We start from the raw sequence: 70390 nt of genomic DNA, 5'->3' as shown, positions 1-70390 counted from the left end.
TGAGGTTCATAAAAGACCTTGAGAAAGGAATATTAATTGATTAATCAAAGTGCTCAAAATGAAAGGGGGAGTATACAAAGCAGAAAATGTTCCTCACATTTGATTGTGACGAATCCTGCAGGGATATTCACACGATACAAAAATACCTGAAACATACAAAATATAAACTGTTTGGTGACGTTGGGCCAAAACAGCTGTTGTTTAAATGTCTCTACTATATTGGCGTGAAGTATCTTTATGTGTTTTCTATCACTATTGTTTAATGTTTTACTGTAAAGCACATTTGGTGTGTATGAAATGTGCTATACAAATAAAATGTATTGATAGATATGTTTTTAATATTTCTGCATATTTCAACTGAGAACATCTGACTTTACAAACCTGGACATCAGTTGATTTTGTATGAATTTTGCTGAAAGAATCGAGTCTTCACTTGTCAGTAAACCATGATAAAGAGGCTCCTCTGAAATAAAACACAGCACAAACCTGCAGACTTTACAGTGGAGCATGGAAGTGGCCTGACCACAGATCAGTTCTGCAGGGAGCCACATGTCCCGATGGGACCGCAGCCACACATTCATCATGCCTGTTTGCCTGTTGTGGAAAAGCAAAAATCCACATAAATATATGTAAATCATAGGTAAACAGAGAGGGAGATCTCCGGAGCCGATAGGCCGCTTTGAATTTCAACAAGCCGCCTGACGGTTACAAATGACGCTTGTGAAAAAGAAGTGATTGTTTGATATGATAAAGATGAAATGTAATAGTTTACGCCACCATGAATCTGATTGTAACGTCGGCACTATTAGAACGGCTGATAAGAGCATTTATGACTATTTGCCCGGTGTGATAAAAGGAAGTGGTCTGTTTGATTAATATGAGCAGCTGGCCGGCTCCAGGTTCAACGGATTGTGTTGTTGCATATAACTTACAGTAATGGGCTGGTGTGCATACTGAGACATGAACTGTCACACGTGTGAGATAAGCGGAATTATGACTAACGCGCTCTGCATTTACAAAGTGCGATGTTTGATATGCACGCTGTGTAAATGTGGGGTGAGTAATGTTTTTGTTTTTCGCCGGAAAAATATTCACTTGGACGGTGAGATGCTATCTGTTGGTGTGAGCCGTGGAGAAGTGGAAACGAGGTTGGTTTCCACATTCAAAAAACATATCAATCTTGCTCATAGTTATGCGGCTGGAATGGATTACACCACCACTTCAGCCATTCAGTCAGTTTTTTGGGTCAGCAGTTTCCTTTCCTTCACACACCACTAGAGTCTAAAATCCAAAGACTTGTTCGATTGTGTGTGTTTGACAAGCTTCATTAGCAATAACTAAAAAAGAAAACAATGTTTAAAAAAATATGGAGAGTTTCCATAACACACAAACCAATACAGACATGACATTCATTCAGTGGTACGCTGTGGTAAACTGCTGAAGTTACATCCTTTATGCCTCATCTCTATTTAAGCTTTTATTGATACTTATACAGTCATCACACAAGCAACACAACTTTTTCAGGTGCTGGACTTCGTTCAGTTCATCCATTTTCAAGAAATTCCAATCGTCTTCTGCATGGCTTTCGGTTTTCGCTGCTTAAAATAAGTATACTGCACAAAGATGCTGCTGAGATATGGTAATGGCAGGCTTCAGAGATGCAGTGGAAATGTTTTATTTATGATAAATCACTTTTAAAAATGTAAAGGATCCAGGTTTCATGTGGGAAATTCAAACCTGACGCATAGTATTATTGTGGAAAAACACAAACTGCTAATTGAAAATGAGGCTGATGTGTGTTTGGGAACACTCTGCTGTTCAGACATATAACAGACATAGAACAGACATAACAGACATATAACAAACATATAACAGACTAATTCAATGGAACACTCGAGCAAGTAAACAGTTATGATCAAATAGTGATGAAGAAGAGGTACTTAGCAATTACCTGATACTGATTTACACACCAATTAAATCCCATAATAATAAGCATCTTCACTTGAATGGGCAATTGGTTAAATAATCAAGAAGTCGCATCATAATATGTCAAACTGATGAAATATTTTTGTCCAACCAAAAAGCCAAATAAGTAAAATTGTTAATCATATAATACAGATAAAAAAGACTAATCCTCACAAATGAGAAGCCAAACCGGAGGTATATTAGATAGATCATAACATCATTATAAACTAATTGTCTTTTAAATCAACTAATCAATTAATTGAGTAATCCTGGCTGCTCTAGCTGTGATTAATCTTAGCTTGAGTTATTATTAAGAAGCGTGTTCACAGGAGGAACAGGAGCATCAGCCACTGAGAACTGAAAAAGGTGAAGGTGCTCACTGGACACCCGCGGGAAACTGTTATTGGATCCTCATTTTCCGATACCTGCCCGGATCCCTGACGGCCCCACTTCATCCTCAACTGTATCACTCCAACAGAAAATTATCCAAGAAGTGGCCACTGATCTTCGGACCCAACCCCGATACGTTTCAAGAGCTCGATGTCCCACTGACAGGATCCAAACCTCTCTGTGTTGGCCATATTGACAGCCATCAATGTTTGACTTGATCAAATACTACCGCACCAGTCAGAGGCCATCAGTGGTCAAGGCATCCTCATCGTCAAGATCTATCGTCTCAATTTACACAGTCCATCCTCTTTAAACTGTGCTATTGATCTTGGCCTAGGTCACGGAGGTTTGGCATCAAGGTAGGGGAGATGCGTGGAGGTGGGGGTGGACAGGGAGTAAGGACGGAAAGGGAAAAGAAAAAGGACACAGAGAGGAAGAGGCTTCCCCTGGGCGTCTCCAGTGCCAGGTTCTTCTTTATTAGCATTTGACCCTGGTCTTGGCTTTACTGCTCAATGCGGTGGCCTTACTTTCAGCATATAGTCGATGGCTGTCAATATTTTGAACGAGGATTTGTCACTGCTCTTCAACTAAAGCTTAAAAATACTTTAAACAAACTGGCTCCATCCATTCGAGGTCAACGTTTTGGGCAATTCTATTTCTCCGAATTCCATTTCCTAATTTTTGTCAAAGTTTGAGTGAAAGTCAATATCAAACAACAACCCATTTTTCAAATCAATTGTCCTGTTTTTTTTTTTGTTTTTTTTTAATCTAACAGGTGCTTTGTATCCCAACACTTGCTGTTCAGTGATGGGCACATCTCGCGGTCGCCTGTTGCTGTTGTTATTTTACAGCTCCGTGCCTCAGTCCATTAGCAACACCGCTGCCAGAGCACAGCCGATAAACCATCTGGCCGGGCTCCTGAAACAGATAGCAGCCTCTTAATGGAGTGAAAAAGTAAAAGCAATTAATGTCACATTAGCACATCACTAATAAGGCCTGCCCTCCAGTATGGTGCAGTGAGAATAATGGGTTGGTTCAGCCGGAGATGCATCCCAATAACCCCTCACTTTTAGTCCTGAGCACGGCCGTGTTAGCAGAATTCATGTCGATGAACGGATGAAACGCTTCCAGGTCAACTGATCCCTCACTTGGACTGTAGAGTCAAGTACTTTGAATTAAAAAAAATGAATTTAAAATGGGAAGTATTGAATTTTTGGCCAATTGGTGGCAGTGCAACAAACTGTGCCGGGAGTTCATTGTACTGTGGAGTTTTCAAGCCTCTAAAACGGGCACTGCCATTTTCAATTAAAAACAACGAATATCTTCTTTGATTTGGAAGGACCAAAACTACATAACCACACCAACTCCCAGATTCACTTACTGATTGGGTCTTACTATGCACAACGTATCTTTCCCTGATTCATAATGCTCCTATTACGTGACTCCTTCCTGAAAGGAAACTAATGACATCAACCTCGACTGCCAGTGGTGAATGCAACATGGATAACTGATTACAAACCTAAAGAAATGTGTCATTGGTAAAAGAAAATAAATCCCTGTTTGGTAACTGCTTTTCTTCGTTAGCAGTATTTCCTGTAACCAAGCAACCAACTGCAAAGTTTAATATTTACTTCCTGTTTACACCGGCGTTAATACCATACATAAATATATGGTATGTTAATTATGGCTTTAAGTTCATCTGGATAGAGACTTTTTTATACACTGCCAGTGTGAACATTCATTGTAGCTCGGCTTTTGGTCTCCACCAGTTCCTGAGAAGTTGCTAGTTGCTGACTCGTGAGTGCCATTGATACTGAACAGGTCTAAACAACTACTCTGATCAGCTCATCTTAATGGTATGCTAACAGTGATATTTCTGTATATTAAGCAGGTATTAGGCTTTTGTTTACCATCAGTTTAGGGGGTTAGCATGCTAACATTTACTAATTAGTACAAAACACAAAATGCAGCTGAGGCTGATGGGAATTTCATTAGTATTATATAAAAATACACTTATCCTGTTTTCTGTTACGATGACAGCAGTTCCCAACCACATATTAATCTGTGCTAAAATATTGTTCCAGGTAAAATCACAAAATCAAATCAAATCAAATCAAAGTTTATTGTCACATGCATCAATGACAGTGTCATCGGAGCAGTGAAATTCTTATGACGTGGCAGGCAAACATCTACGCAGTAGGCGACTTTACAAAATGAAAAAAAAAATAACATACTATGTAACATATAACATATAACACAGTCAAGTGAATAATAACACAGTCAAGTGAATTATAACACAGTCAAGTGAATCCAAGATCCAAGCCCTCATGTGTTTAGTCAGAAACAATGTTGTGATATTAGATCTTTATTTCTCTATAACCAACAGTAGCTGCGTGTGAGTCTGTGAATCCATTGTTGTCATGACCTCCCTGACTCTCCGAACTGTAAGTCAAACTTCACACAGCATCATCCCACCCTGTCTCCAGAGCCTGCCCAAAACAATCCACGTCCTCTGGCTTGAATGAGCTGCGGGGTTTTTAAGCTCTGCTTTAATTGTTGTCTTTTCCAGTGTTTAATTATAAAAGCACCAAAGCAGCGTCTAATTCCACCACGTTCCGCTAATTATGTTTGTTAATCGAGCTTTTTCTCTGTGATGGCGTCACACTCATTAACTCAGCGGTGACACTGCCCTTAACTGGATAAGAGGCCATTGAGTCACTTTTCTTTCATTAACGTGATAGTTTCCTCACAAACATCGGCCCTGACGCCCCCTGGTTCAAAGCATGTGAAGCAACATCAGACATACCTTTCAGAATAAAGTGCTGCGTGTTGCTTTAAGTCATAAACAAGATGCAATAAGTGGATTTCTGTCAGAATTCGGAATGTAGTGAGGCCACATCAGAGAATCCTCCCAACACAAAGAAAAAGCTGCAAACAAGAACTCCTTCCACTTCGGGGGAGACGTGTCAGCCGTGCTGCATAATCTTGTTGCAGGAACAACACACCTCTGTGTTCTGTAGGTTTAATAAGGATCAGTGTGGAAAGAGAAGCTGCAAAAACCTCCAAAATGTCAGACACTGCAGTATCATCACTCATGGCAAATGGCCTTCTTTCTCCAGCCTCCCCCCCTTTGTCTTTTTTGTTGTGATCCTCCTGGGCCCCCGCTGCAGAGCGGCGATGCTGCGGACTGATTATTTAAAGCAGCTTGCGAGCTTTCAGGTCATCTGACGGGGCGGCCGACTGGTGCCGCTTCTGCAAAGTCAGTGAAGGAAATGCTCAGCGGTAAATCTACGTAGAATTTAAGTCATCCGATTTCAAGCTGAACTTACAAAGTTAAAATCACGCACAACCCCATTTAACGCAAGGCCCAATGTAGACAGGGAACGCGCCGACACCACCACTGCTCTCGAATCCCCCAGAACCCCCCGTTCCCATACCCACACATGCCCTCAATTACCCTACGAGCGCCACATGTGCGACGCCATTAATAAGATCCACTAATAATGGCGGGCGAGCTCCATTGGCCGTGAGTGAGATTTGACTAATTACTGTAATTGTATTGGAGTCATGCTCATTAAATATGAAAATTGTGTTCTGTGAAATGAATGGGGTTTCATGATCACTCTTGTACGGACAGGCGAGAAATAAATTAGGGAACAGTTTCTCGTTGCGCAATTAACTCGTGCACACACAGCTACCTGCCACACCTCCCGCCCTGAAAATATAACGTTAGCGTGTGTGTGTGTTTTTGTGGATGCTTGCCAATGTGCCACTACTTGTTGCTCATGATTCTCTTTACACATACAGGATGCATGACCTGCTCGCCTATGAAACGTGGAAATGTTAATATTGTGCACAGCATATAATTGCAGTTGTAATGACATTTTTCCTTTATTTTTTTTTTGCCTACATTTAATTAATTCTTTCATCACATTTGATATTATCTGTAGCTTATATCAAGTGCTTTTTTTTATAAACAGGCAACCGCTCGGAATCGTTTTTGGTGAATTTTACGGTTATAAAATGAGTTTTTTGACCCAAGAAATTGTACTTTATTTTTTTTCAAATAGAAACCAGTTTGTATGATCACATGTTGTAGCTGACAAAAGCACAATGTGCACACACAAACACTTAAAATCCGTTTTATCATTGTATCCGTGACATTTCTGCCCATAAACAATCAATAGCTCCAATCTAAACACAACAGACTGCTCCCTTCACACAACAGGATGTGCCGATGACTCTCCACTGGAACTTTTGTTCATACTTTCCTTCCATCACCTCTTGGGATTTTAAAGCAGCTGTCAGGACTCCGGAGCCTAGACGACAGCGTCTGGGAGTGGCTGCGTCCCCGGGGACTGGAGCATCCTTTTTCTTTTTTTCCCCCCGTCTCTCCCCCCTCCTTGTGTTTCTGCACGCTCAAGTTGTTTGAGAAATCTCGCAATGCAAATGCGCTACTTACCTCTACCGCCCAGCAACAAAACTGTGTCACGCCGAGAGCTCTTTCTCCGCGAGAGCCCTGGTTTTGTCTGAGGAGATATAGAGGTGAGGAGAGGCAGGTAAACAAAGCATAATGTGGAGGTCAAATGCTAATGAGCGCTCCATTTGTTACGACTGGCTCCCTCCAAAGGCAAAGCAACAACGTCAGAGGAACCCAGACATAATAAATCATCCAAATAAATAATAAAGATTCTGAGAGGACTTTGCTGCGTTTTTTCGTCGAATGAATTTACAGCGCAGACCTGATTTCTCTCATGTTGGCCTTATTCGAATCGGCCCATTTTCAAAGCGGCTTGCCTCGAGGCAGCAGGACGGTTGCAGGTCCGTTTCCAGGCCTAACACGTAATTTCCATCTGCTCGCTCGTTAATAGGGTGAGACCAGAGAGAACCCCTCTATGAACTGTAAGTTGCTTTCGTTGAAATACACGCCACAGCTCAAACAGACGCAGGGCCAGGAGGGGTATGCAGCTGTCGCGAGGCCTTGGAAACCCCACAGCTGCCCCGTCTCCGTCTGAGACCCCCCCCCCCCCTCGAGTAAAAGGAGACCAAAAGACGGACGTGACCGACGAGGTGAGGAAAAAGACGGAGAGGCAGGTGGATGTGGAGAATCACGGGTAGTGGAGGGATCGTTTCATTCTCATCCCTTCCTTCCTGCACTCTCTGTGTCTCCGTCTCTACCTATAGATGGCGCTCAACTCATTTTGAAAGCAGAGGCCCTTGTCGGGGCTGTCCATCACAGAGTGCCACGGACTGCATGGTGGTGGGGATGAGCTGCAGAGAAAGGCACCCTTACCTGTCCTTGAGCCAGGCTTGAGAGAGAGCGGGAGAGAGAGAGAGAGAGGAAGAGGGAGAGAGAGAGAGAGAGAGAGAGAGAAAATAGTAGATTCAGCATGTATGTGCGCTGTAGCCGGGAGCAATAAATCATGACCTTCTTCAATTTACACAGGGAGCATATTGATGGTTTCCTATCTCCTTCACTCACTTTCACCTAGTTACATTGTCTAAGACAACACCACTCCGGGTAACCATGACTGACACTTTACAGCCTATTCTCAGTGGACTCTCACCTCGGCCGCGGAATAATCCCCCCCACACGAGTCGAAAGGAAGCAGCGTGTGTGGCCGGGGCCGTGCAGCCGGGGGCCCGGTGGTGACAGCACAAGGTTGCACTAACAGTGTGATCATAGATTTTCTGAAAGAGGTATGGCAACAAGGTTGGCTGATTAACAGACCACAGTGTGACGGAGCCAATGCCCCCGTCTTCAGCACAGACACGATTTGAGGGGAACGGAAGGTGGTTGACAAGATGCAAAGTCACGGCGAGGACAGTGGGCCGCGAGCTTCCCTCTGCACGACCTGAAAACACAGCACTCGCAGTAGCGTGAGAGAAAAAAGCTGCAATAGTGAGAAGTGATCAAAGGTTTTCTTCGGTTTTTAGCCACTGTTAGTTTCCTCGAAGCTGCCCAGTGGTTATTTGCAGCAATAATGTGGAGTGGATGGACGCAGCCGTGGCCAAGGGGATAAATAAAAAGATGAAAAAGTGACAAGCCCATTTATTTGTTTTAATTCAATCTTCCGTTGAGAGATCTCTTCGACTGGACATCATGGTTGATTTTGTTTAAGGGGAAGGGCTCGTGGCAGGCTGATTAAACCCAGACTCCTCCCCCCCCCCCCCCCCCCCCCGACCCCCACACTGGCTGAAGTTGAAAGCCCCCAGTAAATGAAATGACTTCCACAGGATTGCACCACAAAGGAAGGGAGTGTGTCAGATGTGCATTCAGCCGGCGTCGTAGCCGAGGCAAGGTCAAACGGGACGCTGTGTAGACGGCGAAAAAACGGAGTGACGGTCCAGACGGGAGGATGCCGTTACACCCCGAGGCACCGTCGCTGTGCCATACATCCAAGTGCACACACACACACACATGACTGGTCATACTGGGACTGTACATTTCCTTTATGTGAGAGGAGATGAGGACAAGGCCGGAATACAACACAGAGCATTGAACTTGTTGCAGTATATAATAGTAGAGTATATAAAATAATATGATTTTATTTTTGCCCTTCATCTAGTGTGTATATTTTTAGTATGTGAAGGGAAAATGCTAATTCTCTTTTGCATTGTCTCTTTGTTCTTGTCCTATTCTGAATCCTCACATATTTAACAGTCGATTGAGCTGCTGCTTAAAACGCTTGGTTCACCAATTCAACAAGATATATTATTAAATAGATCCATACTGGAAATCATTAAGCACAGAAATCATGATATCTTTGCAGGTGCTGCACAAAAATACCCACATGCTGATTTCTTGTTCCCATTTTTCTTTTATTCTACAACGACAAGATGTTCCCAACACAAACAGTCCTCTCCGGCTCTGAGGGTCGTGACCTGAGGAAGCCTGTTTCCTGTAGATGAGATAGAAGTGTGTGGGTACTTTTTTTGTGATATGCAATCCTGAAACATAATTAAATTCGTCATTAAATATGGTACAAACTTAGACGTCCTTGTAGATTTCTTTCCATGGTCGCTGCCTTGAAGATATTTAAGAAATCACGTGCGGTGGTTATACATAAACCATGTGATTTTTTATTGTCACTGTACATTCAGTGCACTGTTAGATCTGACTCACTCCAAAATGCATATATTTACACATGGGTACAGTAGGCATGAACACAACAAACAGAATACAAGAAGATGGCACACGATACTCTCCAGTGAAACCCAGCTGTGGTTGGCTTTTTCATATTCATCCCTTTGTTTTCAGCACGGTGAACATGTGTGTGTGTGCATTGCTATCCTGTCTCTTTCTGAGCATTGGGCAAGTTTATAATTAAAATGAATCCAAAGCTTCCTTTTAGCCTGATTCATACATCACAATGGCTAACATAATGCTTTTGAGGGGAGTAAACCTCTTGGGTATTCACGTCTGTGGTACATGCACCTCGCAGGGTCCTTCACACACCGCGGACCAGGACGGCCGGGGAGGTTCCTCCATGCTTTATGTAAATCTCGTCATCTCAGCGTGCACGGAGATAAGATAAGTCCGTAAATGGAACAGCGAATAAGCAGCTTTCTCCTCCGAGGAATGTGCTCCCCAATTGCGGTAGGTTCATCTACATTTTTTTTAATACCCAGTCAGTGATGTCACTTTATTTCTGTGCCACTGATTCCCAGGAGGAGCCCATGGCCCGCTTCCAAACCCAGTGTAATTTTCAAAATATGAATTGAGGTATAGGGTCGAGATGACTTCAGTCGCTATACACCCCTGCTGTGCTGAGGACCGAAAAATCCACAGAGACAGACACAGAAAACACAAATAAAAGGAGAATATCCCAACCCCGGACAAGTAGAACAGACCTATTCTCACTTGAGTAATTACCCTTTTGACTCACTGCGGTGATTTGTATTATACAGCTATTCAGGTGGGTTCTAAAGTGGTGCTGAAGTTGCTACTACATCATGAAAAAAATTAATTAAACAGGCAAAATAAACACATGACCATCGCTATATCAACGCACACAGCAGCTACAGCACAGGGAATATAGGGAAATATGCACAATACATTTGCCGTGTACAGCACTATACAGAATGTCCATGTTGTAAACAAAGCACAGCTAAATGTCAGCCCGACGCCCCCCCAAAACACAGAGGTGGCCATATTTTGCCATTGCATAGCGCAGTGATCGCTCCGTTACGAAAACTATTACAGACACCCGTGAAATCGCCTTTGCAAAGAGGTTTTTTAGACGAACCCTCCCCGCCATCAACCGAAATAAAACGTCTCGCGTCCCCAAGGTGGAACCAAAGCAGGAATTTAATTGCTCCATTTCTATTGAGAATTTCAGCTTAGGAGACAATTAGAATTAATTGGATGTAGTGGAACCGTTTTAGAACGCGGGAAAGTAAATTAGGCGTTTTTTTTTTTTCTTCTTTTATTTTTCTTATATTAATTTGGGGTGACGGGGGAAAGTTGGGGAGAGAAATGATCTGCTGTGAGTCTTTAAAGTGCACAGAGGAGGTGTACGTGACCGAGCTCTGATCCGTGTGTCTGTGGCGGTCAAGTTTTTTTTCCGGGGGCCAAAACAAAGATTGGAGCTCGTCTCCAGAATGAAAACATGACACACAGACGGACGCTCAGCAGAATGACGCTATTACTATGAACGACATATTTATAAATAACATCCATGTTCATGAGGAAACAGCGGTGAAGGGTAATATCTGGCTCAAAATGCAGTTTCACTCATGTTTCGCTCCGTTTGACGACACTCAGCTTTGGTTTGCTACTGTACAAAGGTGGTTCACCCCCCCCAGCTTCAACTGGGGATGGATAAGCTAGTTATACATTTAGGGGGAGTGCATCATGGGAATTGTATTCTCTACTGTATTGGCTTATAATTATCTATGCATTACATTACGGTGAATCAATAGCGCGCGTTTCCTGTAGGGATTGTCTGCAGTTACTGGTCGCTTGGCTTTTTTTCTGTTTTACGTCTTGTTTGGGCAGAAGCTAATGGCACTTGACACTTTAAAGACAAGACAGTGTTCATAAGGGAGAATATGTGTCTCACTAAAATCCTACGAGCGGCTCATTTATCTATTATCGTGTTATTTTTTGTTCCATCCAACCCGCTCTGGTTATCAGAGCGGTAAGAAATATGTTGATAACTGTGCCACGTTACTCTCACTGCTTTCTTTGAATAATTTGGCAACTGGTTTACAATAGAGGGCTATAACACTCTAAAAGTCTAGTTAAACTTCCGGAATATGTGGACTACGCACTTAGCCTGTGTCAGCATGCGAGTGTTTGTAAAATCCTGCACAAAGGACAGTAACAGCCTGAATGATGCGATCATTGAAGACGAGCTAAAAACTGATAGAGGACATCCGTAAACTGAGGTCTCGTGTTTTCTTTAATCATTAATGCAGAGTGATGAAATTCAAGTTACGCTCAGAAACATGTGTCATTATATTGGTGCACACAAACATTTAAACCGGGCATCTCTTAATGTGTTAAATAGAACCAGGTTTGTTGTCAGTTGTCGAAACTGACATTAAACAAGCCTTACAAGTTTTATTTGTATTTACCCCCTTGAAACATGGAAAGATAAAATGATCAAAGGGAATATTATTTGTCGTAGTGAATGAATTCCTTTCATCTGTTGCAGTTAGGTGCCAAAATATTTATACATTGGTTGTTTGTCTACAGCGCACATACATGCTGAATGTATAGGCAAATCTTTTTTTTTTTATCTCTGATGATATAGGAAATACAACTTCGAAACAAATGATTATTTTCACCATTGATGAATCTGCTGATCCATCAATTTCTTTTTCAGTTGTGAAAACCGATGCTTTCAATATTGTGACACTTGTTTGAGTGTAACCTAAACAAAGGGGGGTTGGACACAAGAAAAAGCAAAACGTACACAATATAATGCAATGTAATACGGCACCATCACAACATATAGACTCAAAATGACCACAGAGTTGAATATGAACCTTTGAGACACGACTGAAGGTTACAATCATCACAAGGGTGCTTTTATTATTGCAGGGCTATCAGGTTGGATTAACGGCCATATTAGATTGCCTTAAATTGCATTGCTGTTGTTGTGTCCTTTGTCTGTATTTATCCAAAAATAAAGGTTCACTTTAAAAAAACCTTTGAGCTTAGTGTGTTTGTGTTTCACAGTATGTTTCAGTTGCCAATGAGAAGTGACGAGCGAGTCTCTAGAAGCAGAAACCGATGAACCGAGGCTCATTTCGCTGCCGGACGCAATAACACCCATTATTGCCGCGTTGTTCATGGATGCTTAGTGCAAACACTTTGTGAACTATGATCACCAGCCACCCTCCGTCCTCCTGTGAGCACCGAGTCGACCATCGCCACCGAGTCGATGAAGCTACTATGAGGTAAATATATCACGAGGAAGTCGAGTTACACGCCCGCAGTGGGCGGCGCTTTCTTTGATGACGAATATAAGAATATGTCTAACATTTCTCCCCGCTACCCCCCCCGCCCCCCCCCTCCCCTGCCCAGTGCAAGTTCACACAATATACAGTACACATATTATATGCAGACCAGTTAGAGACTATTGCTTCAACAACTGAGATTAGAAAATACCAAAGGAAAAAAACAAAAACAAAACAAACACGTAATGCGGCCGTCACGTGGCCACGCAGTTCTTCAGGACATTTAAATTAACACACTTTTCATTTTGAGATGAAAATAAGATAAGAAACAAATTCACAGAAGCTTCAGGTGATATACAGCAGTGGGTCTCTGGTTATAACAAGACCTTTAGTTGCCTGATTTCTGTACACAACATCTTTATATACATCATCGTGATCCCACATCAATCAGGTTGATATTCGAGCCCCTCCAGTTCCGTTTTCTCTTTATGTTTAATACGATTTAAAAGTGTTAAAATGACTCAGTAGTCCAAAGCTTCATCCCTTCACTGTCAGTCGGCACGCTGCCTTCGTTTTCACGGGCTGTCCCTCGCCTCGCATTGGGCAATGCAGCTGCCTGTCAAGCATCTGGCCCCGGGTGTCAAGCCTTGGCCTCCAACATCTCGAGGAATAGTTTGTGCATCGGGACCTTGCCCTGCATTTTGATGCTGTAGAAGTGCTGAACGGCCTTGGTGGCGGTCTGACGGAGCAGCGGCAGGGTCATGAGGAGCTTGCCTGCCCGCCGAGGGTCCTCCGGGTGCTGGGGCCCCTCAAAGTCCTGCAGGGCCTCGTGGAGAGAATCCTGGAGCCTTTGGACGGCCTCGATGTTCTCTATGTGCATGGAGTCTGGGACGGGAATGGTGGTGTGGGAGGGAAGAATGAAAATATGATGGAATGATGGAGGGAAGGGAGACAAACAGTAAATATTTAATCATTCATATTTTAAAGTTACATATTAAACTGGAGTTGAGCGCACAAGGCCCAACAGTCCCCTAAACGTATAACTAAGGCCACATTAGATTTATCAACACCACATTTGTGGTAGTTACAGGTTTCTAGACGTATTTGTTAGTATACAGCAGCTGAAAACAACATACACTGCCAAATCAATATTCACACAATTATCTGAGAATTCAACAAAGATGTCTCTCAATGTTAAAAAAAGCAAGAAATTAAAACCCCGGAGCAGCCCCCAAATGTATGTAGTTCTACCCTGACCCATAACCCACCCTTCCACCATGTTTTGTTGTAATCAGCCCAGTAGGTTTTTGCAGTATCATTCAAACTAACAAACAAACGAATGCAGATAAAAACACAACCTCCTTGGCGGACAAAACAAATGCATTCGAACGAAAAGCCTTTTCTACTGATCTGCGTTGCGCAGCACATCCGCTGCTGCGACAACTTTGGTGTTTTTTTGCAGCAGCGTCAGCCGGCTTTCGATTCCACATCCAGTCTTTGTAAACATGCAATTTTGGAGAGAGGTTTTCTCTTGTTAGTGGTTAATGACACTCCTTAAATAAATGCCCAAGCGTGGCCAGGACTCTGGGGAGAGGCAGGAGAGGGAGATGTACTGTAGGTCTGTATAAATATACAGTGGGACAGGAAAAAGATTCATTTCTTTTGGTATCATGGACCACATACATCCCCCCCACCCCCACCCCCCTTGCTAATGAATTCAGATGGCTGCATTACTAGGATATCGTTCAGCTGAATGATGGCAGCAGATGGCCTTCATTTCCATAAGAAAGAGCAGTTGGCCCCCTTACGTATAGGCTTTAAAATAAAACCAGTTGAGACTTATTAAAAACTGCTATCTATGTATAAGTCTACAAGTTAGAAAAAAAAAAAAAACACACACTCGTCCTCCAAAGGACAAACTGACGGAGAGCGTTTTAATGGACAAGCAGCGGTTTGCTTTCAGCCAATTTCACTGCCCAGACTCACGGTGTCAGGTCTAATCTGTGTATGCATCATATCCACAATTCATCAACTCCACCATAAAACAGAATGGGAACTCAATCCAGTATTATAATTGAATCAAAACAATTCATCTCGGCTTTATCTATCACAGTGAATTCCACTTGTTTCAGCCTAAACACGCTGTTATTACTGAGGCCGAACCAAACGTGGGACCGCTGATTGAAGCGGCTGAGTGGATTAGATCGGGCCCCGCCGCCAAAGTTGCGGAGTGAAGCAAGACCGTGTGTGAACATGTAAATGAGGCAGAAAAAAGGAAAGTACAAGGCTAATTATGTTCCTAACTGACTGATTAAGTCTCTTTTACCAGTCGCCTTCTGTGTAAATTGCATTTCTATCTTGGGAAATTAACTAGGCTATGTGGACCGCACATGTGTTCCAGCTACTCTTCATTTGAAACCTTCATGTTAATGCCGAGCTGATCCTCGTTTGGCCGTGCGAGCATGTGTGCGCGTGAGAAACCGAGAGAGAGAGAGAGAGAGAGAGAGAGGCAGAGAGAGAGATAGAGAGAGAGAGAGAGAGGGGGGAGAGAGAGAGAGAGGGGAGGGGAAGAAAGAATATGTTTCCAAATGTGTGTCAGCGTGTGGAAATGCACAGGGAGAGTGTGTGACTGTTTTAGGGTCTGTGCGTTGTGTGTGTGTGTGTGTGTGTGTGTGTTTGTGTGTGTGTGTGTGTGTTGAAGGAGGTTAGGGGCGGAATGCAAAACTAACTTTGAAGAAACAATTTCCATGTAATCCGTCAGCAGCCTGGCGTCAATCCCGTCGATACTCCGCTAATTACAAAATCAATGGCCATGAATTTCCACAGCTGTCACACCCACAGGACCCCGTGGAGCCGGAGCTCCCCGACACCGGGTTCAAACGAGCCGATGGCTGCCCTCTCGCCCTCCCTGAGCCTCCCTCCCAACCCCTGCCTTCCTCTCTCACACTTCTCCCTTACCTTTACATCCCCTGTCTTTCCATCACCCCCCCCCCCCCCTCCTGCCGCCCTCACCTCCTCATTTATCCCCCCACCGCCCCTTCTCTCCACTCTCCCATGGAGAGTTTGTCATCAGACGACTAAAGCTCTGGCCTCAGCATTTTTCATTTTTTTCAGTCAGGCAGGAGAAAAGACTCCTAACAGGCATTGATTAGCTGGGGGGACAGGCCCGGCCTCATGAAAAGCAAACTGTCGATACGGGCACAGCATCTTCACATTGGAACAAACGAGGCCCGTCGCTCCCCAACGCTCATTCCACTCCACTTAACACATTTTATTGACAGCCCCTGTTTTCCTAATGAAATGCTAAATATATCTCCCTCGGCTGTGGCGCGCTGGCAGCTACTGTTATGGAGATGGAGAGAATGAGAGCGCAATGTGACAGTCTCTCTTACACACACACGCACACACACACATACAAATTAAAATATAGATGCACACACTCTCCCACACATGGGTGGGGGGGCCGTCAAATTAAACAACCACGCTGGTGACCTTTTTGTCCCCCTCTTATCAGACATCCTTCACCGTGGAGGTGATCAACTCAGCAGATATAGACGATCACCTATAGACGTGTTTTTGTGTGTTTTTTTTTTTTTTGTTTGCTTTAATTAAATGACGACTATCTTTGAGATTGAACAGAGAGACGCACCTCCTGGTCAAAATGGTGCCAGTTATACGTTTGATTAAGTCTGGACGATATGGTCAAACGTTATAGCAGGATAAATAATTCCCTGCATCGTTTTCAACCAGCTCAAGTAGAAAGCTATGGTTGTAATTGTTGTTGTTCAGCTTAAGTGAAATGTTTGAGTACTTCCTCCGCCTCTGGGGATCGAGGAGGTTCATCTCACCTGAGTTGGCGAGGGCGATGGCTTTGAGCGTGACAAACTCCTCCTTCTCCATGCGCAGCTTCTTGTAGCGTCGCACCAGCGGCAGGATGGCGACGTGCAGGTCCAGCAGGCCGGACGCCCTGGCCTGCTCCTCGTCCACCACGTAGTCCTCCGCGTACACGATCTCGTCCTCGCAGGGCAGCGAGCGGAACACGATGCTCAGCACCAGGATCTCCATCCAGGCGCTCTGCAGCAGACTCATCTGGTCTGCCAGCGAGAGAGTGGAAAACCCTGCAGGATTAAAACACGGCATGTTATTCTTTGCTTTCCAGGTACTGCCGCACGGCCACATGACAGAGCGCGCGATCGACCCATTAAAGCCACCGCACTTTAATTGGCCATTTCAAGTCCTCTATGTGTTTTTACGGGCTGTGTGTACAGGGCTGCACAATCCCCAGAGAAGCCCCACTTGAAACGGAGGCCGACCACTGTATGCGGTGGCTTAAGAGGGGGAATATAAATCAGTCAAGTGTGGAGGTCTTTGAAACATGAGCCAGGGCTGCTTCACCCATCAACCGTCAACACTTCTGCTGTGACCCACTGCGTAAGCACATGAGGCGGCACTTAGTGAGGACAAATCCCCCCCTCGCTCACACCAGCTCGGACTTTAGTCGAGACGCAATGAAGAAACAACATAAAATTAACTCGTCTTTACGATAAGGAATAAAGTCTGGAATTTCAAATGGACTAAGTAGTCAAACGAAATAAATATATCTAATATATCATCTGTTTTTTCATCATAAACTCAAACACACTCTTCTACATTAGAGCTCATTTGTATTCCTCAAACATTTTCCAGTTTCTGTGCCTTCATCCGGGCGGGCTGAATAAAGTTCATCAATTAGTCATGTGAATTTTCAAGAAAAAATTAAAGCATTTCAGATTCATAATTAACAGTTAATCACTTGAAAGTTAATTTAACTGAATGGGAATGAATACATTGAGGTCAGCATATGAGAAATTACATAATAGTTATGTAATTGTAGAAAAAAATGTGTTTTAAAAAGAAAAGTGAGATCACATTGGCGTTAAAGGAACTGTTTTATGTAAAATAAGTGATGGAAAAGTTGATTTTACTTTAACATAAATACAAGTTCCAAGGTCCATTAACGAAGCTTTCCACTGTATCGATGAGGATTTTGCTCATTTGCCTGGATGATGTATTGGTTGCAATGTTATTGCAACAATATTGCAACGGTTATTGCAACGGTATATTTTTTATTTTTGTAATTAAAATATCTCTAGTAAAGTCACAAAACTGAATTACAAACAATAAAGCAGCCTCAGACAGAAATCCGACAAAGCCATTGTAGCCGCAAAACGATTGGGGGAATAGCAGTGTAAAAGAAAAACAGTATAATAAAGAAGAGTTGTGTTCAAATATGCTGGACTCATTTATTTAAACCATAAACTTCATATAAAGATGGAGAAAATGGCTTGTTGCAGTATCCGCCATAAATCCCAGCTCCTCCAGGTTAGTGGATAGGACATTGACCAGACTAAAAGTAGACAATATTGAGTAATAATTGATTCAATAACTTATTTGATGCTCTAAACGTTAAGATTGATAGCGGAGACTGGCTTTTGATTGGTTGAGCCCCATCCCCCGATCACTAAACTGCTCAGACTCTGGCTCCAAACGTGCAACATGGCGACATCCGTATCGGTGATATTTTAGTTTATTTCTGGATAGTGGGAGGAAGGGCTGACGTGTCGTCCATCTTTATCTACAATCAGAGATTTAAACTCACATTGGTCTTATTCAGAATTGAGGGTTATAACATTAAGTTACACCTTGAGAAAGACTGTATTCATACGGATAACCTTATGGTTCATTCCACCTGCAGCCTGCAGCCTTTATCCTTTGTTCTGAAGTGTTCAACCTTCTGAACTCACTTCATCCAACATCTCGAGGTCGACCCATCAACTCTCTCCTCTAACAGTCACACACACCACATCAAACAGACGGACACCTGAAAGGGCCGAAACGCCACAATCCCTTTCACTGCTCTGCGCTGAATAGGGAGGTGACTGCGAGTATTGACCAGGGTCCTGAACCCACCACTCTGCTTTACTTAAATCTGAGCTTTTATGGACGGGAATGGGGCAGGTTGACTTAAAAGAGGTCCTCCCCGATGGTTCTTATCAAGCAAATAGAGGGACGATGGGAAGGGAGAGAATGGGGCGGAGAGAAAAGAGTAGTGGGGGTGTCATTGATTAGTAGATTGTAATCAGTCCGCCAAATGCGAAAGGGGGATCGATCCAAGCCTCAGATCTGACAAACAGACAGTTGATGGAGGACATCCGGTACATGTTTAGTTGGGGGATGGGAGGAGTGCAGGATCACTGGATGTAGATACTGTCGGCTCAGGAAGTCATGAATTCACTCCCCATCCCCAAAAGACGAGTATAACAGAGAAATGAATGGGTTAATACTCTACAGGTGTATTTAGGATAATAAAACAGGAGTAAAGACTTAAAAAAAACACTTAATACCAGTGTTTAAACTTTTATATGGATCACAAAAAAACATGAACACATTTTATATCTGTGCTCCACTTCTTTTGTCCTACGCTCACTTTTCTATTTTCTTCTTCTTGCCATACTACACGACATCCTGTTTAACTGCTTCCTCCTTTACTTCATCATTCTTTTCTTTTCCCCAGCCTCCTGTTTTTTTCTCTCTCTCTCTCTTCACTTCAATTTACTGAGGCGATGGAGAGACTTCCCGGCTCCCCGGGGGTCGCCCCACAGCTTCAGATACGTAGCCCGGAGGTGGCTGAGTTAAGTGTCACTCTGGAGGGTGATTCCCCCCCCCACCCCCCCCCCCCCCCCTCCTGATGAAATATCAATATTTCACCCTACTGATTTACTCCCATTTGACCAAACATGACACAATATTGAGCAAACTGGAGAACGTCTGTGTCTCTTTAGTTTCCTCAACTTGTGATGACAAAAAACACGACGGAGACAAGAGATACTTCAGGTTTCTACTGAACTATAAGAAAAGGAATTATGATCTACTATTATGTCTTATCAAGGCAGGAGACATTTACTATAGCAACAATAACACTGAAAAGACAAGGCTTTAAGTGTTACGGTTGACTGGAAAATGATTTGTTAATTAGAAAGTTTTTTTTTTTTTACACATTTGACTGATTGTTTTACACATATAGTTTATACGAAGATGGGCGACATGTCTTTTCTTCTTCTTACTATCCAGAAATGAAGCCAAAATATCCGATATCGATACAGGTGCTCGACCAATCACAAGTCAGTCTCAGCTGTCAATCATTTGACACAGTTTTCACATAATCAAACAACTAATTAAAACCAAACCGACGAGTCAGCAGTCACCTTTGAGAAAATGTATTTGAAGTGTACTCTGACTTTTTAGTTTGGTCCATGCCCCATCCATTAAAGTGGAAGAAGTGGCATATATAACCTATTCTGCATTCAGCCAGTAGGCGGCGATTCACTTTTGAAGTATATGGTTTTATTTGGCAAAATAGAGGATACCTAAAAACAGAATCTGAGTTGGAAGTTAAAACTTTGATAAAGGGCCCCAGTATCCAAGACACACATGGTACATGACAGAGGTTCTAGTCTTCAACCAGACCTCTATCGGGCCTCATTAGGGGGTTTCCAGCCACGGTGTCATTACAGTCGCCTCTACATAGTTAATCATAGAAATTAAGGGGGTTCACACAAAATTGGGGATGAGCTGTTCTTGGGGGGGCCTCTCTCAGCTCGGGGGCCTCAGGCAATTGCCAGCCTTGCCTCCCATGTTGCAACACCCCTGTCTATCCCCTAAAGTAATGGACCAACGCACCATAATATCTAAAACTTTACAATTTGTATATATTTCTATGTATAGTTCTGTGAAGTACCCAATGTGATACACATCAACACCATGGAAATAAAAGCAGTGTCTCGATGCAACAGTACAGTACAGGTAGAGATCAGATGAGTAATTGAATCCCTGCTCAGGAAAACGAGGAGACTGAGTGGTTGGCAGTGAAGCTTGAAGCTGTCATTGAGAGCCGGGTCTAAAACAGACAGCAGTTCACTCTCTATTCATTTAGTATCATTACAGGCCTCCTAAGAGCCCTAATGGGCCTAATAAAAAGACAGAGGTAATAATGAGACTAGAGGGCCCTATATGAGCAGGAGGAGCAGGAGAGGGAGTGCCAGGGGAGCAGGAGAACAAGGAAGCCGGAGAGCGTGTGTGAGAGATACGATGGTGGAGAGAGAGGGGGGGGGGGGGGGGACCAAAGAGGTAGAAAGCCATGCTCTGAACTGAGTGAACGTTAAATACCAGAGGGCACTAAATGCTGCTGCCTGGAATATAAATCTACACATGTTGTGTGCAGCTACATGTCTAAGAGGGTGTGTGTGTGTGTGTGTGTGTGTGTGTGTGTGTGTGTTAACTGCTGCACAAATTAATGGACACCTCTGCCCTCCAGACGACTGCTCCACGAGTCTGTGTGATGCACCCAGTCACTTTACCGTGTTTACATTGTCATTTCAAGAACGTCTATTCTGCACAAATATTTGCTTTTATTCAAAGAAATATCAAACTCGGTTATGTTTTAATATGAAAGCCTTGAGAAACGTGTAACAGAAAATCACATCATCACACTCGGGTGCTGAAGGACTTTTGCATTAATGGGGCGATCTGCAGTAATGACTCTTATTACCTCATCGTTAGGGCCATTTGCGCAGTGGTCTATGAGTGTAATGGGAGGAGTGGACTGTTAAACTGGAGGGACCCCTTTCGTCTTAATCGTTACTCGGTGACACTCTGACCCCGTGGCCCCGGGTAAAATGTCCCTGGAGTGTCACATGCCCCTTTAATAACTCCTGGATTGAGATCCGCGTAGAATAAAAGATCAATAGTTATACATAGAAAATGTAAAATGAGATTGAGGTCCAAAAATATGAAATTATTCCTGCACCCGGTGGCGATGATTAAATTGAAGGATTTGATTGTCGTTGCCCTGTTTGGCCTCTTTTTCACTCTCTGAAGAATACACCCCGAAAACTAGAATGGCCCGGAGTGTAAACCTCCGCCGAGGCCCAACAGTCCCCTCGTGAAACCACGTTTCAAATCTCCAGAGTTTCATTTGGATCTGCACCAAATTTCACACATTTATAAAATTCGGTCAAAACATATTCGCTTTTTCATTAAGATCCATGAATTATTTGGTACGGAAATCAAGGAATATGTTGAAATAACGCCCAATCTGGAAAATGTGATTAATTTTTAAACTCTTGACCCATACTGCAAGTTTCAGGGTAATCTGTTCAGTAGTTTTTCTGTAATCATGCAAACTACGCTAAATAAAACCCTAGTCAGTGCCAGACTCATTGGTCAGAGGTTCCCGGGGCGGGTTCGGGGATCGGGACACCTTCACCCGCTCCAAATTGCATTTTTAAGCGTTCAATCGTAAATCTGATGACGAATCAGAGATTAGGGCTAAACAGAGGGCTAAGCAGCTGGTTAGTGATGTGCCAGCTGGGAATAAACCATCGACGGAAGAGAAAAGCTATCTCCAGTTGTTAAGTTTACAATCGGGACCGAATGGCATTAAAGCTGATTATAGTATTTTGATAGACGATTAAGCATTTCAGGAAGGAACAGGATATGCAGATTTACTTGATTTTATAAGACTGGGAATTTAATATCTTTGTGTTTTACTAAAGAGTTGCTGTCATGGGTGTTTGACCTTATTCACTGAGAGAAATAAACTCTCCTAACACATTTAAAAACCTCTAGAACATCGCTCGGTTACAGCAGCTTCATGTGCAACTTCACTCTGTCTTTTCTTTGACTGGATCAATGTGATGCATCTGCTTTGACTCCAACCTGTGCCCCCCCCTTTTAAACGCACGGGGGTCCAATGTGTCTGTTTCAACTCGGTGAGATGAGAAGAAAAGAGAAGATCTGTGGCCATTTGCATAACAAGCCTTATTTAAGAATTTGTCAACAAGGAGCGGGGAAATCCGTCAGTATTTCCCTAAATAAATCAATTTTACCACAGGCCCTGTGTAGTCCCCTTAAGTAAGTAAGAGGATTGCTTTCTTTAAGTCCAGGATTGAAATGGAATACATTGACATAGGGGCGGCTCCCAAACACAACCCCCCCCCACAGCCTCTCCCACCCTACCCAGTCAAATCAAAGGTTTCAGCTGCTCTTTATTGATTAGATTTTAGAATATGGGACTAGCTTCTCCCTTAGGTGCAGATGAGTAGCAGATGTTAATTATCCCGTGCGTGCGCATGAATGTGTGTGTTTATGTGTGTGCGTGTGTGTGTGCAACAGTCAGTGAACTACTTCACTAATCTCATATTGTTTCGTTTAAGCAAATTAACTGAAACAAATGTGGGTTCACATCTTTGCTTTACCAACAGAATGAGACCCATGAAGTTTCCTGGAACTTAAATATTTATACAACGTTATTATCAGTAAATATGTTTATTCACGTTATGAAGCAACAGCTTGTTTCATGTGTCACATATTTATTCAGTCATCTAGTGATTTCTACTTCTCCCAAGGAGGTTATGCTTTCGTCTGTATTTGTTTGAGTGTTTGTTTGTAGGATTAAGAGGAAATTACTCAACTGATTTGCACCAAATTGAGAATATTTTATAGATGCTAATGAAAAAAAAAGGTAGGTTTAAATCTGGATGTAGTGAATTTAAATGTGGTGTAATACGGGACTGTTGGGCCTCAAAGAAGTTATGAGCTCTACTGAGTGAGATTCTCGAAAAAAAAACAGTTGTTAAATACCTCCTCATTTTTGAATAATTAAGAAACCAAACGTTTCAGAAAGCCAGTCGCTCATTCATTAGCGCTCCTGTCTCCCTACCTGGGATATGTTTGGCCCAGCCGATGATGACCACCAGCTCGCGGTCGGCCAGGTCGCACAGCGTGGTCAGGGCCTTGATGTCGCCGTCGGGCATGGTGGGATCAGGCATGGCGTAGATCTTCTCCGGCTCCACCACCAACAGATGGGAAACGATCTTTGTCACTGAGAGAGAGACGACGATGGACACAGAGGTAGAGAGACGAGAGGAAAGTGAGAAATGCTCAGCGTTGTGTGACAGTTTCAGACGACCGGACACACATTTGTTTTTTTTAGGAAAAATAGCAAAATGATACAGCTATGGAAAGTGTTAATATAAAGAATACATATATTTTTGTACAATTTAATAATAAAAATCTACAATCTAATTCCAAAACAGCGGACAGGTTTGCCCGGTGATGAATCTGACGTGAGCATTAATAGATGACAGTAAAAATCTATCATCCACAAACCGTCACAGGTCACATATTCCTCAGTGAGGTGTTTTATAAGGGATAGATTTCTAATGGCAGTTTTGCAAATCTCAGCCCTCAGCCTGCAGAATTTCATAAATGTCCCATGTTATGATACTGAATATTATATAAAAAACTGAATAAAGGTTTTTCCGTCTGCCACAAGATACCGGCGACATTTCAACTGACTCAATGAGATAAAAAAACACAATCGCACACACACACACAAAGAAAAACTCACTTGGCTTTTTGGCAGGAGGGGGGAGAGTGAGGCCGAGGTAGCCTCCGTTCTCTGCGTCCAGCCTTCGTTTGTACTTCTGTCGCCCGCCTCTCACCCGGTCCAGACGCACACCTGATTAAATAAGATCAGACACAGGGAATCAAAAAAACAAACTCACACGAGCAAAGAGTTGCAACATCTACAGATACATTTGTGGTTTGTTAATTCATCTTAATTTTGTCACTCAAGTGCTGCATAACCAAGTGTATGGTTGGACATCTACAATGCAGGTAAAACTGCTGCTAATAATAAAACTCTATCCTCTTTTTTACATGTTGTTATTAGGAAACATTGCATTTCTCTCCAAATATTTTGCTGAGTCATACATTTCTCCTCAGGATTTCATTATTTAAAATTTTTAAAACCTGACCACGTGTTAAAATACACTTCTTTTGTAGTATATTTCTAAAGTAATATGTATCGATATATATATATAAAGCCTATATTGCATAAAAAATACATATGAGTATTTGGCATGTATATTTTGTTGAGTATATTAGGCTATAACAGGGACTACCGAGTATCATTCCTTTACTTTGAACCATGTGGCTCCAAACTGTTCGATGCTTCCTTGTTACAGACAAACGAGTGTTGGAACCTATTAGTATACGAACGTGACACATCTGGGATTATCTAGAGAGCCATCTCAGAGGACGCGGGCTACATCAGCGGCTCCTCGTGGGCCGGATTCACGCGCTCCTATTAAAAGTTGTTTGAGGATGTGTAGGCGGAGCAAACAGGTTTTTACATGGTCAAGTGGAATTGAGTTGTGTGCGAGATTTCCCAGTGACTCATATAAATTCCTCTGATTCCCCTGGAAACAAAAGAATCCGATTAGGATGGTCTTTCAATTTCCTGACACCGACTATCCACTAACCTAATTACCCGGCGTGCCCAGAGGGAGCTCGTTCTTCCCAGCAAACACAGTGAGATCATTTTATGCCTGGCAGATTGAAGCTAAATCGAGAGCCCCTCTCCTAACACAGCTTTCCATTTGTATGCCTTAAAGTAATCAATAAGGCTCGCAAATAGACTTCTTGTTCTTTGAACACATGTGGATGCAGTTTTAATTAGTCAGTTAGGCAGCTAGAAACTGGGTTCGGCGACAGATGGAGCTTCGCCGGTAGTTTTTACCATCACTCACGGTTAAGGTAAATTTAAAATTACAAATTGTGCTTCAGGAACCCGGGCACATGTACTCCACATATTAAATCAGTTCAGTAGCTTCTCCCTGGTTAATGGCACACATTGGCCTAATGAAGGCAGGCACAGTTAGTAAAGGCTCCTCTCGCAAAACAAGTTTGAGCACTTACAAAAATATATTAGTTGTTTGTAGCCTCAATTCATGCAACCCACATCCATGATCAGACTAAGTGACAGTGAATTGTTATCGTGACATCTACCATCATCTGCACAAAGAAGAAAACACACACACACAACATACACGCACACGCGCACACGCACACACACGCACACGCACACAACACACACAACACACACACACACAACACACACACAGAGAGGTTTGGTTTCCCTGCTGGGGGATGCAGGGTCATGTGGCTGCGACAAGCGACAAGTGACCAAGCAGCCGGAGTTAGAATTCCAAGATCTGCGGGGGACGTTTGAACTGGAACATCCAACTGGCCCATAATTAATAGATACTGACAAGAATTAAGAGCTCAGCGCTAACCAGTTTCAGTTTACAGCTTAGCAGCGGCGCAAACGGCAGAGAGCCGTGGCAGGAGGGCAGAGAGAATGACAGAAAGAGAGAGAAAGAGAGAGTGAAAAAAAGGATTAGCTAATGCTGAAGAATGGGAGGGTCGGGGGAATAAGACAAAACACAATGCTGCTTTTGGCTGAATGTATCAGTTTTCTGCAAAATCGCAGTTTCTGTTTTATTCTTTCTCTCACTTTTTCCATCTCTTTTTTTCTCTTGCTTTTAGCATCAGGGTGTACGTCTCCTCCCACACAGCCCCACTCTGCTGCCTGTCCCGGCCAGTGTCTGATCCAACCAGTGCAGGATTATCTCCTCCCCATGTGACACGGCACAGTACTGAGAATCTGACCACAACAAGACAGCTGTACGAGGCCCCTTGTAGAGAGTGCTGTGTGTGTGTGTGTGTATGTGTGTGTGTGTGTCATCGTCAGCACCACATTCCACAACTCATGCCCAAAATCCCAAGCAGCCTTCATGCTTCAAGAAAATCGCGTCCAGAGGACAGCTTGTGTCTGGGTAGTGAGAGGAAGAGCCTGTGAACAGGCAGGTGCACAGATCATCTTAAAAGCATCCAGATACTTCTTTTTATTTTTTTTTACCCGCCGCCCGGGTTGCTGGCCCTTCATAAAATGTGGCAGCCAAAATATGGATGCAGGGGCTGAGGTTATGTGGTAGAAGATTGTGGGGAATGAGATGAAAGAAGAGCGTGTGCTGGATATTATGGGCTCGGCGGGATCATAGAGGACAACATGCTCGTAACTTATTGCAGACGATGAGAGAGACACACAAAGATAGTGCCTGACAATCCATCCTCACTGTGTGTGTGTGTGTGTGTGTGTGTGTTTAAAGACGATGAGGCATGTTTGCATAGGAGCAATCTTTATGGCCACCTGACCCCGGCTTCCCTTTCACATTCAATATCATTATTGACTTGTGCAACCTTAAAGCACAGTCCTGACTACAGCTGCTGTGTTTTTCTGGTGGTGGTGGCGATGTGTGTGTGTTTGTGTCTGTAAGTGCATTTTTAAAGCTATTTTAAGTACACCCACAATTCTTTTAAATTCAGTTAAAAAAGATTTTGTCCATATAGAAAAAAACAATCATTCTTAAATGGCACAGTCAAAATCAGGAGTTTAAAAATACTTTAGTAATGATTCCATATCCTCTTCAAAACAAATTTTTTAAAAAGTATTAGGATCTCGATTTTTTTAAAGTGCTGATACCATGTCCTCTTGAACGCAAACACCAAAATTAGCGGCATTAAATGGTTGCCCTCATTGTGTTTAGATATTCTGTACACAGTGTAATAACACTTTTAATTTCCAATTCATTTTGAAAGATCCATTGGTGTTTACATCAGTAATAAATCTGGAGGGAAAATGTATTTATCTTGCTTCAAATTTGCAGAGATAAAAGATATTAAGCTTGTTAATACTGTAATTCTAAATATAAAATAACTACCATGTGTTTTAAGCTTCAAGTTTGGAAACTTCCTCTCATTCTACACTGTGGCAGAATCATACAAAATATTTTCTGTATCAGATTAAAACCTACGAATATTGTTTTGATGTCTTGATTAGAAATTTAAAGTTAAAATCTCGAAATTCAAAGACAGAACATGACTTTAGTGTCCTCAGGGTTTTCTATGGGTCAGCACAGAGAATCTTAACTAATTAAATTGCAGAACCAATGAATTCATTTACATCAAAAACAAAGTGACCAGAATCAAATTAAGTGCAGATCTATGAGTGATTGGCTGAAGAAGCTCATGTGTTCCTGCTCATTCGCTGTGTATCAAGCGTGTGTGTGTGACGGTATCAACATGTGTGCGTCTATCTCACACAACTATTTTCGGCCGCTCACCTGTCAGAGGCGCTTCTTTCTAGAGAATGTGTCAGAATTGGCCGGCTCTCGAACGCTGCCAAGGGGAGATTAGGAGCTCCCTATTTTAGCTGGGAAAAATCAGAGGGATGCAGGGAGCCACCACCCCCCACCCCCCCCACCCGCGTCGCCGCTCGCCCTTTACGAGGCCCGGGGACCTTGTCCTTGCGGAGCTGCTTCTGAAGGGGCCGAGAGTGTGAAGCCTGCACAGGGCTGAAGGTATCGGGCAGCTCGTGTTTGATTGTGTAGAGACTGGGTGGGCTGCGGCGAGGAGGGAGCCTCTGAGAAAATGGATATGGGACAAGACGAAGAGGGGGGTGGGGGGGTGGGGGGGGGTGTATGAGGATGGTGTCCCACCTGCTCTAATTGGCTGACAAGACAAAGCTGGAGCTGTTCTCCCTCAACCGCTCACACTTGCGTCGGCCTCTTTATAATGTTTTACACATTTCATAAATCTGAGCCGGCGTGTCCATAGCGGGTAACGCGGTGCATTACAGAAACACCCCGGCACACAGATGTGCCTGTGATCGAAAACATCTGCACAGCCGGAGGTGGCCGGGTCGTTTCAGGATCCGCGGCGTATCGGCTTTGAGTTCGGTTTGTGTCGGCTGAACTGCAGAGGGAGAAGGGTGCCAGCGGGGGGGAACATGGTCCGTGGCTCAAGGTCCGATTCCATGTCACTTGTCAGGGGTGATATACATGTGGCATGTGTGTACATGAATGTGTGAGTTGAGAGTCGAGTGTGTGTGTGTGTGTGTGTGTGTGTGCGTGGAGGGTTGTAAAGAGGTCAGCACTCCGCTAAATCCCCTTCTTCAGAGGAACATGTGTTAGCCTCCGTGTCTGATCTATCACCTGCCAGACAGTGAGGACAGGCCCGAGAGGAGCCTCTGGGTGGGCGCTCAGCTGCAGGCCGCCCGCTGCTCTGACACCCGGAAGAGCAAACAAGGCCCCAAACACGTACGGCTACATACACAAGTTTGTCTAACAAGAAAAAATAAAGCAGCAAAGGGTCAGAGGGTTTTTATAGTCGTTACAGTTCACAAACATACAGCGTTGTTTCACGCCGTTTAGAATTAGCACTGTAGTCTCACACTGTATCGTTATGTTGATGATGTCCTCCTATAGCCTATAGATTTGCTTTCTGATCTGAGTTCATTGATTGGCGAAGGGACCTGACGTGTCTGTGATATTGGATAGGGCTTTACTAATCTTTTGTGAATGTGGCCGGAGGAAAATAAGGCTGTAACATTACCCCGGTAGCCATGTTCGCTCAGGAAAGACTGCTGATCCCTATCTGTGGTCGGGCGAGGGGCGAGACAGCGGTGCGGCTTGCCAAAATAGTCTGGCAGCTTGTGTTCGTCCACCACATTACAGCGGTGTCAGAAAAAATCCCCCACAGGCAACGAAAAACGCCGCGGAAACACGGATCGGACGCTAAAACCAAACAGTCGACTTCGGAAGAGGAAACCTGACTTCGGAATTCCTAAAGGAAAAAGCCTATTGATGCCATAACCACAGTAGATCTCCTGGGTCGTGTGCTGCTGTTTGAATAGGACATAGTTCTTTAAACATGCTAATCTGCTAACGTGATCATTTAATCATGCAATGAAAGAACTCTGCACCTTTTCCTGCGGCGCAAAAAAACTAAATTCTAAATTTATAGAAGGCAATAACGACAATGCCTCAAATCCTGAGAAAGAATGCAGCTAATTCGGTGCAGAAATTCCATGCATCATTTCGCAGCATAGAGTACTGCTATTGGGGGGGGGGGGGGGGGGGGGGGGGGGTTGGGTATCTGCGCCGCTCTTAGCTGCGGGCCCTGACTCCTGGCAGCGGTGACTGACACCATACCTTCCGCGAGTTGCAATTACGTGAAGGTTTTTCCACTGGAGCTTTGACCTTTTATCAGACTCAGCTGGACATTTAGAGGGTCACCGAGCGCCTGCCGCCACCAGCTCGTCCAGGTGCTCCGCTGTGACGCAGCAGTGGAGCTGGTTTCGGGGGCGGGGTGGTGGGGGGGAGCCTGTCATCTGAAATGTTTCCCCATAAATCACCTCGCTTTTAGTCCAAGAACACAAGTTGTAAAATTGTTCGTTTTAGTTTCGTGTCGTTGTGGTGTAATGTGCACGCACAAACAAACTTTATTAAGCAATGTACAAATATCCCTGTGTTTATTGGGGATAGGAAGAATGTAATCCAAACAGATAGTGATAATTTGTTTCTCCTGCTCCTTGCTTAGGTGTGTTAAGCTTCTCCTTTTTTTAATCTACTCTTGAATCCAAACAAACCGGACGACACCAAACCGGGTTTACAAATTGAAGTCAGCCGATCAGAGGCATGTATTACAGAAGGGAGGGGCGTCCCCCTGCCCACCAGCCGGTACTTTGTAGCACTGGGTCCTGGTGGAAATATTACAGGGTGTCTGCCTCTCCAGGTTTCAACCATAGACTGTTTGTAAGGATGGACAACATGACAGCTCCATGGTGCCTTGCTCCAGTAAAGATCATAAATCCCACCTCCTCCGGGGTTACTGGATGAGGCTAAAAAGCCAAAGTATTCTCAAAGAGGGTTTCTGTCATTTTTACATGTATGTTCAAGAGTTTGTTTCCCAGTAAGTCTGGATTTAGGTAGTTATTTGATGCTACAACGAAACGGGGACTCATGATTGGCTTATTGCGCGAATGAAGGGGATATTGCTACCGAGACTCATCACAGACTGAGACACCAAATGCGCAGTATGGCAACGTTAGTGTCCGGATATGTTAGCTTCATTTCTGGAAAATAAGAGGAAGTGGAGGTGTGTCGTCCATCTTTATATACAGTCTATGGTTTCAACTTAAATTTAAGACTTTTAAGACCAGAATGAGGGAAATTTAAAATTTATGTCAAGTATGACAGATTTCCCCTTAACTGAAGATAAGGTGACATAGCCGAGTACAGAATAAGCCTTGAGATACAATGTCATCTCTTCACAGCCAAGTTGACTGTACTGCGATTAGCATTGGGATGTTGTGAGAAAAGTTTTATAACAGGAGCCCAGCTATATAATTATAGTATATAAGTATATAATTCTATAATTCTAAAATGCTGATAGCATTATTATTAATCCAGCAAAAGTCATATTGTCTTTGGCTGTATTATTCCTCGTGACCAGATAGCTTAAAACATGACACCTGCATTCTTGTTATACGATGTGATGATTCCTTTTCCGTGAGCAGCCCTCAGCCACTTGTTATATGGTGAGGCGATCTCATTACATGAAGTAGGGCATGCCGCTGTCCCCCCACCGATGCCACGATCAAAGTTCCTCTGCGTGTGTAAGAGGCCTCGCCGCAGCACTATGCCACGATTAAATGTCCTTTTTCCTTTTAATTGAATGCCATCACTTTCAGAGAATCACCCACTGTGCCACATGCCGCGGTGGCTGTGATGCCGCATCTCGGGAGCGGCAGGTGGTGGAGGCTACAGCGTCAGATCCCCCCCCCCCTTTACACATGCGGACCGACTGTCCGCATCAGCGGCTTAGCTCGGCCAGCCCGGGACAATGCCCCGCTGTTTTTCCTTTAAGCGTGCGCTAATAGGTTCAGCTTTATTTCTGAAGCAACCAAGTTTTTTCTGGCCATGAGTCAGAGCCCCGTTGTGAGATATTTGGGCCGGGATGGAGACCTCAAGAGTGGACGCAGATATAAATAGTAACTGTAACGAAGAAACAATGGTTGACCCTTCAGTGTGGGATGAATAAACATGGCTACCTCAGTGCACAGCGAAGTTGGTGAAAGTGAACCAGAGGCCCTGAAGCACAGTCTTGTGTTACCGGCACAGATTGCAGTGAGATGCTGCAGGCTTCTAATACGAGACTTGCTGGTGCTGGCAGATTAAAACAAAATGATATCACCACCAGTGGAGCCTATAAACACAGTCTGTAAATATGCTGTCAGTGTGGATGATATTGGGTCAAACTCCAGAACTTGGCCTGGTGAGATGCTGTGTTTGACTCAGTAGAGTCTCATGCTGATCTAGCCATTGTGTAGAGATGTCAGTGGCATCGGAGATCAAATAATGTCCTGTTGAATAAGTGTTAAAAAGACAATTACTTCTAAGAAGCTTCTCTTTGTTAACGGAGGCTGTACACACCACCTGAGACAAAAGCATGACAACAAAGCCCCTTCAAAGCCATTTTAGGACATGAACTCCAGACAATGTCCGGAACATTGGGTCCTGACTCTGTCTTTCACATTTGAAGAACGCAGCGGCAGATTGCAGGTCAGATGCCTATGAGCAATAACAATCTGCAGCATTCAGGTGAGGGGTGGCGTCTGGCGAGAGCATGACTGTTTACTTTTTTACAATACGTCCTCTCTTTCATCCTGATGAGATTGTCCTGCTGTATTCTTACATGAGCTGATTTTTTGCATTTCCGGTACATTCTACAAAGGAATATCCGGAGCAGCTGACTTTTGCCTTCTCACTTACAGCCATTTTTTTCCAGAATGTTCAGCCAAATCTCCGGACTGCAGTGCATGTCTACAGGCAGCTTAGAGGGAGCTCAATTAGCCATTAGCAGCTATGAATGTGCAGACTACGTATCACTGGATTACTTGAACTGAAGTCAACCTAAAAACATGATTCTGTTATAAAGTACGTTTTTTTTTCAATGGTATGTAAGGGGACATTTGTTCACAATGGACATCTGGGATAGCGAAGAAAGTGCAAGTCACATAAAAATGTCGGTGTGTTCGTATTCGACTGAGTCGTGGTCCTAACTGCACAACAAATGGAGCACAAATAGTTTTAAAGCACCGTAACTGCCTCCACATCCACTGCTGCAACTCCGACTGTTGACCATGTTGATGCCAAATAAACATGCATGAAGTAGTCTGACCCCAACTCTGAGAGTAACTGAAACTCGAGTAAAAATAATGTGGGAGTGAAACACATAACGTGTAGTTCAGCAAATAGATGACACATAATACTGCCCTGATTACACAGCGTTCATTGAAATATTCACGCATGAAACCAAAACAAAAACAAAAGTACATGTACATATTGTTATGCACATTAGTAACTTAATCAAATAGCTATATTCCTTTTATTTATTGAATTTATTGTTGTTGACAGTGTGTTAGGCTTATTTTTGAAAATTTTACGGATCATGTATTCGTAAGTTTTTTTTCATGCATATATATAACATTTTATTTTGGTGACACAGTAAGAGATTTCACTGAAAGAACGTTGTCATTGGTATTTTTCAGCTCTGGTGTCCATAAAGATAGAATAGATATGTACAATGAAGTCCCAATTTAAACTATTTACAAAAGCATAACTCAGAGGTACAGTCTTCCAGTCAAACGTGCAGATGCATAAACAAAAACAAAAAAATTCTACTGGCAGGATTCTCGCCCCCCCCCCCCCCCCCCTTGAACTCCGAAAGGTCTCTCAGTTCTGGGGAAACAACACATGCAGGAAGTGAGCTGGGATGTTCGGAACGCATTTAGCGGATCAATATGCCCGGCAAAGTGAGGGGAAGGGAGACAGACAGCGGGGGTGAGGGAGAGAGACACCCAGAGCCCATGGGAGAGCGAAGTCTTGGGGGAACAGCTTGTGCTTTTGAAGAGTACTGTTACACATCCCGCTCGGTCTTGGTAGGAACATCCAACTCAGCAGCTTTTTTTCCCACACGCCTGAGTTGAACAGTCAGCGGCTCAGGGGTGTGAGGGGAGGTCAGCGAGGCATGTGGCTGATGTCACCGGTGTCTCCCTGAGGCAACAGCTGGCTTTAATATCTGATCGCTGACCAGTAATTTAGCCCTGCACAGCCTGAGAGATAAAAGATAGAAGCCTCTATTTTAATGATTTAAGTATGTGGTCTACAGAGAATTCGGGGTGGGTCCAAATGTGAGAGTTTTATAGGGAGAAGAAGGTCGCTGCTCCAGATGCATGGTACCGACTCTTAATTAATCATGAGGGTTTTGCAAAACATGCAACAAACCAGTCAGATTTCTGTATCCCAGCAGGCACCTATTATTATTATTATTATTATAATATAATATAATATAATGCTTTCCTGCAGAGGAAATGGTTTCAGTTTGCATACAAACAGATCAGCTCTGTGCACATGTTTCGTGCACAGGCCTATGTAAACGCATTTTAATGGCATGATAAGATACCCTTGAAATAACACAGTGAAACACTGCGCCACTGACCTCAGTGCAGGTTTTTGTGGGTCAAACGTGCAATTGCTTTCCACCGCCTCAAAATATCAATGTACCTGACCACACTTCATTTTAAGACCAACACACCCACGGGTGCTCACAGGGGGGCCAGTGCATTTGCTATTCAAACAATGTGCGCGCTGCTTGGGAAATGAGAATAGTGTCAGTCTGAAACTCAGAGTCACTTCTGCTGCACTTTGCACAAAATGTAAGATGGGGCCCAAAGTCTAACTTTTAGATTATATTATTAAACTATTGCATTATATTGTAAGACTAACCTTAAATTATTTAAAAAACAATTTTCTGTATACAATTTTGATACTGACTCATTTAATCCAATGTATAAACCTAATAGAGCTTTATTATATGACTCTTGGTCCCACAAAAGAAAACTAAAGTCTCGATATTATAATAAAATACAGAAATTACAAGAATGAGAGTAAGATTTAATTCTCACAACAATACATTTGACTACTTTTGTGATTATTGAATTGTTCAGCCCAACGAGCTCTGTTTGAAATCTCACCCGGGCTGTAGCTAATAAAGATTTTTATTACCAGTTAATTTGAATCTGTAAAATGTTGACGGAGTAGTGAAAAAACTCCGGAAAACAATTGTTCCGGAGTTAAATCTCAAACTCCGTGAAAATAAATAATGAGAAGAACACAATGAACAAGAAATTATTATAAAATAGGACGAGGGCTCACCTTCTTTCAGCATTCCAACTTTAAGACATTTCATGAAGCGGCAGGCTTGACACGATTTGCGTCTCCTTTTGGTGATCTCACATTCGTTAGTGGCCGGACAGCTGTACTCGATATTCCCTGGAAGAGATTAAAAAAAAAAAATGTTTGATAAAATGTTGTCTTTCTGTTTGCACATCGAAAAATGACTTCATTTTAAAATAAAAGATAAAAGCAAAGAAACGAAGATAAACACCAGATACAGAAACACACTCACAGACACACACACACGTGTACACCTGTACCAAGGTGACCCTGCGGGACTCTAATGAAGGAGAGGACAGTTTAGTGGAATTTTGATGGGACATGTAAAAAGCACCTGCCCACCCCACGGGCCCACCCCCATTTTGATTCCCAGATAAATTAGCTTCATTAATGCAGAGCGTCCTCTCCCCACGACCCCTTCCAGCCCATCCTTCTTCCCCCAAAGGATGATGGGAAAGCTGCCCTCTCTCGACAACACTGAGAGATGGACGCACGGCCGAGCGTTCTGCATAATGTTCTCCGGTAAAGACCAAGAGCTGCTATTAGAGTGGCCAATCCGAGGCTCCCGTATCATGTAGCAAAGCTCGATGTATTATTCAAGTCGGTCTCGACGGCAGTTGGCTCAGAGCGCAAATATTTCCTATGCAATTTAATCACTCTGGTCCAAAAACAGCCAGAAATGCAGACATATTGAATCTGCTGCCATGAAACCGCTGCCCCGTCTTTCTCACCAGGTTTCCGGTTAACTTTTTTTTTTAAACTTTTTTCTGGATCATTACACGCTCACTTCAAAAGTTGACCTGACCCCAAGAATCCAATGACAAATCCACCCAAGTATCCAAATCCCTTGATTGAATGTTTAAGTAATGTCCTGTAAGTCCAGAGATGTATTAATGATACCTAAAAACAGCAAACCAGGTGTCGGCTGCTGAGGACCTGCCAGACGCGCTCCGCCCCGCCGCACACACAACCCCCTGTTGGACAAGGAGAAGGTGCCAACATTTGTCAGGATCCCTGGAATCGATGGTGCCAGCAGGGTCACATGCACAGCGAGGGGTCCGGGGCAGCGTGCCAGGATGCTGGCAGAGGCTGCGGCCGGTTTCAGGGCAGCTTAAGTCTTTTAAACTGAGAGGCAGTAGCAGGGGGGAAATATAGTACACTGCTGAGCACATGTGTGGATAAAAGACACATGCTGTGTGCCAATTCCAGAGCACACACTAATTGCATGGAGAATGGACGATGTATTCAGAGTCATGGTTTGTTTGTAATGCAACGGCTTTGTCCAGATTTCCTTCTACAAACGATTTCTAAGCAGGTTTTGAACGTGATCACCCAGGAAACGTGTGCTAAAGGAATCCTCTGCTTTTAAAGGCTGCTGTGGATGTAAACACACATTCACCAATACAATGCACAAAAAGGAAATCAACACGAGAGATGCTGGAGCATACAACTGTATATTAATTTGAAGGTTCGGTTTGTCAAAGTTTGATTTGGGTCTTTTTATTCTGTCCGAGATAGAGACGTTCATCATGTTGCATATACTGTTGCTATGCTGTTATTTAAAAATATTTAACCTTTTTAATGTATTTTAAGTGTCTAATCTGTACTTTTCTGCTTCACTAATTATATTAAAGCACATTGAATGACCTCAATCACTTTATAGCACTTAATGTGGAATTTGGCTACAACTAATTTTCTATTTATAAATAGTATGTGAGTTAACTGACTTCAATCAGTCTTTAATTTTGAAAAGCCAAAGTGTGAATGGTTGTTTGGGACTTTTTCTTTTTAAGTATACGTGTACCACTCCTCTCAAGACCTGCTTATTGTTTTGTATGGAATTTGGACGCATGGATATAGTTAAGGTTTCCCTCATTGTCTATTCACTTGGCTAACGTTTTCTCAACATATTATTTATTCATAAAATCTTATACATTCATATTTTAAATAACATTTAAACCAAAATAATTTCATCAAATCGATTTCCTTTTTGTTATTATTACTTTATTCCTGAATGGACCAGAAAACCAGTATGTATGTGTGTGTGTGTGTGTGTATGTGTGTGTGTGTGTTTGTGTGTGTGTGTGTGGTTTAAGGTTGGGTAGCACCAGAATAGTCTTAAATTGCCTACCTCTAAAAGCTCACTGTCGGCATACCCTCTTAGTTAATCAGGTCTTCTGTCCACCTTTATTCCTCAAAGGACATTTTCAACCACTCTAATATCCTTCCTTAACCTCTCTTATTTTCCCTCTAAATTTTGATATATTATTATGCCATGCTATTATCCACGCGCTCATCTCCACTCAAGCCGGACCTCTCCTTGTCCTCCTCCTTTACCGAGGCCGGGACCCCCCTTCCTGATTACCATTCCATTAAAGCAGCTTCTCCTTTCAGTGAATGACCATGTCCCTTGTCCCTTGTCCCTCAGCCTTTTATTTAGAGGACTCCTCATGCGTCTCTCTCCTCTCTTCCCTTCCTCTGTTATTGCCCCGACAAACGCGTGCCTGAGCTTCTAATTGGCCCCCCACCATCTCCAATCTACCCCCCTCCCCCCCCCCCCTCGGGTGGAGGGGCCCGGGGGCAAAGAACAGCTCCGCACCTCCCACCCTCCTCCCTTGACTTTGTCCCAATGAAATGCCTGGTTCTTAATTACAGTCACCCAACACTGATTGTTATTGACTGGAACTCCCGTGGCTCAGGACGAATGACGGACAGATTAGGTTCATTACGGGCCCGTCCTCCACGAAGAGAGGGCGAGAGAGAGAGAGAGAGAAGAAGGAAGATGACACGGAGCAACACAAAGTCACATATGAGGACTATTTACAGTCCGCACCGTGTTGCTGGTCAGATTTGGACACGTGCGGCCAAAATATTAAACACAAACTGGTAATAAAGATGAGACTAAAAGCAAAAGCAAATAAATATCGGACAGAACTTTTGAGCTATTAAATTGTCACCGCAGTGATTGTATTTGTAATTGCTTGTCTTGTGAAAAAGTGCAGTACAGGTAGTTTCATTGATACATATTCATGTGTCTGCAAAATGTCAAGCTCTATCTAAGCAGCAGCTCAAGAAAAGTTATAATTGTCAATTAGGTCACTAATTTAGATTTTTGCTGTCAAACTGCCAAAGCAAGAAGACAAAGAGACCAGCTCTGTTTAATAAATCATTTTTTAGCAGCATTGCACTACAACGATTTTGTCAATAAAATTCGAAAGGGGAATTAAGAAGATGCTTTGGTAATTTGTATGGACAGAAAACTTTTTTGATCTTTATCCAAAATCTCTGTGCGTTAATCTGACATTATGTCACAGAGAAAAAAACATTCTGCATCTTATTTTTTGGCAAATCATCTCCGTCCAAGTGATTATGGTGGAGCAGCTCCAGCACATGGCAGAGGCCATGCCAGAGAGACGCACGAGTCAAATGAACATGCATAAAAAAATAAAAAACGCAAAAACCCAGAGCGGATTTACAGTCTGGGTCTAATGTCTGCTGCAGACACTTGTAATCACTGCGCTGTGATACCAGCACCGAGGCACATGTGGGACACATGATAACGGATTCCTCACCAGGTCAATTCGCGGTCCTGGTAATCACAACTCTCATGGTAAACCTAATAAAAGGTAGGATTTATTACAAAAATAATCGTCTTTTGCATTGTGACAGTTGTGAACGTACAGCTGAGGTAACACCGCAAAATATTTGACCACCAGCGAAAAGACAGAAAACACAGTATTCCCAGATGTAACTCAGAATTTAAAGAATTGGAAATGAGCTCAAGTGAGTCAAAGAGAAATGAAAAGGAAAGTGAGAAGTACCTTGTATCGTCCTTTTGAAAAAGGCTTTGCAGGCCTCACAGGAGGCCACCCCGTAGTGGTACCCCGAGCCGATGTCGCCGCACACCAGGCACAGCCTCTTGGGAATGGCATTGAGCATGTACTCGCATTTGATTGGTGAGTCGTCCGCCATGCTGCCGGAGCAGTCCTCGTATCGGCGAAGGCAGGCGGCGCCGCTTCCCAGCATGCCCGGGTTGAACATTGGCGGGGAGTCCAGGGTATGAGTGCGTCCCACACCGACGTTGATGTAGCCGCCGCTGGCGTCGGAGTTGCCGCTGGGACTGTGGTGGCTGCCGGTGTCGACGAGTGAAGAGGAAGGACTGGAGGGCTCGGTTTTGACGTAAGAACCACAGCTTGAGGACAGATGTCGGTCCTCAGTTGGCATTCTGGTTAACAACCTGGATAAACACAGACACACACACACACACAAACAAAGGGACAGTCAGTTTCGGCTCGGAGCAGCTGAACCGCTGTAAAATTTGAAAATGGATACATTGTTATAAAACGTTGAGCAACCTGGTTAACTACAGAAACACACTCTGGGATGTGACAGCAGCTGGTTTCGAGGTTACCCTAAAAACCCGATAAGAAACGCTAAGGATGACCAAAGACCAAACTTTCAGAGAAAACCCCCAAATCTTCTTTACTCGTCAAACAACTGGAGAAACAAGATCTTTCCCGCAAAAGTGATAAGGAAACGGTGCCTGTTTACCTCACAAGCACATTATAAACGCACATGAGTCAAGAGGAAATCGTAAACCTGCAGCCTCAATGATAACACACCCACTAACAAGCCTGACAAGATGTACTGAACGCTGCTTCCTTCCATCATCGCCTGATTACCCGGCGAGAGATTCATCAGCCGTGATGGAGCGCACCAGGTTCATCCCCAGTTTGATAGATTATGTTTCGGACGCAGGCCATTAATGTGTTGGAATGCCAAGTGATATACTACAGTGGCTTATTTCTCTCCGGCAAAATGGTAACTAATGACCATGTCAACAGATGCCCCATACATCTCTGCAAAACAATGCCCACAATGGGTTGGCTGCCAGGGCTAAGTGAATGAATGAAACTTCAGAAGACCGTTAATGGACGGAGAGAGGCGTTACACTCAGCATATGGGGGATCATGGGTAATACATGACCCGATCAATAGCGCTGGTTGGGTTTGCCAGTGGACGGTGCCGGGTTACGACGGACGTAAGTGAGATAATGGAGGCAGAGGAAGTCTGAGATTGAGTTCCATAATCCTTCATTTCATTGTAAAGTTGAGGAAACGAGACCAAAGATTTAAAGAAGGAATTTACTGGATATGGGAATTTATTTTCTTCTATATTGTGTTGTTACTGCATGGATGCCGTACAGATGGTAAAGCATTAAGGATAAATCAAATTGACTGGACTGAAATCTGACTGAGTATAACCACCAAAAACTGCGTCAGGCGCCATAAATTATGTCCGAACATGACCATTTGAAAGGTTAAGAAAGATTTAATTGTCAGAGCAAAAAGACGATGCAAACCTTCTTTATCTGCTAAGGTTTTGTATGTTGCAGTGTTTGCAGGGGCTTCAATATCAGCCTCTCGGGCATGCACGAGTCTCGGAACCGCTGGCTCCGTCCGTCACTGCTGCTGTTACACGACTCCGGGGCTACGCGCCGGTAGATATTGTGTGAAAGCTGTGGAGAGCCACGTTAAGCAGCCATGTCTGCGACCAACAAGAAGCCAAAGCTGCTCGGATTCCTCGGAACCCTCTGTCTATTCGCTGCTTTTTTTTGGTTGTTGTGGTCAGAAGTGTATTTTCCCACAGTCCCCCCCCCCCCTCCCCCTCTTTGCATACGTGTTTATATAAAGCCATGAAGTCATCAGGCCCTGACAACATGAAACCTCCCTTTTAACTGCTAGCGGAGGAAGGCGGGGGAAGGCGGAGGGAGGTAGGAGGGAGGTAGGAGGGAATGAGCAGATAGCCTCTACCCCTGGGCCCAGATCAGATCTATTGATCCTGTGCTTCCTTCCTGTTCCAGATGAGGCATGAAAAAAAAGTATACCTCCTGTTACAGGTCCCAGACATTCCTTATGCATTTTTAATTAGCCGGGACTGTTAACATAGTGCGGGATGGGACGATAAAACATAACGTTAGTCTTCGTTCGGTTGCGGTTTATAAAAGATTCACAGGACTCGTGTTAAATCTTGTTAGCAGTCAGCAAACCTGGCGTGCACCTATAGTCAACTGGAGGGTATATATTTCCTCCAGTATGAGGGAATTGGAGAGAGAGAGAGAGAGAGAGAGAGAGAGAGTGGTGTGCTAACAGTTAATACATCATCGCAGCCAGATAGGGGGGGGATTCCCACAGGAATAGTGCGTTGTGGCATATGTAAAAAGTAGTTCATTCCACACTTAGCACACAGTAACGCTGGGGAGATGTTTTTTTGTTGAGGTTTAATGGAAATTTCTAATAGGACCTTTCAAATCTGTCGAAATAAAATAATGGCACCACCGATTCGTTCGGACAGAAATAGCTTCATGGTTTCATAATTTGGTTTCCCCCTCTTATAATGAAGAGACAGTTTCCTGAGCGCAGTCTGACGCTCAACAAACTGCCCAGCTACCTTGGCAACACACACCAACACCTACACAGGTGCACACACACACACACACACACACAGATGCGTTGCGCCTAACGTCTAATGGGGTGGTGTTTGCTCCGCTGCGCAGGAAAATGGTACAAACCGAGCAGACAAGCAAGACTCATCAGACAGACGTGAAGGTCACCTGCCTTCTCTGTTCTGCTGTTCTTTGAGGCCCAGACGCTCCCACAATGGACACACACACACTCACACGCACAGAGAAAGAAAGAGAGCGTCTAGACACAACTCCATGTAAAAACTAGAGAGCTTGTCCAGAATGTTTAACACAAGCGGAGCTGCCTAAATGCCAGTAACCACAGCTTTTCTATTTTTTATTTTGGTGTGAAAATGTCCCACTAGAACAGCTTAAAATCTCACATGTTTGTCTGTGTGTGTGTCTGTGTTTGTGTGTGTGTGTGTGTGTGTGTGTTTTGGCATGCCCCTTTATACTGGCAGTGCTGCAGATCCGCTGCTTCCCCACATAAATCCTGAATCCATCCACCTCTTCTCTAAACCATGAAATACGTTTTCCAGCCCCGAATTTCAGCACAATAAATTTCAACTGGAGGAAAGAAGAAAAAAAAATGAAACTCATACTCAAAAACAATCCTCCACAATGACCTCTCGTTATCCTTCTCCACTTGAGCGAAGGGTTAAGAAAAAAATCTAGATATTTTACCGTGTATTTTCCCCCCCGAGGGGAAATATTATTGTTAAGCTCGGGGGTTAAGCTTGTAGCGAGGAGTGCGGCGTAAATCACGGCGCTGAACACACAGTGGAACATGGAAGCGCAGAAGGACAGAGGCAAGGAGCCATGCATGAAATTAGTTCATTAATCTTTCTATGATAGGCTGTCCTTGTTTGGGGCAAACTCTATCAGCTTTAAACTGAGTGGCCCCTTCCTGCCTGACACATAGATTACACTGTTACTCCGCGGCCGGGGTGTCTGGGAAATGAATGGTCACGCGAGCGGGGAAAATGGGGTAGCGCGTGTCGCCCAAGTGTTAAGTAGTAACAACAACACGCGCGTGGGCACAGCGTTAATACAAATGAAGGTCATCAAAAATTGTGTGCGTTCTGCAATTTAAATGCATGATTCATGCGCGGCGGTGGAGGATGTCGTTGGCTTTTTTAGATAAGAGACATTAGTTTAAATAGATTTAGAAAGAACACAAAGGTAAATGTTGATTGTAAAGTGGAATATAAGCATATTTATTAAAGTCTGAAAGCTGTGTTTTCAATTTGGGCTGAAAACCTGAAGTTTAACTCTCAACCGTGAATTAAAATTATACATTTAAAATACTTGTTACAACCTATCAAGTCATCTTTTATTAAATTGTTTGTATCACTAAAGTATGATCTTAATATTATCACTGTTGATTAATCTGCAGATTATTTTATTAGCTTATCAATTGATTATTCGCTCTATAAAATATCAAAAAAGTAAAAAAAAAAGGTCCATCACAGGTTCCCAGAGACCAAAGCGATATTTACATAAGAAGTGTTGATATATTCAGCCTATTACTGTGATCAAATCAATATATGCTTTATCGGTGTTGATCCACTGTTTTTTCTATTCTGTAACTAATTCCTGATTAGCTTTAGAAAAGTTATCATTTAGGCGTTGTGCTTTTATTGTGGAGGCTTTCTCTGGGAGTTACTCTAACCGTGCGGCCAGTTAAAAGAGCTAACTCCATTTATTGAAGAAGACCATGGGATACAGCCGAAAGCTCAAAAACGACCTATGTAAGAGATTTGTGCCTAAATGTTGAGAAATAAAAAACCCGGCTCTTTGGGAATTTTATTTAGAAAATTACATTTTTCCTTTTTTTCCTCAATCTATTACCACTACCGAGTGAGTAATATGTTTTTATTGAATAAATATATTTAGTTTCTGCCCACAATCACACTCACCCACACAAAAACATGAACACACACACACACGTCTTCACAGAGCCTCCACTATATGGCCTCTTCAATGTCACTGCCACGAGGGGAGATTGCATAGATTTCCCACATGGATGATGTCTCCTTACCTGGACTATCAACCCCCCACCATCTACATACTGGTCCACCACCACCTCCAGGAAACCGCTCTCTCTGCAAAGTCAAACACTCCCCTAACTGCCTTTTAAAAAGAGACAGAGGAAGAAGGAGGTTATGTGAGGGGGGGGGGGGAGAAAGAATAAACGAGCAGAGACTTAAGCCGTCATTGGGAATCAGAGGGGGACTCATGAGGGACAGTTACGATATTGATTTCATAAATAAACAGAGATGGCCATCGATCCTAATGTTATTTTGCATTTCAATTACTGCCCAGAAACATAACCTTCAAACGTCTGCCTCTCCACAGTAATAACATCCACTGATAATCACGAGCCAGTCTTGTCCAGCGCAAATTGGCTTTTCTCTCTCTCTCTCTCTCCCCTCCTTCTTTTTCTTTTTTTTGGGGGGGGCCAAATGTGTAAATGACACAACTTTGCATTTGCCTAATGGTATTAGGGCATGGGCTGAATTTCAAGTGAGACTCAAGCTGATACAGTAAGCACTCCAGTCAATTGACACAATGCAAATTAAGGTGCTGAAGAGGAATTAAGTTCACAATGTGAGACGTTGTGAAGCTGCGACGAGGACCATTAAATTAAACATGCTGGCTGACCCACACCCCGTGATTAAACAAACTGCTTCTCTCTCTCTCTCTCTCTCTCTCTGTGTGTGTGTGTGTGTGTTAATTTCATTTGATCAATAAAACAAACTCATTGGAAGAAGTCTGGTCTCCTGCCTGTGCTCAGTCTGAGCCACGTTCATATTTTGATTGAATAGCGGCAGCGAACAACCGCTTCCATCTGCATCCTGATGAATTCAGAGTCCTTGACAGGCTGCCTAAAGAATATATCTATATCAAGAGGGGGTCACGACATCTAATGAAGTTAGTTCTCCTCTCATGCTGTCACACAGCACCACTCTGCCACCGAGCCGGGGCTGGAACCCCATATGCAGCAGCCACCGCCATTAATAAACATGACAGTCTGAACACTTGGAAAACAGCGTCGTGACGGAATGCAGCGGCGAGAGTCTGCGTTTTAAATTGTTTTTTTCAACTCTGGTTATTTTTTCCTCAAACTCAACACCGGTTGTGAAAGAAAAGCTGGAGCGAAGCTGCATTTTTTTTTTGTGTGTGTGTGTGTGTGAACGCAACACAATGTCCACTGTCCCACCACCTGCTCCCTCCATTCGCTAAGTTCCCAGTCGACTTCACAAGTCCCCGGACTGTTGTCAAACTTTAAAACGGGATTTTAAAGTTTTAAAACTTTACTGCGACCACACAACTTACACACAGAGGCTGTTTGACACTAGGCGCAGAGAGGATCTGAATTATTTTATCAAGACTTACATATTAAAACCCAAATTACCATTTCTGATCAAAATTCGTCAGTTACATATCAAATATCACCTCATAAATCAGTTTCTAAATACTCCTAACATACTCTGGCACTTCAAAATCCCCACCGCTATGAAGTGACAATGTGTTCTTTCTGCATCAGATTGTTTTTCATGTCGGTTTCTGGTGACAAGCCGTAAGATCTGTGGTCAGTGGTTGAAGACTAAATGTAAAATTCCTGAATCTGCACGTTTGCTGACCCACATCAACAAGCAGCTCAGCGAACATTTCATTCTCATTACTGAAATATTCTCGTGAAATCAGTGAAGATGCCTTAAATATTTCCTCTTGATTGAATGTTTAATGTGGCGCTCCGTTGTCAAGAAAAAACTGATAACATAAAGTTTAATGTTTAATGAAAACTCAGAAGTGCAATTGTGTTGTTAATACAAGACAAATGACTAGACAATGGTGTCCAGTCCTATTTATATGTGAGACAAATCAAAAACTTTCTTATACACATTATAAATAGATACATATATATAGAGCTATATATATATTTGTAACTAGTGTGATAAAGGCAGATGCAACACATAACAAAATGATGTGTTCCTCTTAACAGACACAGTCAGGTGCTTCCATGATATGGCACCGCTAAAATTAGATCCCAGGTCAGTGTGTGATTCTTTGGTCTGATTTGTATGAGCGCGCACATGTGTGTGTATGTGTCAAAGACTATTCATTTGAGTAAGTGTGTGTGTGTGTGTGTGTGTGTGTGTGTTTGTGTGTGTGTGTGTGTGTGCGTGCGTGCATACGTTTGACCGCCTGTGCTCGTGCATTCCTGTTTGTTTGCTTGTGAAGGGCACCTATGGGACCAGCAGGTGGAACGACAGCAGAATGGATCTGATTTATTGAAGCAAACTGAAGATAAAACTATATTTAGACTAAGTTGAAAAGACTGATCAAATTGAAATCATAGATTATAACAATTGCAATAATGTCAGACACTATGTGTATTTTTAATAATACAAAATAATGCGTGTACAATTAAAAAACTCATACAACTTTTGAAACGGTGAATAATCTGAACGCATGTGGACATTTGCCTCTGCCCAGAATATTCTGATTGTGTGAACAGGCTGAAAAGTGAATATTACTTGAGGAGGCAGTTTTTTTTCTGGTACAGTTTTTGTTGATACAGATTTTAATTAGCACTCAGAGCCGCAGGTTATTTTGCCTTTGATCCCGCAATTCATATTTTATTAAAAACGTGTCAAAGAGACACAAGAAAAAACAATCAAATCACAAATTCCAAATATTAAAACAGTTTAGCATAGTATAGTATTTACATGTACATATATATATTTGTATATACATGTATTTTTTTGCACAGAAGAAAAACACTGAAATAAAACTGCGATTCATTAAATGTTATCCTCCACAAGGGTCAAAAGAGGACAATCTACCAATCAATCTTTCTTTATGAGCATGTGCATATATGTGTTGAAGTCATTTCTACCAGTGAGAGGCCTGATGAGCTAATATTAGAGTGTTGGTGGAGGATGTGGCGTGAGAATAAGTCACAACAGTGGTCAGCCCTCTCACCTCGGACCAGCAGGTTGGCCGTTGGGCCAGAAGTCTTCAAGGGGTTAATAGCATTTCCCCAACTGAACTAAGTACTGCAGCTTTATGTGACTCTAACGGCTCAGATTTACATGAACAACTACGTCTACGTCATTAGGTGTCACACAGTGGGATTAATGACATAGAAAGGTGAAGACACATTTTTTAGAAGAATGTATATTGTAGCTTTGATTGTGACGCAGTTTCCCACAGATTAGAGTCGTGACATGTAACTTTATTCACTATTTTTTATTTGCTTACCTTAAACAAAATAGAATCAATCTAATACGTTAAATAAACTAGTAGAAAATGTATCCCAGCATTAATCAAATGAAGATCTCACTTATAACCAGTGCAGATGCAATACGCAGAGTGGCGAGTTTGTAGATCAGCGTTTTCCTCTGTGGGTTTTTTAATTTGAAGTAATACGAGTGAAAAGTCAAATTTAAATGTGACCAAACACTCAAACAGTAACTGAGGAGATCGGATACAGTGTCCACACATTCACATGTGTAAATGTATGCGCATGGACGTTAACAAACCCTGCCTCTCGGCATCCATACATGCAAGCTATACATGTGGATGTACACAAACACACAACTATCACAATCAGTGATACACACACAGACACACTAGGACCCGGTCCTGGGTCACTGTAGGTTAACCGCAACGTATTGTTGCCTTTATTATGATTTATTCCGAAGTTACATTTACAAAAGATAGTATAATTTAGATGTGTATCAAATACAGTTTTCCAGATTGTGTAAATGTGCAGATTGTGGATTTTTTCAGCTGGACTGGAATTTGCACAGTAATTGTAATATTGTAATTTTGAGTTTATACATATAACTGATTTAAACACATTCAAACTAAACTGACTATTTCTTTTAATACTTATGGTTAAACATTACTCACTGAGAATTAATGTGTAATTAATTTCATTGTGCTAATTAAATAAAATGTGTCACTTGCCTGGTACATTTTACTGCACTGCTGAAACAGATTTCCATTTCCATTTGTTGCTTAAGTGCAACACTCTAAAATGACCATATAAAAGAATGTAACATCAGGTACGCATTTTAAAGTAATATGAGAATTCTGCAGCGTATGTAAAAGGCGCCAGACTTTTATTAACCTTTTCAAATCGTTTCTTTGGAATGCAAAACTGTTTTAGCATTTCTCTCGCTATAGTAAACACTGGCTGAAGTTAATTCACTTTAGAGAGTTCCTCCCTGGACTGGCAGCTCAGATGCTGCTTGAAACTACACTAACTCATTACAGAAGTCGTCCTCCATTTGCAAAAGCGTCTTGCAGAGTTTAAAATATTCCTTATCATCGTGCTGTTAAAAGTGCTAAGCTTGGTTAAACCTTTCCTCCAATCCCATCTACAGCTTAACATTAAGAGGATCCCAGCGAGGGGTCTCGCCCTCAGGTCACTTGGTTAATAGGGGAGCATCTTTCCAGGTACGCAACGAGCGAAGCACCGAAACAATCCCTGCAAACTGTCCAGCTCTGATCTGAGACTTTCTCAGATTTTTCTCCTTCTGAAAAACGTACACTTATTGACTTAATGCACATTTGCAATGTTTGTATGCAAACTGTGCACCAGTCTAATCTAATGTAAGTGGATTTAACGAGGTTTTCTTTGCACACACTGTCACTCTAGATTATCCCGAACCTCCCTATGAAAGTAAATTCTGCATAAGCACTAATTAGCTTGGGCACAAAATAATAAACATCATAAAAGTTAAGGAAGGTTTAACTTTACACGGAATATTCAATGCCTCCTCTAAGGAATACACTCCTTCTCACACACACACTGGACAACCAAAGTTCTCTTTTCTGTGGGACACCACTAGACGCCGGCTGCTGCCAGAGGACAGTCGCCTGGATATCGTCTGCATTAATCTGCCTCTGGCTCTTCCCTGTGGCTGAGGTTAAACCCATGGATCCTGCAGAGCTAGACAGCTGTAGGGCAGCCCTCCGACCTGCACTCCCTGCGGGCCACGCTGCCGCAGCCCCTCTCACTCTCACTGAGCTCGGCCGTCCCGTACACAGGGAGGTGGAGCTGAGAGGACTGCGAGGAACTCCCCTGCCTTTTGAGTTCGCTTCATGCGTGAGATTTTATTCTTTAAACAAATTAATTTAAATAGATTTTTCTTATCATTTGTTCTTTTTTTCTCCCCCTTTTTAAAACAAATAAAGATCAAGAAGTAAATGGTTAATTGATGAGAACTGAGATGGAGAGAGAAGAGAGGGATGCAGAAAGGGATGCACCTACTGGTTGTGGTAGCAGAGAGGGTCAGGAATGCAGAGTTCGGAAACATCCATCAGTCCACGTTAAGCATTCCAGGTGTTGCAATGAAAAAGCAGATAAACAAACAGCTTGGGGAAGAAGCTGAAGGGGGGAGATCAGTTCCTAAGTCTCCACATATCTTGAGGAAATGTTGCTCAGGTGTTCCTGGGTGTTGTCTCCCCTCCTTCCACTGTTCAACACTCACACACACACACACACACTCACAAAATAATAATAAAAAAAAAAAACCTTGTGCCTCGGCCCGACAAACTCCAGTCTGCACAGGTGCTGCACACTCAGGCTTGCGTGGAGAGAAGAAGAGTGGATTTAGTGATGACACACAAAGAGGAGAGATGGAAGAAGAACCTGAGTCAGGAGAGAGGAAACAGGACGAGAGAGTGCAGAGGAGGAGAAAGAATAAAAGTCGGAGGAGTGATGGATAGAGGGAGCGAGAGGATAAAAGAGAAGAGATAGATGGATGAAGAGCAGCAGTGGCGAGAGCGCACTCAGGCTGAGTAAGTCGGTGAGGGGATTGAGTCTCCATTGACAACATGGGGGCTCTTTAAGAGTGGGAGGGAGTGGTTTGGTGCATGTGGAGCGGCAGCTATTGGTCAGATTCAGGAGGGACGTCCTACGAGGAGCCAATGGGGACGAAGGGATACTCGGGGGGAGGGGCCAGTGGACAACCAGTCAGTGTCCAGTCATTCACAAGGGAGCGCTGCAAAACATAGAAACAAACAGAGACCCCCAAAATGACTGATTGATTGAAAGATTGTTAGAGAGATAGAGAGATAGGTAGATAGATAAAAGAACGATCAGATAAATAGATAGAACACCAATCTGATATTGATAGATAGCTAAAACAAAGATCAGATAGATAGATAGATAGATAGATAGATAGATAGATAGATAGATAGATAGATAGATAGATAGATAGATAGATAGATAGATAGATAGATAGATAGATAGATAGATAGATAGATAGATAGATAGATAGATAGATAGATAGATAGATAGATAGATAGATAGATAGATAGATAGATAGATAGATAGATAGATAGATAGATAGATAGATAGATAGATAGATAGATAGATAGATAGATAGATAGATAGATAGATAGATAGATAGATAGATAGATAGATAGATAGATAGATAGATAGATAGATAGATAGATAGATAGATAGATAGATAGATAGATAGATAGATAGATAGATAGATAGATAGATAGATAGATAGATAGATAGATAGATAGATAGATAGATAGATAGATAGATAGATAGATAGATAGATAGATAGATAGATAGATAGATAGATAGATAGATAGATAGATAGATAGATAGATAGATAGATAGATAGATAGATAGATAGATAGATAGATAGATAGATAGATAGATAGATAGATAGATAGATAGATAGATAGATAGATAGATAGATAGATAGATAGATAGATGGATAGATGGATAGATGGATAGATGGATAGATGGATAGATGGATAGATATATGGATAGAAAAATAGTTAGATTAGCTATAGATAGAGAGAGACGGGGAGAGAGAGAGGGAGAGAGAGAGAGTTGCAGCATGTCACTGAGGATGATTTAAACAGGTCTTTAAAGGGCTCAGTGCCAGCTTACAGAGGCAAACTCTTTCCTTCACTCGTTCATCCTCTCTTCTACAGATCTGCCCCTCCACAGCTCTCCCTCCGTTAAACTAATGGCAGCCGCTTCCCACAGCATTTCACCAATCACACCGCGGTGAGGAGGGGGGGGGTCCACCAATCCCCACAGAGGCCGGGTGTAGGAAAGGCAAAGCGATAATGACCTCAACAGGAATGTTAATAATGACGACGACAGAAAAAGTCTGAGTGCACCTTTACCACGTCTGCGTAATGTGGCAGCCATCAGAGAAGAAGAAGCAAACCCCCCCCCCCTACACACACACACACACACACACACACACACACACACACACACACACACACACACACACACACACACACACACACACACACACACACACACACACACACACACACACACACACACACACACACACACACACACACACACACACACACACACACACACACACACACCACTTCATCAACCCACATTTTCCTGATCGATACAAAACCCATCACACGCTCTTATTGATCACAGCGTTGCCGTGTCGCCAGCAGCCTCAGCACACACGCTACTTCCCAACCGTCTTTTAAATAATGATAAAAAAAAAAAGGGAATTATGAATTTGAATGTTTTCTCTTCATGTCAGTCTGTATCAGAGTCAAGGGAGCATGGGGGTGATTGCTTTAATGAAAAGGAGCTGCGCATTCTGAATTAAGGTTCTGATCATTATTTGGACATTTAATGTACTTTTCCTGCGAAGGGAAAAAAAACACTGGGTATTCCCGCTGATCTGATTAAGACATCCAGACATAATCAATAAAGGAGATATGCTTATGTTTTTAATGAGGCAGAAAGAAAAGAGGGATACTAATTGTTTCGGATCAGATGACATGTTTGATTTTTACATTAGTGGAGCAGCCGTTGATTAAATAAAGACGAAAGGTTTTCCTTCTAGTTTCAAAGATTCTGTTAGTGAAATTATCTCTGTGAGAGGAAGTGTCAGAGTTAATTGAAGAAAAAAAAATTATCAAAATGGAAATTCTTGCATGTCAATGTTCTTCCTCACCTTTTAAAGAATTAAGGACTAATCTAATTTACTTTGCTTTTGTGGTTTCTCGTTCCTGAGGTGGGCCATATTGCACGTCCAAGCCTGATCTGCCTCCCTCCCACTCGGATGACCAGCTTACCCAGCGAGGGGACACTGGGTTTCATGGCATCTGACAGGAAATCTATTGAGCGCACAGTCTGTAATCCCACTATCACGCCATCTCCAAACGAAGAAACAGTAATCCAATCATTAAGTCTGTATTTAAGCAAAACAGATTTTCGGCTTTATGACCCAGAGTGTGTCTCTTTAAGCAGATCACAGCTAGGGTGGGATCTCACCACTGTGTATTTTGAGACAGCAGTTAAATGTCTTTATAATAGTTTTGCTCTGATTCGCAGTTTGGCTTTTTTTCATTCCCCCATCTCCGGTGTCTCTGAAAGCTGCAATCTGGCTTTAATTTAGCTGAGAATCACTGAATATTAAAACAGACTTGTTGTGTTTCAGGAGTAAAATGCAGATACTTATGTGCACAATTGAAATATGTGTGTGCACTCCAGAATATATACAAACACCCAAGTTGTAAACATTTCCTGTAGCAGATCAGAAACACTGGGATTTAACTGTCTGTGCGAAACTGGCAGCTTGTTTCCGAAAAGTGAAGAAGAACCAATCGTTATCTGTCAATACGTAGTAATTACATATTGTGCAGGGTTGAGCGACACAGTCTCCCCGTGACACTGCCTGGGTGTAATTAAATTCCTGATTCATGAGCAAACTGGTCTTTCATGTCCGACCTCCTGACCTCGGCACAGAGACTGTGTATCATGTGTGTGCGGCTGGAGGCTCAGCAGGAAGCTCACCGTGTTCTGCTCCCAACTCTGCACTGACGACTCAACTGTTGACAACTTGAACAACAAAAACGCTTAAACTGAATATAACGGAACAAACAAACACAAACACAAAACAAACACACACACACTTGTATATAGAAATATGTGTGTGTTTGTGTGTATAAAACTTAAGGTTTATATTAAATATAGCCATCTTGTTTCTGCAGAATTATCAATAATTCATGTATTCACGAAAAGACAGAGAAAAAAAACACAAATTGACCGAATTAAAAGAAAATGATTTTGTGTGAATTATTGAGCCGTATAGTTTGCAATGAATCTGATGGCAGTAAAGTTTTATCTGACCCATATCTCACATCAAACCAAAACACGACTAGTACAGCAGCCGCTTCTCTGGTTTTAATGAAGCCATCACATGACCTTTAGCTGCTTTCACCAAAGAACCTGACAGTTATTCTCAAAAAGATTCACTGAAATGCACAAATGAAATATACAAGGTTTACGGGAGAATGAAGGAGAACAAAAGTCATTGTCTTTAAATGAGATTCAGTTAAATTAGCTTTTTCAATTTATTAGTTGTAGAATTAAATGTTGGTTCTATTCGAGTGGTAGTTCCAATCATCGCTGAGAGGAAATTTAAACTGTGCAAAGTGTGATTTCATTCAAATTAGATAAAAAGCAGCTGGAGATTAGTATTCATTCTATGTCTTGTCCTGTAGAGGACCATGAACTGAGATGTAACAAAGAAATATTGTCCGTATAAAGTGATAGTCATGTTGCTTGCTCTTATTTAATTAAATATATGTACACGGAGGAAACGAGGTGCACAACTCCATTTATATATAATAAACGTAAACCAAAAAAAGAAGATACTCAGAGCCTGATGGTGTTGTGTTGCACCTCATTTTATTATAAGCTTTTTTATTATCAGCGATAGCAAATCTAAATGTTATGGTAAAGGTGAGAAAAAAATCAGGGCGGACTCTCTGAGGTCAAGGTGCTCTTGGGCTATTAATCTCCTGTGTGTGGGATTTAGGTGATTTGATTCATTTATATATTTCGGTTTACTTTCTACTAATCTAGTATTCTTTTAAGATGGTGTTGTTCCCGTCGTGGTGGGTTTTGATTCCTTTACGGAAACATCGAACACTGAAAATACAAACATGACCTAAATATTGCAGAGGGGTAAATATCTCAACTGAAAGAGTAAAAGCTTGATTTTTATCTCCGTGGTCAAATCACCAAAGCTGTGTCCTTAAATACTTTCATGAAGCTCACTTAACGGAGCCTGAATCCCACAGATCCATCATTTGCACACCCCCCCCCCCCCTCTCACTGCCACACACTTGTTTGGCTCGTCTGCTGGAGAAGTGCAGAGAGGGATAATTACTATAGCCACAGGGCTGCATTAATCAGCTGGGTGCATTCGCTGGCTTTTTATTATGTTCCACTCCCCTGTCCCTCGGCCACGCGGACTCCAGCCACCGGGACCAGACAGACAGGGACGCTGGAGGGCGGCGGTTGCCCCACTGCCCGCCCACACCGGGTTAATAAATGCTATTAGCTTCTATCTCCTGCCTCTTAATTTCTCGCTCAGCCGAGAACAGTTGAAAACAACACTGCACGATGTTAATCAGCGACTCGTCACTGAGAGAGATGGACTCACGAGAAGGGGAAAATGTGTGATGGGATCTTTCTCGTTGGGAGTGGACTTCAATTCGCTACGAATTGTACACGCCCATCTTTTAGCTCCTCTGCGTTGTCTAATGTCCACATCTTCTCCTAAACTGTCTCATTGCACTTGATGTAAGTGTCTGCAGTTGTTAATATTATGAATATAATTATAATAAGATGAGGAGATGATATTAACGGCTGCATAGAACTCATCAAATCCTCTGGTTTCACAATATCCAGTGACTGAAATATACGACTTTACCATAGTTTTCAAGAGAAGCAAGTTTTTTTAAACTCCTAAAGTGCTGTGAACTTGCCCCTGTGTTGTCCTGTGTTACTGGACCGACACTTTCATGATTGTTCTCACCGCACACTTCATTATTAAAATGTTTTCAATCACGATAAGACACTTTGGTTAAAGGCAATCGCCAAATGGCATATATTATCTTGAGGGCATTTTTCTTACCTCGGTTATGCTCCAGTGAAAAGCGTGATTGTGATTCCAGCAACAGCGAACGTTCTCCGCTGCGTTTAATCACATCAGATATAAACAAAATCAATCGTACCCCCCGCGCTCTCATTTTAAATAGCTCCTTGACACCAGTCGAATCCTCGAGCGACGCGTCTACGTCACCTGCATAACCGAAAAGGTCTGGATGGAGTCACCTCTAAACCGAAGCTAGGTGGTGTCATTGGATCAATACATTCATCTCAAGTTCATTCCAATGAGGCAGCCGGTCCTCGTGGTGTCAGCTGTTTGAAGCTTTATCACGCTTGTGCGTACGAAGCAAGCGATTCTGTGTCGAGAGCCCCGCAGCTAAAGCCACTTGCGGCAAAGGAAGTGGCTAACGTTACACGGTTGCTTAGCGCGATTAAACCGATTTGTTATCATCGATAAGATGTTTAGATTTATTTGACAAGCTTATTTTTTAACAAGTTAAACAAATTAGCAACAGCTAACTAATGTGAGGAAGTGAAAAGCAGCATTGAGAGATGGAAATAATTGTAAAAACCTGAAAAAGTAATTTATTTGTAGCTCAGAAATAATTTAAGTTTCAGATTAAAGTTAATAAATTACATAGAAAATAAATTGAAAACTTTCATTTGAAAAAAGAAAATTGTGATACTAAGTATTTTTGACCAAGTACTAAGTTCATCCAACGCTTTTCTTTTTTTTGTACATGCTCAAAAAAACATACATAGGAATATGCACGTCCTATTATATATATTATCAGATGCAATTTACAATTTAAACGAATTGTTTTCCTTTAAGATCCATGAATTATTCTATGAGAAATTGGTCAAAATGTACATCCTTTCAACTAGTTAGGGTTAGGGTAGTATTTGTGTAATCTTGCTGACAAACCAACCAACCAACAGGGGTGAAAACACAACTTACTTGAAAGTGTAAACAAACTTCACATCAGTGAGTTTTACCCAAAACGTCTAAGAGAGGAAGAAAAACATAAATCTCTATGTTCACTGAATTCACATCATGCAGCTGCTAGTCAGGCTCATACCCACTTCCAACACCTCCCAACACCCACAGGGCACTGGGAACTCTTCAATTACCAGATTCACTCCGAGGAGCAGTTAACTACAGTACAAAAGTTTTTGTTTTTCAAATGACTTAGATGGTGTTTGATAAGGAAATGATCCGCTTGGTAACTCGTCCCACTCCCAAAATAAAAGAGGCCGTTACTGTATCTATTACCTCCACGGGAAGGAGGAACTGAAAATGGAGAATCAGTCGTGTATCCTGTTGAAATAAAATCATGTGAACAAGAGTTTAGCTACTGAGATTATTTCTAAAGTATCATTTAAATAGTTGCAACCACACACACGAAAACACACAGACACACACACTGGGAAGCCTGGTGTGGTCTTATATGAGCAGCGAGGGAAGGAGAACCGTCCAGTGGATTTTAAACTGCAGCCTGTTCACACAGCGCTGATGAATATAATACTAAAAACAAACATTTATGTAAAGCAGCCTTGCTTGGCAGTGAATCTCGGTGTTCCAGACTTAGCTCCCCTAAGATCCAGGGATGACTTTCATTTAGTCTCACCTCTCCATCCAACTGGGGTCACCCCTGTTGGTATAGCAAGCACAGCAGTCACATTGCTCCGCCATGCGCGCAGATTGCTTACTAGAACCGCCTGGAACCTTTCATATTTCCCAGTCAGCATTTTTACAGGATAATTTTGGCAGCCTTTAAGGATATCGCTGCCTTAATAGAGGATAAAAATAAACGGGTGGTGGAAGGTCTATATCAGGCCGGTATAATCTTGTATTCTACACAGTGTGGAGCTAAACGTCTGGCTTTGGCTCCATTCAATGAGATTAAACTTCTCCCCAGTTGATTCCAAAAGACCATTTGTCCTATTTTTAAAAGCAGAAGGGGAGTTTTGAGCCAAGTGTATCTAAAACGGCAAGTTAAATTGATTAAAATACTATGGTGTAAATGGCATTACAGCACAGCTTCTAAGAATGTCTTGGGTCTATATCCCATTGAGCGATTCTGGTCAGCAGATTTCTATAGATGGTTTGTCAGATTAGTCTATATGTTTTCCGTCTAGATATCTGCAAGCATGTGTGTGTGTGTGTGTGTGCGTGTGTGTGCGCAGTTTGTGCGCACTGCTATGGGTGTATGTAGCTTCAGCAGTGACTGACTTGTGCATAAGAAAGCTTGTCAAAATGTCTCAAAGACGGAAACAGCTTAATTCAATCAGCGCTAGTGCTTTCAAGACCACGAGGGAGCCGGCTAATAGTGTTAGAAACTTGAAAAGTTGGAAAAAATTAAGCTTGAGGAAGTTCTCGCTACCTGGGAAAGAAGTCTGTTCCTTGAGGCTTTCCTCTACTGTATGATAGTAAAAGCTCCACTCTTCTGGGCCTTGTTGCTTCTCTGTGAGCTCAAATGCTGGATTTTAGTTTGTGCTCCTCCCATGAGGGGCAAAGCTTTACAGAAGTTAGAAAAGGGTTATATGAAGTTCAGTGGAAATGTTTTTTTCCTACTACTCAGCTCAACTTTTTAATAAAAGACACGAATATGGATCGAGATGTTCTGCAGGAGCATGTTTGGAGGTGAGTGGATGGGGAGTTGGAGAATATACAGGTTTAGTTTAATGTTAAAAAAGTAACCCTTCTTCTAAATGGGCGTCCTGTGGGCATTGCTTTTTGGAAATTACGAGAAGGTGACAAATGTTATGCTGAAAACTCGGGAAAGCAGTCTTTTGTGTGTAAGGCTGTGTGGTGTGGTGGAAAACTGTGGGTCTACAACACATGCACCTCATTTATTTTATGCACCCTTCCCCCTTCTCCGACATTCACCCACATTAATTCCATGATTGTGTCTTCCTCTCATTTTCTCCCTCGTTATGCATTTAATGTTTCCAATTTGCCGTCATCACAGGAAAACGCCACAAGACGCTGTAAATTCTTTTCTAATTCCAAATAATTAGGATTACACGGACCAGTGGTTTTCAATCAGCGAGATCATCTCAATGATAGATGGTAGGATAACTGGTCATTGCCGAGACATAAATATTGTGTCGTTCAATTAATCTGGTCTAATGAGGTGTCAAAACTGCCACTCATCCATCAAATACAATTAGGAATAAACACATATGCATGGAGATGGGTAATTAATAATTAGCAAAGCAAAGAAAACAGTATTGGTTTCAGCAGACACATTCACAGAGCAATTTGCCACAGCTCTTTCTACATTTGAATTTTCCAGTGAATGAGACAATGGCCCATCGAAAGAATCTGAACGAATTTTCGCCCGTTCTCGTGTCTGATGTTTGCTACGCTCGCTGATTCTGCCGAGACGTGTGTCAGTTTAGAAAACAGTTACCTCACATCACCTTCAACCACAGTCCTCGCTTTATATCAACCAGTCCAGGTGCTTATCATCCAATTTTACGACCATGTTAAAGGGAAAAAACATGTGAGATTTTGTGATAAAAAATGGTAAATTTAACAAACCTTAAAGACTTGGACGAAATTGCCTCTGGAAGTGAAAAAGTTTGGCAGTGGTCAACGTTGAGGTTGTGATTGTTGTTGTTCTGCGTGATATTCAACCAAAGGAGTTTAATAGTTGCTCAAGAAACGAGGAGATTAAACATTTTGGAACTCACAACTTCTCCTTGCTGATTATTTCCTAAAAATATTATTCTGCAACATTTTTCTCAATAATGATTTTAGTCTTGTACGACTTGATGAATGACAACTTTATTCTTGGATTATTGTTTGTTAATTCTAATTAAACTAAAACATTCATTCATCTAATATTATGAGTGTACTCTCATAGTATTATAATATGGGTTTTTGTCTTGTTAAATTATGACCCTGTTGTTGTAACAGTACGACTTTATTATTGTAGCATTGTGACTACAACTATTCTTCATATAGTTTCTTATATTTTGTCACCTTACAACCTTATTGTCATAATATTTTGACTTTTCCTCATAAATTTACAACTTAATTCTTACTATTAAAACATTATTCATGAAATATTACTCTGCCGCACAAATGCACCACAACTAGACCTGGATACTGAAGCACACTTTGTCCTCCTGAAACTTAATGATGGATAGAGTTCGTTTCTGGACCAAAAAAAGAGGAAAACATTTATTTTAGATCTTGGGAATTGGGGACTGTCATCAACGGTTGTCTTCATCCTTCTCTAAAGCCCACAAGGCTCATTGTCCTAAAAAAGACGTTTCATACAGAGTGCTCATTTTCTTCCATTTTTGGAAGCCGATCAAGCATCCTGACAGAAATAAAGTGTGGTAATGGGATGAGATCTCTAATATGAAAATAATAATTTATTCTCCCACATCAGGTTCAATACATGATGCTCCAGCTGTCAGAAGCTTTCATCAGAGCCTGTCACACAGAGGTAGAAACATTTTTGACCTACTCGTGTCAATTCTTAGCCAAAGATCCTGCTCACTGAACCCCGGTGTGGCGCTGAAGTTGACACCTGTCACACAGGAGCTGAGGCTAGTTTCACTTTGTTGAAACCCGAGAGGATCAGGAATTCATAAAATAAAGGTTAAAGCAAACACAGCTAATTACTATGTGGCAAATTTGTATGAATTGTATTTTACCTCCGGATAAATTTAAAAAAGCATTTACGCACTGTAAAACTGGTTAGAGGAATACAAGCTTGAGATGAAGCTCAAATTTCTTCTTTTTCGGTAACTAGAGCTGCCCAGAAAGGCTAGATATTCTGTATTTGCAGTGTAATACTCACGCAAACAAACAAGAAGTTTTGAGAGAATGTAATGTCACATGGATTATATGTTGTTCAGGGGGGTTCAATTGTCCATTTGGGAAAATGAAGTTGTTTGAATTGAAAAGTACAAAGTAAGTATTTGCAAAACATTGACAGATATTAAATAAGTTTGCATGGAAATGTTAAAAACTACATATTTCAAGGAATATTTGTTCCTCTCTGTATGTCAGCCCTGTTATATAAAAACAAATAAATTCCACATTTCCATGAATTCGGGGGATTTTTTTACAGTGTAAAAGTTAAGTTTACCAACTCTTATGTTGTTTAATGGTACCTGACTTGAGTGTTAGCACTTACACCACTGCTAACACTAGCTATTTTTTTCAATGGTGTCAACTCTTAATATAACCATGATCCCACAAAAGATGATGAAGGAACATTAACTGAAACTTTCCTCTCTAGAAATTTTGGATAAAACCTTATATGAAGTGCAGCAATTTTGAATAAAAACTGTCTATTTTATTCCATTGCATCTAAATGTCTGCTCTTGCAATCTAATATTCAGTTATAGTTCCATCTAGGACTTGGTCAAGGTTAGAAAACAAAACTGTGAGCTAGGTTATCGCTTTAAAAAGTTAATGGTTTGCATATTTACTCCATCGACACAGTATTACAACCTCTTAGAGAAGAGGATCTCTGCAGAGTGAAACTTCTCTGGCTCCGGTGTTTTCTCCACTGAAAGTTTATTTGTGCAGTGCGGCCCCGCAGTGTCCCAGCTGGTGATGGCGGAGACACGTGATGCCAACAGAAGTCAGCGGTGTCCTCTTGATGTAAGAGTCTACATAACAGGCCCGAGACACAGAGACACCCCGACGGTTCACTTGAGCTGTAGCAGCAGCAGCAGCAGCAGCAGCAGCAAAGAGGCAATTACCCAGAGGCATCGGGGCGAAAAACAGGAGGAAAATCAATACATAATTCCAGCATTTCAGAGGGTGTTTCCTTCATCTGAGTCGATGTCTTAATTCACCAGTGTGAGTTTGTTATTTTTTTTTTAAACTTAATCTCCCTTTGTGTTTCTTACTGTGCAATGAAAATGTTAATAAATAATGATTTGCCTGCAAATTCCTTTTACCTTTTGTGGGTTCTATAAATCCTTTTCAAGCGACTAAACACAAAATGCAGTTTGTTTCTGAATCTAGTGAATGTGAGGTCTAGCATTAATAAGATCCGACAGCACACTGCCATGAATTTTTAGTCGGAAAAAGCTGATTCTAAATTCATCCGCACACCAAAAAAAGGGTTCGATAGATGCCTCTGTGCTTCCAGTGAGCGTTGTATTAGGAATTCACTTCACCTGACCCGCGGGTTAAGTGTCTGAGAAGAGTTTCATCGCTTCCCTAACAGCACGGGAGTACGGTGCAAGTTCACGCAAAGTTTACGGCGACCGCGTGGCGGCGGACAGATGGGCAACCCCTGAATGCCCAGCACCAAGATGCCACAGTGGAGTGACAGCAGCCAGACACACAGACACACACAAAACAAAAATGAAACAAATCAATAGTGGCGTCTCTTATGGAGGAGAACGAACCACAGCGCAACATGATAATGACCACAAATCCACTGAAGCGTTGAGGCGACCCCCAGAGAGGCGCTCAGATAAATGTAGGTTAGCATGATTGACTTATCGCATGCTAAATTAGAAAAGACAACATCACACGGCTTCTCTGAGCTTTGTCGGCAAAGCACCTATGGCCCGTGATGATTGTTAAACACATCACCTTCCTCCATCACCCCGGCAATTACACCGAGTGCAAAAAAACTTCAGGCATCATCTCCTTACAAAATAGTTAAAGAGCTATTTTTTAGGATGAGATATGGTTAACTTTTATGTTGTGTTATTTGAATATGAAAAGGAGGCTGGTGGGGAGCGCAGGGAGCCCAAGGGACCCATACACAGACTTCCTCTAAAATGTTAATGGTTTGGCTAATTGAAGGTATGTTCTTTGTCGGCTCTGTGTTTTGGAGGGTCCCTTCTATGGGCCGAGCACAAGGTAGCAGGGCCTTTAGATGTAATTGTATTCGACTGCTGCTGCTGCACTGGGGGGCCGCTGGGTTTAGCTGCACACCCAAAGACGTGCATGGAGACACACGTACACCCACCCAACCGCACAGCAACGCATGCCCACACACACACACAAACACACACACACACACTCGCACACACACACCAACACGCACACTAACACATGTACATGCCAGCCATTTGCATTTCAAAAGAGCATAATTGCCCACGGCGGTGGCAGGGGGAGTGTGGCCTCAGGATTCCCCAAGAGCGCCTGTGAAGTTAACGAATCACGAGTCTAGACTCAACTGAAACTCCTTTTTCATGCGAGCACGTCCTCACCAACATCCTCCTGAGTAATGGACAGGTAGAGGAGTCACACACCGTCACACAGACAAGCCGTTTACAGCGAGTTGCCGTTCAGGTAAAAAACAATTTCCCTTTTCCCCTTGTTCAAGGATATTTTTTAAATGGTATTAAATGTTGAGCTCAGTCCTCTTTACAGTGAATCTGATCAGCGGTAGGAACACAAGCACGCTCCGGTTTTACGTGAAATCAGGTGGAGGCGTTTATAAGTATGAGTGAAAGAGCTGAATGCTTTTACACAGGGTTTTATGAAAGGCTGTCGCAACAACAACAATAAACTCATGTCGACACCAGTGTTACAGATACGGACACTTTCAGGGAAAAACGTGTCGACTCAACAGTCATGGAACACTTTGATCGTCTGTTAGATTCCATAGAGAGCAGCCTCAATCCTGTGGTGAGCTCAGAAGTGTGACTTTTAGAAGCTGCCACCTTCGGACAGAGATTGAAAATTGACTTTTTATTGTTGTCTGGTTCCCTTTCAGCATTCCAGTTAAAAGCAGAATAAAAGCCCAATAGACGCTTTTGCTTTTTACTTTGAAATCAACGCCTCTGCTATGTCCCTCAACTCTCCTCTTGTCATGTGATGAAGCTCTAATCAATGTTTGTAATTGTAGTGACCGATTAGGTATTGATAACTAGTATTTTACAAACTGGAGTTCATTATTTGATGAATGTGGGTGCCACTGCTGAAACCATCAAATAAAAGAAAGGATCGCGTGTAGTCAGGTACGACCAACTATTCACCAACACTGCCACATTGGATGACCATCAAAAACCACAATTTACCTTTTTGGCACAAATGCAAAGGGCTAAAAAAAACCTTAAGTTCATGTAAACACAAGCCAGCCAACATGCATAGCTCTGACTGGATGTATAGAAATACAGATGCTCCTCTACATTCTGCTCAGACTCATGTCAGCCCGTGGGGATGGTCAGGGAATGATGGAGGAAGCTGGGATGATGCTGAGTGTGGTGCGACACGGACATACAGTCCACTGAAAGCTAAGCTGCTGCCACGTTGCTGCAAAGAGTGATGGCCCGGCAGGAGTGTTATTTGTCTTGCATTGCCGGGCGAGGTCTCACGTCCACTCAGGAAGAGATGAAAAAGGGACGGACGGTCTGTCTCGGAGAAGTGCTAGCAATGTGGTGGAGGACAATCTGTCACCGGCAGTCATCACTTAACTGAGCCCCGCAGAGCCGCACCACTCACTCAATGAGAACCCCAGCAGACTTAAATGGGAACGCTGGCCGGAGTCAGAAAGAGACATGATTAAAAATATGCATGAAAAATGAAATGAAATGCAAATTCTTCGCTCTTTTACTTCGGCGTTGAGCTCAAAAGCCCCCGAATGTGAGACAACAGACATGTTAAAATCAAAAAATAGATGAATCACCGGCATGTAAAGTTAGAACACAAACAACAAACGACATCTGACGCTCAAGCTTCCCGTTTTGCAAACAGTCATATTTTTCTCCATTTGCTTTACCCCTTGTTAACACCCGAGGTGCTCCACAGAACAACACACAGACGCACTTTAGCTTCTAATCGGAGCTGGCAGTGCACGTGGAGATGAAGGGCGTGCGGAGAGGCCGCCCTGTCTCGTGACACAATAAATGACTGTGATTCGGGCTCCAGCAAAAACAAGGACTGCTTTTCAATTCCACCTCTTTTACACGGATGAATGATGAACCCCGGGTAGGAGGTGCAGTGTTGTGGTATTAATATACATCAGGGGCCAGAGCGCCACACTAAATCAGGAGCTCCGGAGCATTTGTTATTCTAATGACAAGCAATAACCGTGGTCTGGCCGTGTGCGTGGAGGTGGGATATTCTAAAATGTGAGAGGACTCGAGACTAAAAGTTAAAAAACAAGGAGAGGACTAAAGGAGAAGTGACTTGGAGACTGGAGTGCAGGAACGACTGAAGCCTATTGGTCATATTAGTTATTATCAGATCGTGTTTTTACTTCAAACAGCAACAACATGAACTACAAGTGGAAAGAATGAGAGGAAAGTGCCACTAAAACAAGCTGCAATACAATTTTACACACAAATAATACTTAAAAGCCTTGTTTTTGAGAGCTTTAAGAAAAAAACTCAACCCTGATAAGAGCATGGCTCAATCAAGCAAAAGACACGATTTAAAACAACATTATAGACTCTTTAGCTCAAATCACTTGTGTTCATCTCCGAGGTGTTTTAACCAACAGCTGCTCATCCGACCCGACGGATTATAAATCAGCTTTCTGGAGAAGATCGAGCGAGAAGGAGAAGAGAAGACGGACCATTCCGGTGAACTCTGCGGATTGAATAATCAATACTGACAAAAATAAATGGCTGCACTATTTATCAAAGTCTTGTGTTCGGCACTATCGTAGAAATCCCGTAATGTATATTTCATACACTTTTATACCCATTGATTACCTGCCCTGTAGTTTGTAAATTACGTGTATATTGATCCGCTCATCATACAGTTGTGGCTTTTACTGTCGGCCATTTGTGCCACTGATAAAGAGATCAGGATTGAACTCTGGTATATAAATCTTCAGCCATTTTCTGCTCTTTTCACAATATATTATCAGATAGAAGAGATATTGAAACAGTTTTCATATGGTAATACTTTGTTTCATGATAAGCAACACCTGATTATTAGAAAAGCATTTAAAGAGGTAAACTGATAAACTAAGACATATAAATGTTTTGGCTTTATCGTACCAATAACTATAGTCCTAGTTGTCCATCAATCTTTATGTCCTGAAAAATCAGTCAGAGACAAAGAGAAGTGCCAAAGCACAAGGTGATTCCAAATCAACAGTCAGAAATATAGATTAAAGACAAAAAAATCTAACAGGAAAAAGAGGGATGTCAAAACCGCCATTTATTTTCATTATCTGAGCTTATGTGTTTATTCCACAGGGAGAACCGGAGTCAAAAGATGAACAGAAGTGTCCCTGTGAATCTGACCAGATTGCAGTGAGAGAGAGAGAGAGAGAGAGAGAGAGAGAGGGAGAGGGAGGGAGAGTTAGGGCGAGATGGAGAGAGGCAAGGTTTGGATCAATGGCGCCAGATCAATGATCAATAGGCCGCTCACACCAATACACTTCCTGCTGACGCTCGGAGCTCCAGTTACACAGATGAAAATGGGTGGGCAGGGCCGGAGTGTGATGATGATTTATGTTAGCTGGGCAGATGTGTTATTTTGGAGAGAGTGTCTGATAGAGACGCCTGAATGTCACAGGGGGAGGAAGCATTTACAGGTTCACACCAGTGCACAGCTGCTGGTCAGCAGTTAATAAAAAAAGAAGTTCATGCAAATCATGATTTCCAGAAAGAGGAACAAACACAAGGAAATTAAATAGAGGACCTAAAGTGTTTAGCAGATATTAAGAAATGGTTGAGTCAGTAAAAGGAAATTGTCCCATCATCCAAATTCCAAAACTGGGCATTCGAGAGGTGGAGTGACGCTGATGTGACAAAGAGGAAGATGAAGTACTACTTAAAGCCTTAGTTTGGACTATACCGCAAGTAATTTTTGATATCGAAGCCAACGTGTGCTGTTGCAGGCTGAAATCTCCTCTCTACACACTCAGTGAGGAGGATTCAGTAACTGAAGGGGAAGATAGCAAAAAGAGATCAAAATCAATATCAAAGTGGCCGAGCAACCAAGAACAAGGCAATAGATCATTTCCCTGAAGAAACAAGGATGATATTTTATCATTATAGATCATAAAAAACAAAATACCAACACAGTTTATGTTTTAGAATGTCTCCACTGTAGGGGCGTGTTGTAATCGATCTATGAAAATGCCAAAACACAGAAATCTGGAATAAACCTAAAACCAGACATTTCTCTTATCTTTTCTTATGCGTCAACTACATGGGGATACAAAAAGTACAACAAAATACAAAGTATAGTAAAGTAAGTTCCCGTATGAGCTGTTACACACATTTGACACAACCATAGGCTAAAAGGGACAAACATGCAACCAAATGACTAAAGTAAACTTGTTCATTATTTGAAGGGTAAAGTCAGAAAACATTTTGGTGACTTTTCTGCACCTGTATTTTTGTGGCAGTGATTTCATCTGTGAAGAAAATTGGTGTCACACACTTGCTGAGGCTTGTGTCGCTGAACAAAAACTTTTGTTTCAGGTTTAGAAGGTTACACTGAGGGTGTTCTAATACATTGAAAGTCCGAACCAAGGTTCATGTCTTTGTTACTTTGTTTATATTTGATGTGGCTTAGTTTGCTTTCACGTTGCAATACAGGGGGGTGACTCAAGACTTTTGAATGACATATGTACATCTTGTCTTTATCACCTACCTGACACTGATTGCTTTGATTATCTACCAATCAATTCGGCCTTTATATTCACTAGGCTAAGAGCATAGCAAAGAAAGTTAATGTTTGGTTTTGGTATTACTACAAACAAAAGGGCCGTCATTGTAGTTAAAATATCAGATCGTCAGAAGGGAAGACTACAAGCAATCCTGCGAGCCTCCTCTTCTTTTTTCTTCTTCTATTGTTTAATGCTGCCTCAACTTCCTGCAATCGGTGTGAAGGTCTGAACTCTCCAAAAAATGTGTTTTCATACTGCAAACAAACCAAACCACGGTTCAGTTTGATCTGGACTCAGACAAGCTTTTTCCGTCGGACAAGATTTTGGTCCCTTGGTCCAGATGGGGGTTTGAGGCACCTGTCACACCAGTTATTTTGGTTCGGACTAAACTGTTAAGGCCAAAAGGTCCACATCAAACAAGGTAGCGATGAAAGTGCCCTACCCGAATATGATGGAGGTAACGGTGACCAAACCCATCACATTCGTCTCACATCATTTTCAAACATCAGTGCATTCCACTGCACCCACACACACATACACACACAGGTGACGCATATGCACACACACAGACACACACATGAGGCCCCTCGTTTCGACCTGTCAGTCACCCATGCCTCTTCACAGCCAAGGTCTAGTGACAACTGTTAAATCAGAGCACGCCTTGCTCCCCGCCATGGCTAATGCTGTTAAGTGTAGAGCAGCATCTCAGCTAACACATCCCCGGCTAACTCTAATTACCCCCGAATGAGACCCGCTCCTCCTTCTGCCCACATGGTGCCCCACTCCGCACTGTAATGAGCGAAGAGGCAAGAGAGGACCACACACCATCCCTGACTGGTTTTCTATCTCTGTCGATTCCATTGCTAAGCGCTAAACTCCCCTCCTGAGCCCAGGTTGAAGTATCTAACCTCTGTGCGTGTGTAAGCTCGATAAAGACCCAATCTCCTCCAAGTCCCACCTTAAGTTACCCCCTTGCAACCGTGTCCACCTGACTCTTAGCCGCAGCAAATTGGGTTAACGCTCACTAAGTGTCCCATCGTTAGCATTGTTAATTGACTACTGCGTGAGATAATTAACAGGGAGCGTGCTGCCTACCTCGCTAATCTTATTTAGGTCATTTGCATTTAAAATGGTTTTGGTCTCTCTGGCAAGTTGAAAAAAATAGAAACACGCTCTTGGAAACGATGCCTGATGGACGAGTCAGTCTGAACAGCTACTTAACATGAAAGCATGTGAAATTATGATTTTGCGTTGACTGCTTTCTCCACAGAATTCAGACAATATATTTCAGAGATATATTGTGTCGTTTCAATATAAACCATTGCTGTGCCCGTTCCAAACCTGCCTGTTAAGAATGTTCTGTTCTCTTGTCCTGTGTCGATTCCCCCCGAGCCACTTCAGGATAATAACCCATCTGAACGTTGTGTGCAGAGCTTTCTTAAAAACAGTCTATTTTGCACTGTGAAGTTTGAAAACTAACCCTAACCCTACTGGTTTATCTGCAGGGAAGATTTTATAGTGGATGCCAACTTTTGAAATTGAATTGGAATTTTCATAAATTGCATCTGGGCATACCATGAATGTTGCTGCCACACACCCTTCTCTAACCACTGACCATTTGAACTACACTGTTACTTTTTTTACTAATGTATTATCCCATCTATAGTATATTCATATTTATAGATTTGTATATCTTTATCTTGCTCATAGTTCTTATATCATACAATACCTGTTAATACTATACTATTACATATATATTTCTTACTGTACATATCTATTTATTTACATTCCACTTTAAATACGCACAATACTCACTGCACTTTACTGCCTTTTTTGCACTTCTGGTAAGATGCTGAACTGCATTTCGTTGTATAAGTACTTGTAATGTGCAATGACAATACAGTTGAATCTAATCTAATCTAAAAATAACGCATATCACCTGAGAATGTTGGTGTCAGTCCAATATGGTGTAATAAAAATTGCTCGAAAAAGTTTGAAAGAAGACAAGATTAAAGCGAAAACATTACGATAAAAGGATAAGAGCAGCAACGAAACTTGTGAAGTTCTGCAAACTGCATGGCCGTGTTTACCAAAGGCATCCTGTCCCATTAAAAAGTTCCCATCACATCCCATTTCTCTCACTTACTCGGGCTGTGAACTCCTAATGTATGAAGGTTGATTTTGTTGTCGTGCTGTGATACCTCCAGATGAATGTTTCCTTTGTTGAAGCACCTTCTGTCCTATTTTGGCAATGACATGGGCGCTCGGTAGCTACAGGGGAGACACACGACTGAGCACTCCTCCTGGTTCACACAGGCATTAACACAGCACATTAGCTCGGTGGAGTAGTGGGAATGAAAGATGGGCTAACACCGCTGCCCCAGGCAAAGTGAAGACGTACACTAAAGGCAGCTGCCATCTATTATGGATAGCCAGTGCCGACCCCCACTGTTGGTGTTGTGGGGGTGACAGTGCTGTCCTTGCCGAGGCGTTGACCTTCCTTGGTGGGGAGAGGGCACTGGGCAGATTAAAAGTGGACTGGCTCACCGTGCAGTCCAGGCGTGCCCCTGATGTTCTGCCCAGATGGTAACCACACACACTCTCGAACACACACAAGGAAATACGCACACACTTCCGCACACACACTCTGCTTCATCCTGGGAGGGCAGATGTGGGGTTTCGTATACGGACCCTCCTTAGGGTGCTCAGCCTTCAGAGTTTATACGGGTCTACGTCTACATTTTTCCCAACACACACACACACACCACATGCAGTCCTCAGAGGTCTAACCAACCCTCACCTCCTCCACTCTCCTTCTGAGTGTTTCTCCATCACTTAATTCTGGCTGTATGTATGTGAATCATCCATCACTCACTCAATCAGTCCATTGAATTTCATTTAGTGCGGCGTTACACAGGGCATGTGATTGATTCAGTGGTACCTTTTCACTGAAGCTTGAATGACACACAATGCTGGTTTGTAGACGCTCACACATGCGGGCACACAGACACACACACACACACACACACACACACACACACTGCTAGCTTCTACGCTGCTGCACTGGGTCTCCATTGCCAGGGGGGAGAGTTGGGTGCCCACGCTGCCAGAGAAGACCCCTCCGAGACTTACTCAAGGTCGGCATGTCCAGCTGGCTGTGCCAACATCTGTTCCGAATGGCCTCAAGACTGGCATGAGAGAGGCCCGTCTACGCTGCTTGACCTTGGATCAATGGCCATATTTTTGAAAAGTAAATGTTACGGCAATTACTGCAAGCTGACACTGTATGAAGTCTGACCACAGCAAACAAAAAAATCTCCCCAGCGACGACAGTTACTTCATCGCCCATAATCAAAGTAGACTCCGACAATTTGTATGCACTTTGGACTGAGTTAGGAAAACTGACATGAACCATTCCAAGAGATAAAACATCAACATCAAAGCGTGTATTTATAAAACAAATCAAACTTACTATGCAACAAAATGAGAAATCTTAAGAAAAGCAGCAACAATGCAATACTAACACACACAATTAAAAAGGAGAGTTTTAATTGAGATTTACAAACGAGTGTATGTTTGTAAGCCTCAGTTTCTGCAGTGGGCTCAGGTTGGAAGCCTTTTTACTAAGGGACATGAAGATGCACCCCAGCGTGTAAGGGGCTGACAGTTCAGACGTGTACACGGAGTCAGACCACAGTTCAGCCTAGTTAGCTTGACACACTGTATCTCCACGTCTTTCATTAACTCTGTCAGAGGCTAGAGGAAACCATGGTTTGAACACATGTTTAAAACGTTAACTGTTGTTGCTAATTGCAGCAAAAGGAGTTAAAAAAATCCAACTCAATTAAACATGGTAAAAGAATAAAAGCATACGGTTTCATATTTTCTGACCGACAGCTAAGTCGTTTGAATTTGGATGAAGCAGACAGAAACAAAACAGCTGTCATTTAAACTGTATAATGGTGGTTAACGTCCTCTGTCAGAGACACAGGTCATCTGCATAACAAGATAGAATTAATATTATAGTGTGTATATTGAAAGAATGAATTCAGATGATGCAGTAGGCAAGAATAATGAACTAGTGACAAATGAGTCTATACCTTTAAATCAAAGATTATATCGCCATACGAAAGGAAACTCATTTATTTTCAAATCTTCTAAATGGTATAGTTATATTCCGCTACAAAATATGTATCAGTCATGCATCTACTTTTATTGGAGTTTCACAGTGATCTGTCTAAAATCAAGTTTTTCAGCATCATCTCTACTATTTCTTTCCACTTCCGATTTCAGGGTGATGGCAAGTTTCTGGGAGGTAAATGACATTCATTCATAGCGGCATCAGTAAGTGTAGAGTTGGTGGACAGAAAATGATTGACCGCTACCAACGCTTTCCCTGTTTTAATTCTTCATGGAGGTTGTTCTCTGCCAGCAAGCCTATCGATTTTTCTATCAAATACGAAAACAGGCATTGTGGAGAGGCCCCAGAGGTCAGTGTGAATTAGAGCAGAGGTGTGTGTGTGTGTGTGTTTGTGTGTTTTTGTGCGAGTGCACGAGTGTGTGTCTGTGTGTGCCCGGGCACCCCCCATCCTCCTCCCCAACATCCCCATTGTCACTCCCC

General features: G+C 42.5%; 1 protein-coding gene across 2 annotated transcripts; it reads right to left on the bottom strand.

Annotated features, from left to right (window-relative positions):
• Window positions 1-12893: 12893 nt before the first annotated feature.
• On the bottom strand, window positions 12894-49073 carry esrrgb (estrogen-related receptor gamma b). 2 transcript variants are annotated; one of them, XM_062411711.1, is made up of 7 exons: window positions 48545-49073; window positions 38612-39027; window positions 34770-34886; window positions 24215-24325; window positions 23525-23686; window positions 16614-16883; window positions 12894-13650 (listed from the first exon to the last, which is right to left on the bottom strand). In XM_062411711.1, the coding sequence occupies exons 1-7, from the start codon at window positions 48592-48594 to the stop codon at window positions 13406-13408; spliced, it is 1371 nt and encodes a 456-aa protein (XP_062267695.1). In that variant the 5' UTR covers window positions 48595-49073; the 3' UTR covers window positions 12894-13405. The 2 variants fall into 2 exon arrangements, with proteins under 2 accessions (XP_062267695.1, XP_062267696.1); XM_062411712.1 differs by having other exon boundaries at window positions 48809-49073.
• Window positions 49074-70390: the final 21317 nt, after the last annotated feature.

The sequence above is a fragment of the Platichthys flesus genome, chromosome 18 (genome assembly GCF_949316205.1).
Source record: "Platichthys flesus chromosome 18, fPlaFle2.1, whole genome shotgun sequence".
Taxonomy (NCBI): domain Eukaryota; kingdom Metazoa; phylum Chordata; class Actinopteri; order Pleuronectiformes; family Pleuronectidae; genus Platichthys; species Platichthys flesus.
Note: the sequence above shows the minus strand (reverse complement) of the source record. Positions and strands in the feature narration are given on the sequence as shown.

Coding starts and splice junctions, on each gene's coding strand:
- esrrgb (XM_062411711.1), bottom strand. CDS start 48,594: ATGGATGTTTCCGAACTCTGCATTCCTGACCCTCTCTGCTACCACAAC. Junction 39,028..48,544: donor CCTCTCTGCTACCACAACCA/GTAGGTGCATCC, acceptor GTGTTTATCCAG/GTTGTTAACCAGAATGCCAA. Junction 34,887..38,611: donor TTTCAAAAGGACGATACAAG/GTACTTCTCACT, acceptor AATCTCTTCCAG/GGAATATCGAGTACAGCTGT.